Here is a 72,089-nt window from a genome sequence, read left to right on the forward strand (position 1 = left end):
TTTAATGTAGAATGAAGGATTTTTGGTAGAGAAAGCCTTAAGAATTTAAAAACTACAGTACAGAAAGCGGTAAGAAAACTGAAAAGAAAGTGGTAAACTCGTGAAAGTAAACTAATAATTAACATTTTTTTTTCGAAAAACTATGTTCTTTTCTTATTATTGCAAGCCAAGAAGATTAATTATGACCAGGACAAGTTGATTTCTATGATTAGAAGTAGAATTTTAGCAGCAAATGATAATGAGATCAAAGATGTCTGCAAAATTTTATTCAGCAGACATTAGCCTGACGTTATTGCACTATATATCTGACTTTGTTAGAATCCTAATTAGCCCATATGGCATTTGAGAGAAGCCACCATCGTGTAGAAGGTCCTCAAAAGATGTGGTGCGGTGACAAAGAGTTTAAGATCTGCACGGCAGGTCTCGAGTTCGAATCAGGACGTGTATCTTTTATAAGAGCCTAGACATCTAGAATTTTACTCGCTGATCTAGGCCTACAAAGTACGTTTTTCAGAAAATAGGGTTTTCTCAAATTCAAAAAAAAAAAGTGTCATGACCAATTGGGATGTTTTTGAATAAAAAAAATTGCTCATTTTGAGCAAGGAATTATTAAATTTTCATGGCAAGAACATGTTGCCGCCAGCCACAAGGTCAACTGTTCATGCACAAATCAAATTGCTCAGATGATCAATGAATTATTAAATTTTCATGGCAAGAACATGTTGCCGCCTGCCACAAGGTCAACTGTTCATGCACAAATCAAATTGCTCAGATTTTGATTGTGTTAACTGTTCCTTCACGCCCAAATAAAATTGCTCAAATTTTGATTGTGTATACCTTAGTTGCTTGTTTTATAATCTGGCTTCTGATAGCAATCCCATGCAACATTATAATATAATTTGCACCACCACAGTATTAAAATATCAAAACTAAATCATCTAATGAATTTAATTTCTTCAGGGAATAACACATGAGATGTCTTGTAATCACAACTTTTTCCATGAAATTGTCGAGGCTGGTATAAAAGAGTTGGCGTGTTTCGTCATGCCCTCATCAGAAAATTGAGGTTCACAGGATAATTTTTGTTGTTGAAAAAAACTAGATTTTTAGTTGTTTTTTTTTTTTTAAATAAAGAAGTCGGTCTACCCACTAGGAACCAGTCAACTGGTTCATAAACAGTCCATCAGTTAAATTGATAGAATAACTTTTCCTTTTTAGATTAGATTTTTCATTGCTTAGTTTAATTCCTTGATTATATAAAACTTGAGACTATAAAATAGTCAAAAGCATAATTAATAAGTGTGGAAAGGAACAAGAAAAAAAAAAATTTAATAAGATTACCCATTTTGGGCTCTCAACAAAAAAAAAAAAAAATACATATAAAAAAATATTCAAAAGAAATAAATAAAAAATAACAGGAGTAAAAAAAGAATACTGGAATGCTCATAAAATATTTAGGAATTAGTTGAGGAGGTTCAGAAATACAAGAATTGAAATTTAACATTATATTTTTTTATTGATGAGAATCCTATTGACAAAGAAAATTCAAGTTGAGAAAAAAAAGTCTAAAATAAGATGTTTATGGACTCAATTAAATTTTATACAAGGTTTAATTGAATTTATGAAGGGTTTGATTGCAAGAAAATTAATTTTTTGAGTCAATTTAGGTTTTTATTGGAAGTAATTAAAGTTATGGGGTCCAATTATAATTATAAAGAGTTAATTTGGTCAAATCAGAGATTTAATTGCATAATTATTGAAGTTTGATGGTCAATTAAAAACTTAATTGAAATAGTCTAAAACCAGTGACTAAATCAAAAAAAAGCGCTAAAATCAAGAGGTCTAATTATAATTTTTCTGGAGGGCTTGATTACAAAATTGTAAAAACATCCAAGGACCAAATCAAAAATATTTATTTTTTTTAATTTATATTTATCTTTTAATTTTATTTATTTTTTGTTAATGACTCTTCTCCTTTTATTTTAAAAAAATAATTATTCATCTATTTATTTATTTAGATATGTGTTAAAAATTTTCAATATACATTTTAAATTTTTTTCAATAATTTTTTTAAACACATTAAATCAACTTGTTTATCCGATCTTTTACCAATATTGTATTTTTTTTAAAAAAAGAATTATAACCCGTGGATAGCTATTGTACATACAGAGAGAGAACACACCCACCATTTTGCTGTACTTGTCGGTGATGTCCTTATGCATATATATATATATATAAACAACAAAATAATAATAATAAATAAATACATAAATAAATAATTATCTGATAAAGAAGTATTTTGTAAACAAAAGAAGTACGAATATTTCGAAAAAGCAAACCATTATAGTGTGCATATGTCCCTTTATAGAGTGGGACACATATAACACTGACTAAGCCTAGTTAATTTCTCTTTTTTATATCTTTGGCCAGCAAATACTGTATACGAATATTTTGTCATGATTAGATACATTTAATCCCTTTAAATTAGAAATCTAACGTATGCTAGAAAGATGTCCTGAATTTTTTTAATAAAATAAAATTATGAACATTTTGTTTTCTCATAAATAAGATCGGTTAGAATAAAGAATTGTCTAAATAATATATCATAAACCAGTAGGTAGGTTTCACTATCAGAGCTGGGCCTCTTTAGTTTTGGATCTAATGCAGTTCGTTTTATTTTTCCCTTTTGATTTCTTCTTTTTTATAGCTCATGTCTTGCTGTGGCTTGTTTGTTGCTTCTGGTTTCTTGCCTCTCCATAAGCAAAGAAGAAAGAGAAGGAATAGCATTAATTAATTACAGCAGCACCTTGAATCTCCCATCAGTAGTTTCACAATGATGCAGTAGCTTTCCATTACAGCAGCACCTTGAAACAAATTACTCTATCAGAAAGTCAAGCAGCAGCAGCATTGTTTCAGCGCACCAAAACAGTTGTTTCAACATACCAAAATAATTAAATCAAACACCAACACCAAACATAACTTTGTTCCATTACCACATAAAAAAAATCATGGCAAATTATTTTTCAAGAAATAATTGAACCACCATCCATATCAATAATAACAAATGTGCAAGAAAGAAGGATAGAAAGGTAATGATTAAAAGATCTCAAGATGAAGATTTTTTTTTTCAATTGATTGACTAATAAATCTTGGATATTTTGTGATTAGATGGAAAAAAAAAGAGAAAGGAAACAGAGCAGAGAGGCAACAACTTCATATATTAAAATAATGAGGAATAAATTAATATTACAAATTAAAAAGTTGAATGAGAATGAAATTTTTTTAAAAAATATAATTTCATAAATTATCTTAAATAAAATAAATAATAATCAAAATAATAGAGATCAAATCTAAAGAATAGAAAAAATAAAAGATGAAAAAAATAAAATAATAATAATAATTAACATTTCATAAATTATTTCAAATAAAATAAGTCATAATCAAAAGAATAATGATCAAATTTGATAGATAAAAATTTTAATAAAAAAATGATAAGAAAAAAGCAAATAACAATTATAAAAATAAAGACCAAAGTTAATATAAAAATTAAATTTTAAGAGATAAAATTGAAAAATAAATATTCAAAACAAAATATATATAGCAATCAAAAGTTTTCTATAAACACACTTTCCTGAAAACCAAGCCAAATTTTTCTTTGACTGGAAAGTGTTTTTCGTTGACCAACTTTTTTAATGGCAAACAAACACAGGAAAATTTAAAAAATAATTTTTTAGAAACCATTTTACAATAAACAAACATAGCCTAATATATATATATATATATATATATATATATATATATATATATATAAACACGCAGAAATGTGTTTGAAAAGTATGATTAACGTACAGAGTAATGCTCTTCTCTTATGAAAAACGAGTCAATAATGGAGTGCTTTGGAGGGTTCGTACCTCAGATTAAATATTCATGATCATAGTGGTTAGTTTGCAGTCTTTTAAGATTCTTTAATTAGATGCAACCTAGATAAATACATGCCTGCAAGAGCTAGCCAAAGGAGCAGATGGACATGGTTGTTGTAATTAAGAGAATAATTTAAAAATATTCTAAACAAATTAGGATTAATTAATTCCAGTAAATGTTTGTAGGCGTGTGTGTTTGAGACAAAAAGACAAATATCCATGCATTTGTTAAAACAGATTTGTCCAAATCTCATTTAAGAAAAAATAAAAGTTTTGTCCCATTCAACAAACATATTAATTAGCAAGGAGTTAGTTGAAAGAGATATATTTCACTCCTTAATCTTTTAGATTTAAATTTTGAAAATAGTATTCCGAAAAATTTATTTAAATTCATGTAAATACAATATACCAATATAATGAAAGATGTGCCATCAAGATCGTGTTTTTTTTTTTTTTTTTTTCGTTGGATCGATAAATCGCACCTAAAGTTATATATTTTGCAATAAACGAATACCTCTGCGTTATCAAACAATATTGTTCTTTTATATTATTGCAAGCCTAGAAGATTAATTATGTTCAGGACGCACAAATTAATTTCGATGATTAGAAGTAGCAAAGAGATAATGAGATCAATGATGTCTTAACTTCAAAATTAACTAAGGAAAATTCTAGTCATCAGCATGACAAACATGTTAAGAGAATAAATAAATTATATCTTGGTACCTCACATCATAGTTTATTTTATTAGGTTGAGATGGTTCTTTGATATGATATCAGAGCCTTAATGACCAAACGGTCACAAATTCGAATCTCATCATCTGTATTTATTTGATAAAAATTAAGCACAAGACAGTATATGCATGTGCAAGTTTCAAGCCCAAAAGACTTTTATTTGAGGAGGTGTGTTAGAAAATAAAATAGAGCTTTCATTTAAGAAGGATGTTAGAAAATAAAATAAATCATATATTAAGACTTCACTTAACAGCTTAAGATATTAGGTTGAAATGTTTCTTTGACATGGTATTAGAGTCTTGATAATTAAACAGTCACGAGTTCAAATCTTATTATTCATATTTATTTAAAAATAATATAAATCATATATTAGAATTTAAACTCACATCTTTAACAAAGTATACCTGAAGTAATTGCATTATATACCTAACTTTGTTTGAATCATAATTAGCCCGTATGGCATTTGAGAGAAGCCGCCATGCATCGCGTCAACGTCCAATTGGGATGTTTCTGAATTAAAATATTTGTTCCTTTCGAGCAATGAAATCAAACTTTCATTCCAGCTACTCGATGGCTTGGACATGTTACCGCCTGACACAATTAAGTTAGCTGGAATTAAAATCAATTTTGATTCCAGCTACTGATATCAATCGCATGCAGCATCCCTACTCTGTCACGGATCATCGTCGAGCTTTCTTCTTAATATTAAAAACAAAATGATCTTATAACAATTAATTAAGTCTACGTACATCAAATTAAAATATAATTCCCACCACCATATGATTAAAATATCAAAATTAAATCATTTAACGGGTTTAATTCTTAAGGGAATAACATATCAAATGTCTTGTAGGCTTATGATCAATGCTAGTTATAAAAGAGGTGGCATGTGTCCTTGTGTTCTCATCAGGAAATTGAGGTTCACAACATAGTCATTGTCTCTAATTAGACATGGATAGTTTAAAGCTTTCTTCAGGTTTAATCTTTATTCAATTGGTTTTGCTAGCATCTGTCTTTAACTCGGCAAATGCGCAATTGAAGGTAGGGTTTTACAAGGATTCATGTCCACAAGCTGAAGCTATTGTGAAAGGGGTTATGGATCAAGTGTTGAAAGTTGCTCCTAGTCTTAGTGGCCCTTTGTTGAGGTTGCACTTTCATGACTGCTTTGTTAGGGTACGTTAGCCATTAATCCATTTCTGATCATTTGAAATTCTGAAACATTTTATGCTTTTTTGCTTGAATTATAACAAAACCCTTACGATCACTAGCTAACTTTATATGTCTACAGGGTTGTGATGCGTCAATTCTTTTGAACTCTAGTACAGGCCAAGCTGAAAAAGATTCACCTCCAAATTTAAGCCTTAGAGGATATCAAGTTATTGACAGGGTCAAGGCTGCGTTAGAAAAGAAGTGCCCTGGAGTGGTTTCCTGTGCAGATATCTTGGCCATTGTGGCTAGGGATGTCACGGTCGCGGTAAGAAATATCTTTCAAATTCATTAGAGAGTTCCTTTTGCAAGCAAAATGTTTGTATTTAACAAAAATTTATCCTCGCAGACTTTGGGACCATCCTGGCGAGTTGAAACTGGAAGAAGAGATGGAAGGGTGTCTAACTTTTCAGAGCCTTTAACAAACCTGCCACCATTTTTCGCAAACATTTCTCAATTGTTCACACAATTTCGCTCTAAGAACCTAAGCAAAAAGGACCTTGTAGTGCTCTCAGGTATTTAAACATCTCAAGTTCAGTTTCTTCATAGAGATTCTTGAAACAAGAAATTGAACTTGAATAATTCTATTTATTCTTCCTGGCACGTAGGTGCGCACACCATTGGCACTTCTCATTGCTCTTCTTTCGATTCTCGGCTTTACAACTTCACCGGAAAGGGTGACACTGATCCCACACTGGATTCAGAATACATAACACGGTTGAAGAAAAAATGCAAGGCAGGAGATCAAATTACGCTAGTCGAAATGGATCCTGGAGGCGCCAGGACATTCGACAACAGCTATTATAAACTCGTAGCTAATAGAAGGGCACTTTTCCAATCTGATGCAGCTCTCCTTGACAACAATTACACAAAAGCTTATGTTAAACTTCAGTCTGTTACTACCGATGAATCCACTTTCTTCAAAGACTTTGGTGTTTCCATGAGAAAAATGGGAAGGGTTGAAGTTCTTACTGGTAAAGCTGGTGAAATCAGGAAAGTTTGCAGCAAAGTTAATTAACTAGACAAAGTTTAGTGTCATTATGGAACATATTTTTCTTGTGTGCATGGAAAGATACATGTGGCTAATGCCATGCAATAATTGAATCAAGTGTGGAAAGCAATTGATTCATTAATCAATAATAGTAAGAGTAAAATAATGTTTTTTTTTCCATTAATTGTAAGACCTTATAAGCTTTCATATGAAGTCTTGCAAGATTAGTTTTTTATTCTCTTTTATTAATTTTTGTCTGTTGTGCATGCCAACCTCTCAAACCCAATGAAACTGCATTCATTCAATTTCAAAATTGGACGGGCAATTAATGAAGCGATACCGTTTAAAATTAGTTGGCATGTTCAGATTCTGAGGGACTTTGATGTAAAAGAACAGGAAATGAAGAATTATGATAACGGGATGAAGACACTCGATGATTAATAGCTTACATTTTGTTCTATGTTTTATATTATTTTTTAAGTTTGAAATTTATATAAGTTTAAACTACTTTGTATTTAATATTTTTATCAAATAAATAAAAATTAGAAGATTTAAACTCGTGATTACTTGATTATTAAAACTTTAATATCATATTAAAATATTAATTAAATTTAAAAATTTAAACTGTCAATAAAATTATAAAATATAATTTATATTATTTTATAATTAAAAAAATGGAAAGAGAAACCTGTGGTGGGCTCTAATTAATACAAATATAAGACCTGCTTAATGAAAGACTGAAATAAGACTGAAATTCCACTATATTAACCAGTTAAACAATTTCTATCCATTCGAACGCAATTCTTGTAATATTTTTCCAGAATATTTTTTTATGAACAACGAGTGCTTAATTTGTACGGAAGTTAGTCAACTGTGCATGGCAAGGACAGATGTTTTGAGAAACAACGTTGGCTAGTGTCCATTTACTTTCACTCTGGCACTTGGACAACTAAAATTAATCTACAAAGATTTGGAGTAAGAAGAAAATCTATAAACAAACAGATTTTGAAATTGCAGAAGAAAGGTTCTTGTTTATTATTTGTTAAGAGAACCGTGAGCAACACACTCAAAAGACTCGCGTTCTTTTTATATACAATAGGCAATAATTATCTTTCCATAAGAAAAGGCTAAGCAATATTCTTTTCATTTATTTGACAGCCTCCATACAGTCTTCAAGGATGATTGGCTTGATCTTGATCTAGTGTTTTCGGATTGTACGGTTGTTGTTTCCTCGTCTGCGACACTGCCATTCTGGCTAGAATTTGCTGCTGTTGAAACACCTTCATCAGTACCAAACAGATTTCTATCTTTATCACCCAACATTTCTCCTCTAATAGAAGCAAAATTGTAGCTAGCTAGTGTTGTTTGAGTCTTCTGCTTTTTTGCTCCAGCAATCTTGAGTTACCTTATTACTCCATTGCTTCACACAATAGCTGATATGATTAGAGCATGTTGTGTTGACAGAGAGTAATAATGTGAAGTGGATTATCTCATTTACTAAAGCACAATTAATCTGTAAAGGACACAGCATAGGAACAACTTTTATAGATGGGATTAAGTTAATGAACGTATTAGCAGGGAAGAATCCTATTTAGAACAATGCTTATTTTGTTTTTGAAAACTTAAAACAAAAACTCCATGATCATCTTTGACTAGTTAGGCTGTTAGCATCTTTGAAGCCTTTTACAATCCATTAAACCTGTTTTTGATAATATAATTTGGATCTCCATTTCCACAGTAGCTGCTGTGTTAGCATCAAATTCCAATAATTCCACAGCACCCATATTAGCATAAACCAATCTTCCTGGTCCAATATAGACAATGAGGATTTGAACACAACTTTTTTTCACCAGTGTCAGAAAACTCACTGTTACATGTGTTATCATTTTGGATTTTATTTTAAAAAAGTACATGAGAATTAAACTTCTCATGATTCATGAATGCTTTATATTCAAAATATAGATACTTATGTTAAAACTATCTTATGAATATTCAACTCCGTCTCTTTTAAAAATAGTTTTTTCAACAAATAAAAAGTTTTTTACAATATTGCAACGATTTGGTAGGCTGTCATAGTCCACTGGTCCAGATTCGATAACAAAAAACGTATGATTTGGCCTTGCATGTTCTTAATCAAATATATAATAGAAACATACAAGGCATACCCTAGAGCAGGTTTTCTCAAGGAAATAATATTGAAACATGGCGAATATCCCAGGGCTGGTATTAAGTACAATTTAAATCAATAGGCATTAAACAAATCTTAATGCTTGCGAAATGCCTGAATCAGAGCAGTGAGCTATTTTCTTAATTGACTGATTGTGATTAAGCACCGACTGATAACCCCCACAATCCTGAGAAGAAGAAGAAGAAGAAGAAGATAAAAGAGCTGTTTGGATTCAGCACTAGATTTATTCTTTTGAACTCCTTTGTCTGTTTACCAGCGTCTCTGCATAAAGTAGCAGTCGTGTCTGATTCTCTTCAATCTTCTTTTTTTAGAAGATTAGTGATGTCTTATTCTCAAATCTCCAAGTTTATCACAATCAATGCGCGCATTTAAGGATTTAAATTTAAAATCTTTAATTTGAAAACTTAATATCCCAATGCTATATTGTCCTATGATAGTATCTAATAGTAATTGATTTACGGGCTGTTAATAAAAACTTTTGTTTCAAATTATTTTGAGGGTAAAAATTTGAATTTTAAATAAAATTCAATCTTTAAAAATAGTATAAAAATAAATTAAATGCGAACTTCTCTATTTTATTATAATAAAAATTAATATTAAAACTAGCTTTTCAAAAATACTTATCCAATTATTATTTTTATTTGAAATATCTTTAAATGGATAAGATGAAGGTGATAAATATAATATAGAAAATAAAATGAATTAAATTATATTTTATTTAAATTTATTTATTAATTGAATTCAAATTAAATATTATAATGGATAATTTATTAGAATGAAAAGGTGGAAAGAACAAATGTTTTGTTTCCTTTTGTTTTCTCCCTTTTTTTTTTCTTTGTTAAATTAAATATGCAAATCATTAATTCTTCAAAGAAATGCTTTAGCGCGCTCAAAGTAACATTTACCTAATTAATTAATAATAATATAGACATCAGAAAAAACTAAGGAAACTCATTTAGAAATCACTATTCCAAGTTTTAGTTATTTTCTTTCCTTTCTTTTTATCTCTACATTTTTAATACCGATACCTATTTATAATTGATTTGAGTTATATCCTAACTACATTTTTTTCTATTTTAGCACCTTAATTAAATTTACAGTCTTCAATGCTTACAAGAAAAACAAAATTTACTTATCCTAGATATCGTTTAATATGATAATTAGTTTATAGATATGCACTATGTTGTGGGTTAAATTAAAAAAATTTTAAAATGTAAAAATAAAAAAAAAACTAAGCATATAGAACTATTTACCGTTGTTATTAAACTTGTCAAATTTAAAACTTCTTAATCTAATTTTTTGTTTAGCTCGAGTTTAAAATTAAGTCATGTAAGAGTTATTCCGACATGATCCAATCAACTTGGTTTGTCTAAAAGCAACCCAACCTACCTAAAAAAAAATTAATGATGAAATTCAGAGGAAAAAATAAAATTGACAGAAAAAACCTCATGTTAAACTCCATCAACTTGGTTTGTCTAAAAGCAACCCAACTTACCTAAAAAAAAAAATTAAGGATGAAATTCAAAGGAAAAAATAAAATTGACAGAAAAAACCTCATGTTGAACTTATTGCTTAGCTTGGGTTTAAAACTAAATTATATGAAAGTTACTCAAACATAACTTAATCAACTTAATTAGCCGGTTTAAAGGCAAGGAGCTTGACTAGTAAAAAACAATTTAAGGATGAAATTGGGGGGGGGACAAAGTTAACATGAAAATGCCTTTTGACTCGACTCCTTTCCTAATCCGAGTTATTAAACCATGTAAAAGTTATCTCAAATGATTCGGTCTACTGTTAGAGAATAATATATGTCACATTTGGATATCGCGACAACCATATATAATTTTCTTGGTGGAAAAAATATATATATCTAACATCTTGTTCTTTAAAAAAAGGTCTAATTTAAGAAATCGTCTTTAGTATTATGGTTATTAAGAATTTTAACTAGTCAATAAAGATTCTATAATACAAAATTGATTATGCAAACAAAAAAATATTATCAACCCTTTAAGTGTTTTACTTGAGATAGACCACATCACTAGTTTTGTTTTAACTTGCTAAGAGTTTATTGATTTATGTTATGATAATTTGCTTGTAATGTTATTGACTCTAGTGTCAGTAAATATTTAACAACAAATATTTTTAACTTTGGTATTTATAAATATTATGTAGCAAATAATAATATATGATTTTGTTGATTTTGACATAATAAATATTGAAGATTAGAATAATTTCTAATTCTAGTACAATATCCCTTACTCTGACATTAATAAATACCTAAAATATTTTTAATTTTAGTATTAGTGAATATAAATATTCTTTATTAGCATTAATGAATACAAATATTCTTAATTTTAATAAAAATAAATAAACCAATAGAAAAAACAACTTTTATATATATATATATATATATATATATATGGGTAACAAACTAGACCCAAAAAAAAAATTTCCTCATTCCATAAATATTCAAATTATTTCAAAATCAATAGCACACCATACCAGATTAAGAGGGTATTTGAGAGTGTGGTAGCTATTGATTTTCAAATAACTTTTCGTGCCGAAAAACATGCCAATAATGTTTTTTTATTTTTAAAAAATTATTTTTGATGTCAACACATCAAAACGATCTAAAAAATACAAACCGCACTCAATTTTAGCAAAATAAAAAAAAAATTTAAATTTTTTAAAAAACAGGTTCAACCTCAATGCCAAACAGCCTCTAAGAGTCCAAATATCATTCAGGAATAACAAACACAATTGTTCCAAATTCGCAAAATATAATCAATTTATTCAAAAATGGTTTGAGGTCATGAAATGGGGTCCAAAGTGTTGCTGAAACAGTGCTGGGAAGCTCCTAAGTCAAGGGGTGGCGGCGCGTGGAGACTTAGGCAAAAAGTGACGGCGCGTGGCTTCACCCTCCGCCGTAAAAAACCAGGAATGAGTGGGTCTGGATTGTCTTCTTCCCCTCTTCCCTTTCCTGCCGGTGTTGGCTTTCACCGTGACCTGCAAAGAGAAATTGCAACAAGCAGTCGATTTTATTTCCCTTCGTTTCCTCAAACAATTTCTTCTCTTTTTTCCGTTGGCCAAGGTGCTGGTGATGGTAGGTTTCGGTCCGGATATGTCACTGGGTGGGGGGGGGATCGGGGTTATGGAGAGGCTGATGTTGCTGTTGCTGCGGTCTTCGTCGGTTGAGTGGAGATGGGTAATTAGATCTGAGAGAGAGTTTTGTTCTTCGGATCCAAGTGAAATTTGGTTTTCAGTTGGGGTTCGGTAGAGAGAGAAAGGGGATTCTCTGGTTTGCGGGTAGTGAGAGAAGATTAGAAGGAGAAAAACAAGAGAAGTGAGGGGAGGCGCACCCTCTGCGATTCTAGGCCGGGGAAGACAAGTGAGTAAGATGAAGGGGGCGGCGGCTTCTAGTATTGGGTGTTGATTTCTCCGGGGGTACCAGAAAAATTGGGAAAAGACAGGGGCTTCTGGTTCCTGGAAATGGAGACGAATGTCGTTGGTCAGGAGAGGGAGAGGGAGAAGAGAGGTTGGTGTGGGGTCCTATGGCCGGTTCTCGAAGAGACTATCAAAAACAGGGGCGGCGGCTTATCGTAGAGGATGATTATTTTTCTTTAAGGTTTGCCGCCCCTGTTTTTTTATGTCTTTCCTAGGTTTTCTTTTTTTAATGTCCGCCTGGTTTTCTTGTAATGATCCCCCCCTGAGTGCATGCACTAGAATTTATATTTACAGTCGAAGAATCTCATCTTTTAAACAATTTTTTTTTCAAATTTTCATTTGAATCAAATTGAAAATAGATAATTATCATTATAATGATGATAAAAATAAAATAATAAAAACACATTGTAATCCATAATTTTAATGAAAGTTGACAAATCACATCTTTTAAACTCTATAAAATTAAATTAAAAATCAACATATCAAAATTAAATTATAACAATATAAATTATTGTATTAGAGTCTTGAGATCAAGCTATTACAAAGTTTGAATCTTATCATTTCTATTTATTTGATACAAATTAAATATAAAGTAATATAAATATTCACAAGTTGTAAGTTTGAAGTGCTTTTACTTCATAAAGAATATTAAGAAAATATAAATTATATTTTGAGACTTCACCCAATAGCTCATTTTTTCATGTTAAATTAGTTATTTGATATCTACTTAGCTGATGAAAAATAATTTAGATGATTATTAAAAAAAAATTAAGCATAAAATTAAGAAGACAGATGGGGGATAATAGGTAACGTGGCTAATGTCAAAATACCATAAAAAGAGTATCTGATCAACGTAAGTATATTTTGTACGAAACGTCTAAAAAGTGAGATACTCAAATAGGAACAGCTCAAATAGAAAAAGTCGGAGGACTAACTATGAGGTTATAACTATTCATATACCATATCCCTTCCATGATCTCGAGGGAACCTTTATGCCTTGTTCTCGTACGACACCAAAGACTAGTATATGCCATCACATTTTGTACTCCATTTGGATTATTATTCAATAGAGGTGCTTTAACCACAATTAATGATTGCTTATATCCGAGAATGGGTGCAAATCGACAACTTTTCTTCTCTTTTTTATATGGTTTTGCGTTTTGTACTTGGTAATTCGGAGTCGTCTTAGATTTTATTTCTCTTTTTTAAATTTGTTTTGAAACGCGGTGCAAATTATATTTTTAAAAATTTAAAAATTTATTTTGTTTAAAATAAATTTTTTTATATTTTAAAATTGTTTTGATGTGCTGATGTTAAAAATAATTTTTAAAAAATAAAAAAAATATTTTAATATATTTTTAAATAAAAAAATATTTTAAGTCGTTACTACAATTCCAAACATTATACTGTAAAAGTTGATTTTATATGGTTTGAGAGAAGCGATGTTCTTTTATGGAGTAAATTAATTGTCACCTATTACCCGCAAATGTTAAAGACACTTAACATGGATGCTTTTACAAAAACAATAATGCTTTTACAATTTACATGCAAAAGCAATTGAACAAACAATGACAAGAATATATCCTTTTCTTCCCCATGCAAATACCTACAATCCTTAACTTCAAGCCCCGCCTTCCTTGCTACAATACATAACCCAATTCCACAAACACTTCCATTCATCAAAACTCTTTGAAATTCCCTTCACTTTCTTGCCCCAAAAAGATGTCCACCGCCCAACAAGTACCCATTCAACATGAACGAGAAGCTCGGCCACTGAAACGCCACCGTTCCGCCAGCTACTATGTCCATCGAGCCCGTGTTAGTTTGACCACTCGGGTCTCCAAGATTGTATGTGGCATATTCTTAACCCTTCTATTCATTGTAGGCATTGCTGCATTCATAGCATGGCTCAGTTTGCGCCCGCATCGCCCTCGGATCCATATCCGGAATTTTTCGATTCCAGGTTTGGATCAGCCAACCGGGTTCGATAATGCTGAGATAATCTTCAATGTCACAGCTCGGAACTCGAACCAAGCAATCGGGTATTATTATGATTCAGTGGAAGCCTTTGTTCATTACAGAAATCAAGTGATTGGGTATGCACCTCTAGTTGACTCGTTTTATCAAGAGCCCAAAAATACAACTATTTTGTACAAGGTTTTGAGTGGGGCCACCCTAAATGTGACTAGTGACCGTTGGTCGGAGTTTAGGAATGATCGTGCGCTCGGAACAGTTGTTTTTCGTTTAGATGTAACGGCGATGGTCCGATTTAAGGTGTCCACGTGGGATAGTAAGCGCCATCGGATGCATTCCGATTGTGAAATTGGTGTTAGCCCAGATGGGTCCATCTTGGATAGTTATAAAAATAAGAGGTGCCCTGTATATTTCAGTAATTGATTTGTCAGAGTATAAGTTATTTAATTTTCTTTGTCGTTGTCTTTATCTTTTTAATTTTAATATATTTTACTTGGATATTGATTTTTTTTCCTAAGAGATAGAAGGGTGTGATTCATACATTTCCATCATATTTTTCCTTCAAAATGATCCAATTTCTAATACTTTATTAAGTTTTCTATTAATTAAGTTCTTCAATCAATAATTATTGACACTTAAAAAATAACTATAACTCAATTAATATTAATATCTGAATTAAAATAAAGCCATCTCCATTTATTTTGAAGAGAACTAGCTTGATTACAAAATTACATCAAAATTCATCTTTGGTACTTTCACCTTTTAAGCTTGTGTTTGAAAATAAGGTAACGGGTATGATTCAAAATGTTTTTCGCTCAGAAATATATTAAAATAATATTTTTTTTTTTATTTTTAAAAATTATTTTTTACATCAACACATTAAATTAATAAATTAATTTTAAGAAAAATTAAATTTTACATTTTTAAAAAACATAATTTCAATTGTGTCCTCAAACACACTCTAAGTTCCTTTCCGCATCTCTAAGATGGTTCGTATTGCAAGGAAAAAAAATTAGATATATAAAAAATAAAAATAAATTTAATTAGAGAGATAAAAATTAAGATTTAAAATAATTTTTTTAATATAATTTTAGAAATATTTTTTATACTTTCAAAATAAAAATAACATACAAAAAACTAAACTATTTATATCTTTTTTGTGTAAATAATAACAAAACATTATCCAAGAAAACAGTCACAAGACATTTTTTTTTTTTGAAACAGTCAGCCAATCCTGACAAAGGGTTCATCCCGTGTTTGGAATGGACCTACAAAAGAAAAGAAAGCTGTGATTCTTCCTCTTTGCCAGACTCGGATTAAACTGTAAAGCGCTTTTAAAAAAAAAAAAAAAAAAAAAAACCATTTACTGCCATCAATATTCTCCTCAATGTCCAAATCCAAATCCGGATGTAAGAAAAGGTGAGGTTTTAGCCCAATAATAGATAATAATGCTAACAGGAAATTGAGCATCCATAGACTACTTGAACAGCACTTCAGAATTCTTTGTAATTCTTCATTATTTTACTTGCTTGATTCTTTAAAAAAGAACCTATTTAAAAGTATGGTTGTGGTTGTAATTGCGGTTGCTTTTTAAAGTGTTTTTTACTTGGAATTATATCAAAATAATATATATTTTTTATTTTTTAAAAAATTATTTTTTGATATAACACATCAAAATAATCCGAAAACACTAAAAATTTATTAATTTAAAGCAAATAAAAAAAATTTAAAAATCTAAATTTTTTCAAAAATATTTTTGAAACACAAAAACAAACAGCACCCAACAAAAACAAACAGCACCCAACATACTTTATACATTCATGGAAGAAGCTTACATGCACCCTTTTTTTCTTCTAAAATATCCTTCCAAAGCAAAGCATGTATTCTCTGTTCTTCAACCTCCAATAAATATTCCCTCAAAACTGCTTCCTTTGGGCACAGAGCATCAAACTTCTCACTTTTCTTAATTCTCACTCAAAGCACTATTGCCTTGCAAACAAATCATATTTCAAGCTACCGTTAAGGGACCCTTAATATACCTCAAAATCTCTCATTCCACCTCTCAACAAATGTTATAATAATGTGTGAAACTAAACATCTCCACCTATGGCTTCTCCAAATTATAGGCCTCTTAGGCCTCCTTGCCCTTTGTTTCTGGCTAAGTTTACGTCCCAAAGATCCAAATTTCGCCATCATGGAGTTCTCCATCCCAACTTCAGTTAGTGATGAGAATCCAAGGGCTACCTTCAATTATGTTCTTGAAGTTAAAAATTCAGACAAAGAGTCCAGCATCAAGTACGATGACATTTTGTTGAGCTTCAAATATAAGCAAGACATGGTGGGAAACAATACAATTCCAAGGTTTGATCAAGGCAAAGACAATAATGCTTATCAACATGTACCTTCAGTGGATATTAATCCTCTGGTATGGAGAGCTCTTGCCAAGGAAATTTCTCATGGAACGGCTAAATTGGATGTTGAGTTAATTACTAGCATTAAATACAAAACTTGGGGTATCAAGAGCAAGCATCATAAGGTCAAGTACCAAGGGGTTCTTGCTATTGGTTCGGATGGGAAAATAAAAGATAAGAAGAAGAGGGTTAAGCTGCATCGTTCCAAGAAATGGAAAATAAGGACTAGTGGATTTCTTTCAGCAAATTAATTAATGTCTTCTTCTTCTTCTTCTTCTTCATTTAATTAATGTATTTTCTCAAAATTAAATCATTTACCATAGCCTATATATTTCAGTTTCTTTGTAATATAACTTTTTTTGTTTTCAATGCAATCTTTATAATGATATTGAATGGCATCTCAAGTTTTTAATTACACTAGAACAAGTATTGTATATGTCCTTTCTATGATAATGATATTGAATGTGCATCTCATGTTTTTCTTCATTCCTATGAATCAATGCTAATGTGTTGGATAATTGATTGATCTTTTAGTTCAAGCAATATGATTCATTTTTCATAATCAATGTATCTAGTAACTTGATATTAAAAGCTCATATGGTTGGTAAATTGTAACATGTGATACCTAGTAAGGTAGGTGACTGGTAATTGTGGAAGTAGCGGGTGGTGTCTAGTAAACTAGGTGACTGATAATCGGTACCTATAAAAGATCACATTTAATAGACGTGGAGATTCTCTTATGATAAAGTCGATAACTTTATATAAAGAGAAAGTGAAATGATAATATAGAGATATAGACTCTGAAAATATGAATGCTAAAACTATTGAGAATAAAAATGATTGTAAACTTTTGACTTGAAGGATTCATGGTATATTTATAACCTATGAATCTTATCCTTTTGTGTAGAGAATTGTAGAGAATAGGTTAAAGTGTAATTTTACCCTTATGACATTTTGAGTTGTATTCTACTCAAAATAATGTGTATTTTATTGGTATAAAACACTGAGGTACATGCGTGGTGTCTAGGAAAAATTCTTTGGTGAATGTTGAGTTCAGGAAAGGTGTCTAAGCCTATTAGATGTGAAAGTGGATCTGAGTGCCCCACCAGAACCCTAACATGCTAGGCTAGGGCATGATTGCCTGAGCCCACGAGGGCATTAGGGTGCATGCTTAGCACCCTTGGTGTTATAAGTATGTCTAATGGGGGTGCACTCAACGGACATGCACTGGGCGTACACCCAATGCATTGCATGGTGCCCATGCACTTGGAGTCCATATGCCAATGCTTATTGGGAGTTTGGTTGAGATTATCATGTTCGAGTCCATGTTCTTTAAGTGTTTTTAGCTTTTTTATTTTTTAGAGGATTTCTTTAGCTCTATTTTAAGAATTGTTTTGAGTTTATTTTATTTATTAGATATATCAATAATTAAGATAACTTCATAGATGCTTTAAAAAAATTCTCTCAAAACTCTACAAAGAAAAAAAGAAGAAGAAGAAGATAAACCCTAAACTTATGTAATGCATGAGATTTAATAAATGTTTGTGTATTAGTGATTGAGGTGAAGGTGAGGTGTGAGGGCGGAGCTGTTTCTGTGAGGTGATGCGGGTGCTGTTGGTTTTGGGATGCTTGGATGTTGTATGGGAGTCTTTGATTTTGTTTTTAGTGGGTTTTTATCTATAATGGTTTGGTGTCCTTTCTTCTAGATGTGGTATTATTATTATTTATGTGTATTTGATAATGTTATGATAATAATTTTTAAAATAATTTTTTTTATAAAGAATACATTAAAATAATATATTTTTTTAATTTATTTTATTTGTTTTTTATATAAACATATTAAAATTATTAAAAAAAATCTAAAAACATCAATTTAATATTTTTGCAAATAAAAAAAATTTTTAAAAAATTAAAAAAATTAAAAAAAAACTTGTAAATGCACTCTTTATCTTCAAGAGAGATGTGTTATATTAAGAAATCTTTAGTTGTGAGTTTAATTTCCTCATTTTTATTTTATTAATATCAGTTTATCTCGGTAATATATAAAAATATCCTATGATCTTAAAGTTTAATTTTATTAACAAATCAAGTATTCTTTTAGTTTTTTCCCCCCTTCGCAGTTTCATTTTTATTTATCTAATTCCTTTCAAGTTTAATTCTATCAATTTTATTAACAAAAGAACCTTTCAATCTCTGATATGATCTTGCTCTCGTTGATCACATTTTTCTTGATATGAAAGCCCGGCAAAAAGCTTAAAATACCTTGTACGTACCATGATTTGGGCTTAATAGATTAAAGCCCAGGATAGTGTGGAAAACATCAATATTGGTCCCTCTTCTCGTAAGATGTGGTTAAATCGATCCCTCAACAATATTTTGGTTCTGTTACACACAGAAAACAATCCAGAAAAAGCTTCCCGTATTTTGGAATTTGTCAACAAAGGCAGACATCAATAAGCAAGTCAGAGTCTAGAATATATAGTCACAGAAGTGTCAACAATCTAGAATTGATGAAAACCCAGAGCAGTTTCCATCTTAGCAATCTCAAAAAACACATGTTGAACTGGTCTTTCAAATTCTTCAGACTATTAGGCTATAATCTTTAGGAATTAATCAAATCCCATTCGTTTTTGTAAGCTCCTAATCATTCCAAGAAACACGACAGGAGACACGTAGCTATCCTGAAGAAAATTTCTATCTCTATGATCCGTTGAAAAAAAATTTTGATTATTAATTTTTGTTTCCCATTTCAGTTGTTAAAAATCAATTTTTATTATTAAAAAATTAATTTCAAACACGAAAAATTCTATCAATATCAACCCAACGGGTTGGATATTAATAGAAAATAACAATTTGATTTAAAAAGGCCTGAAACTCATTTTTTACCTGTTAACATGGTTTGATTTGTATTGTCATGTGAACATGATTTTGATAAAAAATTATGGTTTTAACCTGAAACGGTCTAAAACTCTTTTTTTATATTGTTCGACACGGTTTTGATAGAAAAAGGAAGATTGACTCGAGAAAAAAATATTTCAATGACTCTCTATTTGGTATCCTTAATTTCAATGTTACGTCAGTTCTGCCGTCCTTTCATATTTATTTTTATTTAATGGTTGGTCTTAATTTGACTATTTTCAGCTATTTCCCTTTCAAATTTAGTCTATTAAAAAACTGATTTTTTTTTTTTTCATTCAGAGTATGTTTTAGAATATAATAATGGTTATTTTTAAAAAAATTATTTTTTTCTTAAAAAATAAATTAAAATAATATTTTTATATTTATTTTAAATATTAATATATCAAAATAATTCAAAAAAAATAATTTTAAAAAAATATTCAGATTTTGACTACCCTCATCTAGCCCCAACCCGAAACGGGGCTCGAGAAAAATGTAATTGACGGCCTCAGTCGAATGCATTTGTGAGAAATATTAGCATCATCATAGATTTGAACATTAAATAGTAATTTGGAAAGTATACCCACTTACCGTCCCATTCTCGGAATAAACCTCAGAAAGCTGCCCGCCTACTCTTCTGAATAAGCAGTTTTATTGCTTGTTGGGGTACTTTGGTCTGTACCGAAACACACGTTTTTTGACTTGGTACATTGCTTGTTGCTGTTGTTTGCGTCAATGATTCAAAGTGGATATTTTTTTAAGAATATATAGCATTAAGCCGACAGACCACTTGAAGTGTCGGTAAATGGCTTGGAATTAGATAACTCTTGCAACCATATTATATTTTCTCCCCTGTGTAAAGGGAAAACTTTGTTCATAAAAATACATTTTGTCTAAGGTAGCTGAAAGAACACTTGGTTGCTAGAATGAATTCTCCGATCAAACTCTCCAATACAATCCTCCTATACTTGCTTACCCTCTGTATCATTGCTAAAGCACAGAACCTCAATAACCCCAATTACCTCCATCATTTTTGCGACGACACAACCACTTCCACAACAACCTACAAGGACAATTTAAATACTCTTCTCTCATCACTTGCCTCTAATGCCACCAGCAACAGTATTGGATTCTTCAATGCCTCTGCGGGCCTGGAACCTGATGATGTCTACGGCCTCTTTTTCTGTCGTGGTGATCTTAGCACTGAAGTCTGCCAAAATTGCGTGGCCAATGCCACCAAGGATATAGTTCAACGACGTTGTCCAACCCAAAAGGTGGCTCTCATATGGTATGATGAGTGCTTCCTGCGTTACTCGAACAAGACCATGTTCTCCACCATGGACAGAGACCCTAATTACACGTTGTGGAATACACAAAATGTAGCTGTCGATGCAGATTTTAATAGGATACTTGTGGACACTATAGGCCCTGCAGTTTATCGGGCAGCAAATATGCCAGCAGGTGCTAAGAAGTTTGAAGCCACGAAAGCTAATTACACAACGGAAGACAAATATCTGTACGTCTTGGTGCAGTGCACACCAGATCTATCTAGCGGCGATTGTCATAAATGTCTTCTTGCAGCTTATTCTGGGTTGCAAATTTGTTGTAATGAAAAGCGAGGAGGAAGAATCTTGTTTCCGAGTTGTATTGTTAACTTTGAAATGTATTTAAATTACAATGAAACTTATGTCGAGGCTGCAGCCATGGCACCATCACCTGTAACACAAGGTAAGAGTTTCATTTTCCTCTTTGTGACTGCTTGATTTTCATGTTGCACCATAGATCATCATAGGTTATTATCTACCTGTATACCTGCCTCGTACAAAATGAATTAGGAATTTGTCTAACTGAATTAGTTCTGAAAATTGGAATTAGTACTGCAATTTGTCTTTGCCTCATGTAAAGCACAATACACATTCGATTCTCTATAACGATGTTGAAGAAAAACATTTCTGCTATGCAGGAGAAAAAGGAAGTAGCAAAAAAACTTGGATTATAATCGGTGCAACTCTATCTACAATTGTCGGAGTCCTACTGTTCAGTTCTTTCGCTTACACCATGTGGAGAAGGAAGAAAAGAGGTAAAAAAAAATATGTATACCATTATTTATTAATCATGGTCCTGATAATCATCATCATTGTTGTTATTCTAACTACTATTATTTCGTAATCTGCACCTTAGAGGAATTACAAAACAGCCAAGTGATTGAATTACTTGATATGGAAGGAAGGACAATTGAAGATGACTGCTCGAATGAAATTGTTTTTGGGGAGGTGAAATCCCATGATTCTCTTTTGATCCAGCTAGATGTTGTACTCAAAGCTACAAATCAATATTCTAATGAAAATAAACTTGGTCAAGGAGGGTTTGGCCCGGTGTACAAGGTACTCATGGCTATAAAGTCCATATTTATATAGTTGGTAGCTGTACTAAATTGAAAAAAAAAAAGTTGTTTTTTGGAAACATAATTCAATCTTCACTATGCTTTTTGATTATTATGTAGAGATGACGTTTTTTTTTTGGTTAATATTTAATTGCTTATTAATTTAGAAAATATATGTGCTTTCAGGGTGTAATGGAAGACGGTAAAGAAATCGCAGTTAAGAGGCTTTCAAGAACTTCTGGTCAAGGATTAAGGGAGTTCATGAATGAAGTCAATTTAATTGCAAGACTACAACACAGAAACCTTGTCAAACTCTTGGGATGCTGCCTCGAAAAAAATGAAAAGCTGCTTGTCTATGAATACATGCCGAACAAAAGTCTTGATGTCTTTCTCTTTGGTTTGACTCTAAAACTTCAAAGAACCTGCTGCTGTATATTCTTTTTTTTTTTAAAACAAATACCAGTAGTGGATTTTTTGTGCGTCTGTATGGGCAACCACAACCTGTTAACAGGGTGGAAAAGCTAATTAATTGAACTTTGCATCCATGTTTCTTAGATTCTGCTATGCGGGTGCAACTTGACTGGCAAAGACGCCTCAGCATTATAAACGGAATTGCTCGGGGGCTCTTGTATTTGCACGAAGATTCACGTCTCAGAATTATTCACAGGGACCTCAAGGCCAGCAACATTTTGCTCGATTATGAGATGAATCCAAAGATATCAGACTTCGGAATGGCAAGGATTTTTGGTGGAAATCATAGTGAGGCGAATACAAACAGAATTGTTGGAACATAGTAAGTATTACTCTCCATTTTGTCCAACGGCCTCTCACAAACTCACCGGTCTAAACTTCAAATATATATTACGAATGCTTCTCAGACTCCTCTTTCATGCTCAGTTGTTCTTCTAGTACCAATGGATTGTAGTCTTTTTTTCTTATATATATAGCTTCATTAAAGATAGGCCCCATAACTTTGAACATATTCTATGACCAGTTCATTGCTTTCCAGGAAATTAAAAAGAACACTTTTGGTGAATATTCCAAGCATTGCACAAAACCTTCACAACATTCACATGCCTCTAAATTGATTTTTTGTTATTATATTTGGATTTAACAGTGGATATATGGCTCCTGAATATGCCATGGAAGGGCTATCATCTGTAAAATCAGACGTATTCAGTTTCGGAGTTCTCATGTTAGAGATAATTAGCGGGAAAAGGAATGGCGGGTTTCATCTTTCGGAAGAAGGGAAAAGCCTCCTCAATTTCGTATGCTCCTATCCTTGTATCTCGTCCAAAGAAAAGATATTACTCTACTGTGTCTATCAAAGAATAGTCTAATATTAATCCAGGGCATTTTTAATTATATTTCAGGCATGGAAGCTGTGGTCTGAAGGTAAAGGACTGGAGTTGATGGACTCATTACTAGAGAAGTCAAGTGTAGCAACTGAGGTGCTGAAATGCATCCACATTGGGTTGTTGTGTGTGCAAGAAGACCCAGTAGACAGACCAACAATGTCATCAGTTGTTGTTATGTTGGCAGGTGATAACTTAAAATTTCCTATTCCTTCAAAACCTGCATTTTCTGTTGGGCGAATTGTTGCGGAAGAAGCTACATCGTCAAATCAGAGAGTTGGTTCTGCTAACGAGGTCACTCTTTCTAACGTATTACCTCGGTGATTGTGTTGCAACTCTTCGTTTTTTCTTGTAACAAAAAAGAATGGTGGAAAGCAGCAGCTAATCAAACTTCTCAACAAGACACTTGGCTTTTTAAGATCAGATTTTGCTCGCAAAAGACGAATTAAGCCTTTTTGGGGATCATAGGGCTGAAGATCTCAACAACGCCTAAATATATTGAACAGTGTGACACGGACGCATATCAACAAGTTTTATCCAAGAAGAAATCTGGATGCATTAAACAAGTTTTCCGCTGAAAAAGGACATAAATTTTTATTTGACCATTAGATCATGGAAAAATTCTACAAGAGTGTTCTACTGTTACGTGTGGAGGTTGGCTGGCTAGACTAGTCAGCCAAGGTCAAGAACTGTTCAAATTCAGCTCAGAAGTTTCTGTCTAGAATTTTTTATTTTTTTTTCCTGGTTAATTTTAGATTTCTTTTCTAGTTAGATTTTAAGATTTTATTTGATTTATATTTTCTAGATAGATCAGGTTAAGCTCCTATTTAAACAGCCGTGTTTTTGTTATTTTCCATGAGAGATTATTATTATTGACAATGAGATTTTTCAAATCAAAAGTTCTCATACAATCTTACAGATTGACATATAATCCGGCCCCTCATATATTTTTTCCAATAGTCTAGCCAAAGAAGCATTGCCATTTTTTAAAGAAAGATCCTATCTCATGTCACGAAAGCCACCAATCAAACGCTTTACTGTAAGATACCACTCAGTAACAATAATTGAATAGCTACTTCGAGGGAGCTAAATCCTCCTGATACTCTGTTTTTGCTGAAATTATGCTTGCCTTCTTATTAATTCTCATAGCTTAAATAGTAAAACAATTACTGAAATTAAATGACGATTAACAACCCATAATTAATATTATTCTATAACGGACGTAACTCCCAATTAATTACTTCATAACAGTTCTTTTTCCCCAAGACCCACGATCAGGTCATCCTCCTTCATCAAAGTTAAATAATGACTGTGTAACCGAAGGCCACGTCCTAACAGTCCCATGACAATCCCTCCTCCATCAGACCTTGCCCTCAAGGTCAGGGAAGTCTCTTTGCAGCTTATGAAATTCAACCCAGGAGGCGTCATTGACTTCCAGCCCTTTCCATTTAACCAACAGCTCGCTGACAGCCCGCCCATTCTTCTTTTTGAGGCGTCGCTGCAAAATTTCTTCAGGCTCCGCTTGTGGACCACCCCCAACAGTTAATGGAGGAATAGTAGTCGCCAGCATATTTCGAGCACCAAGCTTTTTCTTCAAAACTGAAACATGAAACACGGGGTGAAGGAGGGAGGTGGAGGGAAGGTTCAAACGATAAGCAACACCACCAATCCGTTCTATTATCTGATAAGGTCCATAAAATCTGGGAGAAAGCTTGAGATTTTTGCGCTGCACAACTGAATGCTGTTTATATGGTTGTAGACGAAGGAAGACCCAGTCTCCTACTTCAAAATGTCGTTCAGTACGTTTTAAATCTGCAAAATGCTTCATCCTCTCTTGAGCCACCTGTAGGTTCCCACGTAATAGGCGCAAGATCTGATCACGGCTCTTCAGAGTGTCTTCCACAGACTGAACTGCAGCTGTCCCTGGCGAATGAGCCAACAAAGGTGGGGGTGGGTATCCGTAAACTACCTCAAATGGTGAGAGTTTAGTAGAAGCATGAATGTTGGTATTATACCACCATTCTGCAAGAGGCAACCAGCGTGACCATTCCTTAGGCTTATCCCCAGAAAAACACCGTAAATACTGCTCCACACATTTATTCACAATCTCTGTTTGACCATCCGTTTGGGGATGATAAGTCGACGAAAATTTGAGCTCAGTCCCATGCAATTTGAACAGCTCCTTCCAAAATAGGCTAGTGAACACAGGGTCTCTATCACTGACAATAGATGTAGGCATTCCATGTAGTTTAAAAATATTGGCAATAAAAATCTGTGCAATTTTAGTAGCTGTATAAGGGTGCGCAACTGAGATAAAATGCGCATACTTACTCAATCTATCAACCACCACCAAAATCACACTGAACCCATTAGAAAGAGGCAACCCCTCAATAAAGTCTAAGGAGATATCTGCCCAAACCTTTGTAGGAATAGGCAAAGGTTGGAGAAGACCTGCAGGATGGCTGGTCTCATTTTTGTTGCGTTGGCAAATATCACACTCTTTAATGAACTTTTTAATGTCAGCCTTCATGCCCATCCAATAAAAATTAGCTCTAGCCCGAGATAGAGTTTTATGGAATCCTGAGTGGCCTGCCTGAGGGCTTCCGTGAGATAAGTGGAGCAACTGATTCTTGAGAACACTAGAATCACTAATATACAGCCTGCCCTTGTAAAATAACAACCCATCTTTCATGTCATATTTGGTCTCATCCAAATTGTGCCCTGCAAAATCATAAATCAGTTTTTTTAATTTGGGATCCTCTGAATAGGAGTCCCGTAATGTTGAAATCCAGTTATCAGCAGGGAATGACAAGGCAGTCAGCATTGCTGGAACATTGTCAAATTTCCTGGACAAGGCATCAGCGACCAGATTTTCTTTGCCTTTCTTGTATTCCACCAAAAAATCAAAGCCTAACAATTTAGTTAGCCATTTTTGCTGCATGGGTGTCCCTATTTTCTGCTCAAGTAGGTACTTAAGACTTTGATAGTCCGTCTGCACTCGAAAAGTTTGCCCCAAAACATAAGAACGCCACTTCTTGACTGCCAAAACCAAGGCCATGAGCTCCTTTTCATATGTAGATAGATGCAAGGCCTTCCCATGAATAACCTGACTCATAAAAGCAATGGGTCTTTCTTGTTGCATCAAAACAGCACCTACACCACAACCAGAAGCATCACATTGAATAATAAAGGGTTTAGTAAAGTCAGGAAGAATTAAGACAGGGGGGTTAGTTACATCATTCTTAAGGGCAGTGAAAGCTTCTTTGGCTGTAGGGGTCCACTCAAAGGAATTTTTTCGGAGTAAAGAAGTTAAAGGAGCAGCAATAGAACCATAACCTTTAATGAATTTGCGATAATACCCCGTTAGACCAAGAAATCCCCTTAAAGATTTAAGGGTGGAAGGAAAAGGCCAATTTAACATAGATTCAATTTTTTTAGGATCAGCCCGGACTCCATTTTTAGAGATTAAATGACCAAGATATTCAATCTCCTGACACCTAAAGGAACACTTAGATTTTTTTGCAAAAAGCTGATAATTTTTTAAAATATTCAATACCACTGTTAAATGGTGTTGATGCTCTTCCAAAGTTGTGCTATAAACAAGAATGTCATCAAAAAAAACTAACATGAATTTTCGCAAGAAGGGCTTAAAAATATGATTCATGAGAGATTGAAAAGTGGCTGGAGCATTTGTAAGGCCGAAGGGCATTACGAGAAATTCGTAATGGCCTTCATGAGTGCGGAAAGCAGTTTTTGGGATATCCTTGGGGTTAACTCGAATTTGATGATACCCGGAACGTAAGTCTAATTTACTGAAGATAGTTGCCCCATGCAACTCATCTAGAAGTTCATCCACAATAGGAATAGGAAATTTGGCCTTAATGGTGTCTTTGTTCAAAGCTCTATAATCAACACAAAGACGCCAGCTACCATCCTGTTTACGAACTAAAAGAACTGGAGAAGAAAATGGACTCTGACTAGGACGAATGATACCCGAACTAAGCATGTCATTAACAATCTTTTCAATTTCAGTTTTTTGAAAATAAGGGTAGCGATATGGTCCAACACATACTGGTTTAGCCCCTGGTTGAAGAACAATATTGTGGTTATGGTCACGATTTGGTGGCAGACCAGCGGGTTCACAAAAAACTTCCTGAAATTGGTCAAGTAATTCAACAAAGAAGGGTTCAGTTTCAAGAGTAGAAATGCAAAGTGCATCAGGTGAAAGTAGCTGTAATACCAAACCCCGTTTGTCTTGATTCATAGCCTTTCCAAACTGCTCCCCATTCATCAAGGAAACTTCTGTGGGTGTAATGCCTTGTAAAACATGCCTAGAATCCAAGAGATTAAATTCCATGCGTAATTTAACAAAATCCCATAAAATAGGCCCTAAGATACTGAGCCATTGAACTCCTAACACAATATCACAACCACCCAAAGTCAAAACATAAAAATCTGTGTGATAAGTGTTACCCTGCATGTGGAACGGAATATCCACACATTTCCCTGTACTGCACAAGCTGTCCCCATTGGCTACTTTCACCAAGAGTCCTGTTGTTGCTTGTAAGTGAAGATGCGTTCGTTGTGGAATTGAGGGGTCCATGAAATTATGGGTGCTCCCGATATCGATGAGGATCACCACAGCACAACCATTAACATATCCTAGAATGCGCATGGTTTTGGGGCTCGGAGAACCTGCCAACGCATGAATGGAAATCTCATGTGCTGATTCTGAATTTCCCTCACTTCCTCCTGAAAGACTATCAGTTTCTTCTAAAAGTCGAGGCTGCTGAATGAGTTGCAGCTCTTCACCTTCTGAATCCTCACATTCCATTATAAATAAACGAGCTGATTTGCATTTGTGGCCCGGACCCCACTTTTCATCACAGTTGTAACATAATCCCCTTGCTCTCCTCTCTTTCATTTGTACTGGGGACAAGCGTTGGATTGGAACAAGTGCCTTCATATCTGATGTTGGTGAGTTAGGAAGTGGACGTGGGGACGTAGATCCCAACCGTGAACTCCGCCTGAGAGCAACCACATTTTCCTCCTGCATTTTTGCCATACCAAAAGCCATTGTGAGGCTAGAGGGATTTAACATACGAACCATGAAACGAATATCCTCTCGTAAGCCACTTAAAAAACAACTGAGCTTGTATGGTTCTGCCAACCCTTTAAGTTGATTAGATAAGATCTCAAATTGGGACTTGTAAGCCTCCACAGTTGTCGTTTGTCGTAGCCTTGTAAGAGTCTCCATTGGATCATCCAAAATGGAAGGGCCAAACCTGGTAAGTAAAGATTGTGTGAAGCCATCCCAACTAGTGATGCTACCCGAGGACTCTAAGTCCTGAAACCAAGTGAGAGCTTTACCCTCCATGTGAAAAGAAGCCAAGAGGACTCGATGATGAGGGTTGGTTTGATGATACGTAAAAAATTGATTAGCACGATAAATCCAACCATTGGGTTCTTCACCATTAAACTTAGGAAAGTCAAGACGAATAGCCCGTGTTTGAATGCCACCCTGTTCTTCAAACAAAGGATTTCGCATGTGGGACCTTGCCCCAGGTGAAGTATCCTCTATCTGCTTCCCGTGGGACCTTGACCCAGATGGAGTATCCTCTATCTACTTCCGGTGGGTATGGACCAAGGTGTCCACATTAGCAACCACCAATTGTAATTGGTTCGACAAGCCTTCAATTGCCTGTTGCAAGGCTTCTTGATTTTGGTGCTGAATTTCTTGAGTTTGCTTAACTGAAGCCAAGGATTCTACAAGTTGTGAATAACGTGTATTATGCCCATCAGCCATGGATTGAACGGCTCTGATACCACTTGTAAGATACCACTCAGTAACAATAATTGAATAGCTACTTCGAGGGAGCTAAATCCTCCTGATACTCTGTTTTTGCTGAAATTATGCTTGCCTTCTTATTAATTCTTATAGCTTAAATAGTAAAACAATTACTGAAATTAAATGACGATTAACAACCCATAATTAATACTATTCTATAACGGACGTAACTCCCAATTAATTACTTCATAACAGTTCTTTTTCCCCAAGACCCACGATCAGGTCATCCTCCTTCATCAAAGTTAAATAATGACTGTGTAACCGAAGGCCACGTCCTAACAGTCCCATGACATTTACTGCGTTATGTAAAACAACAAGAAGAAAAAGCTATGAAGTCTATGATTATGAACGATTTAACCTTACATTTGAAGAAATACAAGCATATTTATTAGATAATTTGATTTTTTTTTTATTTGTTGCTGAAAAAAGAGTTGTGATGAATTTAAGGGTAAATAAAATTCAGGAATATGTTAGTAAAACTTATATAATATATAAAAATATCGATAAAGTTTATGCTGCTTTGATAAATACCTCTGATTATGAACGATTTAACCTTACATTTGAAGAAATACAAATTCTTTCTTTTTCATCATCCCCTCACTGATTTTTTTCGAACAGAGCAAAAGAAGCATTGTCATTCTCTTATAATGCCAATTTTCATGGAAAGACCCTATCTCATTTCACCGAAGCCACCAATCAAAGACTTGGCTGGTTAGGTAAAAAGAAACGCAAGCTAAAATTACGAAGTCTATGATGACGAACAAATTGTTAAGCCGGCCGACATTAGCTTGTACTTCAAAATTTCTAGAAGAATGTGATGCATAACAAGATACCAGCAAGCACATAAAGATAAGCTGAAATAATATTAAACTCTAAAACTTTATTAGTAAAATTAATTTGACTAAGTCTACTTTTAAAAAGGTTTACAATGTCTTTTATAGGCTATAAAAACTGACTTATACTAGAAAACAAAATTAAAATTCTAAAACATAAAATATTAAACAAAACATTAAATTAAGGAAAAACTAACAAAATCAACCCAAATAACATCTTTTAAGCCCAATCTCAAAAGATTGAATGTTTGATAATTCATAAAGTGGGTTTTTATAGTAAAATAACCTATAGAATTTCCTTTGAAATTTTGAGTATGATCTAACAGTTAGATATTTTACTATCATCTTTTTAAACTACTACTTTGGTTTGGCGTGATCAGACATTCTTTTAGGTCTAAACATGTTCAACTAGTCAATGAAAGTATATGCTAGACCATTTAAATGATTTATTTATGATAAATCCCCATATAATTATTTAAAACCCTTAATCTCTACAAACCTGGTTACATTATTCTTCTCGAGTTAGAAAGAACTTGTCCTTGAGTTTTGTTATCACCGTGCCGCTCTATATAGGCAACCACTTCTAGGCTTCTGATGTGTAATTGAATAAGATAAACTATGCCAAAATCGAGTCCCTAAAATACATTGATCTTGATAGAACCATTACTTTCGTTAATGACTTGTTCCATACTAAACTCTCACTCCTTTTTTATTCAAAGTCTCCCCTCAACTATCTAAAACATAAAAGGAAAAATAATATAAAATCCAAAATAATATAACACACATCCAAGAAAAAACAAGGAAAAATTAACAAAATTAGCTCAAATAACATCCTCTCACGCAACATAAGAAAATATAAAACTAAGGTTCTCAAATCCAAGCATAAATATTTATAAAATATAAAGTTAATAGCTATATAAATATTTAATGATACTAAAATTTATGAAATTTAAATAAATAATTTTTTTTTAAAAAAATTAAAATCTAATTAATTGAATTTTATCATTTACTCGAGAAGTTATTCTTTTATGCGACAGACAAGATAAGGAGATGATACGGAGATTAAATAATTAATAAAAATAGAAGTTTGGTAGCAAAGTGAATCCAAGAAGTCGGGAATAAGCACATCCATGTTGGGTTTGGGTAGCATGGCTTGCCTGAACCCAAATTGGAGAGGAAGCCCAGCTTTGGATTCTTTTAGTATTGAGTTATGCCTAAATCGAGAGTTATTTTGCCCAAATCGTTAAATAATCACACGATGTTGTTGTTATAGAATTGGGAAAAAAAAAAACAAGAAAAAGAATTATTGAAGAAGTAAATTATGTGGAGAAAATAATCCATATAAATAAGAACGAACTTTCATGCACCAGAATAAAACTTGGCATATCGTTTAATACGATAGAATAAATTGCAAAACGAGAATGCTCCATAAGAATAATCTCCCCACTGCATAAACGACCCACGTTAGCAAGAGCTTGGGCTGCTTCTTTCTTACATCTCTCCTTGTGAATTTGCAGTCAGAAGAAGGTGGCCTCTGCTACCAATGCTCCATAAGAATCCTCCGTGATCATCCTGGTAACAAGTTTCAGTATTTGCCTGGAGAAGGTGATTCTGGCCTGTTTATTAGGTAAAAGAAACATATTCCCTTCATTTCCAGGCTCAAATTCACACTTCGCAGTACTTTAGAGAAGAAATAAACAGAGTTCATACTAACTTCTTTCATTTATATTTTTGAAGGGCATGCTGAGCGATGGAAGGGAAGTAGCAGTAAAGAGACTTTCAACTTTCTCGGAGAAAGACACAAAGGAGTTTACAATTCAAGTTCTGCTAATCATGAAAATTCAGCTCGAAAATCTTGTCAAGCTTCTCGGTTTTTGTGTTGATAGAGATGAAAAGCTTCTGGTTTATGAATTTATGTCTGACAGCAGCCTTGACGCTTCCTCTTCGGTTAGTTTTCTTCAATGCTTTCGATCAGAAATTCCCGTTCATTGATCTTTAGATACAATCTGCTTATTTTTCTTCAAATACTGGATTTTGAGTTGTAATTAGCTAATTCATTTCCACCGATATCGAACACGAACTTGTATTGTAAATAGAATTGCGAAGGGAACTCTTTATCTCCATGAGGATTCTAGGCACAGAATCATTCATCGAGACCTGAAAGCTAGCAATATCTTGTTGGAAAAGGATATGAACCCTAAAAATATCTGGCATCGGAACGACAAAGATGTTTGCTGGATGTGTGTACGGAAGGCTGATAAACAAGTATGGACACACCTTAAACCTAAAAGACTACATTGTTGGGTTATGGGTATGGGCTTCTATATCTAATATTGGGTCAGTGTGTGTGAAAGCTTATACAATATGGGCATACTCCAACCCAAAAACCTAAATTACTGGGTAATGAGTACATTTTATATACAAACAATTTTATTCTATCATTTATTTTGAAAATGGGATAATTAGAACTCATAGGTCCCCAACAAATCTCACTCAATGTGGCTCTCGTGATGCCAAGAGCAATGCTGGGTTAACATGTAAAATATATAACTTAGATATGAAATATGTTTAGCTTATATTTTTATTGTGTATTTTAAGTTATGAGATTAGAATAATTTAATAAAAAAATTAAAAAAATATATAAATTAAAATACTTAATAGAAAAACACTAATCATTAACCCGGTTGTGTTTAATAAATTAATTTATAATAAAAATCAACACAATTTAAAAAGGAAAATCATCTTAGATTTGGAATCCTCCCTAATATTATTAAAAACAAATGCTATTGTCTTATTTTAAAACAAAGACAACATTATATGATATTTTAAATTATTTTATTGATAATGAATTTTAATTAAATTTTTTTAAAAAATTAAAATTAATACTGAATTTTTTTTTTTTTTAAAAAAAAAAGAGGAATGTATGAGCCTCGAAGTTTTGTCTTCCGTATAAAGAAGCTGAGACAAGAGTGGGCCTATTAGGCCAACCCTACATTCTTAACCTTCTCACTCTTTTTTTTTTTTTTTTTTAATTAAGTAGACGAACGTGAACTTTTAGATGAGAAATTAAAAATAGCCCTGTAATTATTATTTTTTTGTACTTCTTTGAATTATTTTTATATTGTAAATTTAAATCATATTTCATCAAATTAATTTCTATTTCAATTCTAAAATTTCAGTAAACATCTTGAATTTTCAAGAACATTGAAAGAGATGATAATACCAACACATAAAACATCATATATAAGGTTGAAATTAGAAAAAATAATAATTAAAAGTTCATTGACAAAATTGAAATAAAAAAAAAAACTTTATTGTTCAATAAAAGGAATGGAGACATTTCTACAATGAGAAATAGTGAAAGCATGTTGGGTTTATTATATAATATATGTGAGTTATATAAAATATTTCATGAACAAAGACAAAGAAGGTATCTAACATATATACGAAGGTGACATGTATATATTCATACATTGAAGTCCCTCCAAAAATTGGTTTCAAAGCCAAATAGCTCACGAGTCTTAACTATATAACACGTTACAAAATCATTTTCTCACCTCTCACATCAGACCATCTTTTCTGTTTCTGCCAAAAAAGTCCTGCCTTCTTTGCATTTATTACTCTCTTTTCGAGGAATGGGCCATCTAGGGCTTACCCCTCCAACCCCCGGTTCTCTCTCCCCAAACAAATTCACTTCGAACGAACAACATTGTTCTGAGTGTCAATGTGTAATAAAATTAGTTCAATGACAATTTACTTTGATTTCTTACATGATTGGATTTTGGTATTGTTTATTTTTATTTTTAAAAAATATTTTTTATTTTTTATTTTTATAAATCAATATTTTTTTGATATTTTTATATAAAAAAAAACCAAATTTAAAAATAGATAGGAACACCATATTTTTTTTTTCCTCGTAATATTTACTAACAATAGAGTTTGAAAATTTTTGTACTCAAATCAAATATTCATTAACACTAGATATAAGAATATTATAGGCAGATTATTAAAAACATAATACAACAAATCCTTAGCAATTCAAGACAAAAACCAACAATACAGCTTATCTTAAAAGAGACGTTTAATAGATGATAATATCATACCATTTCGCATAACTAATCTTGTACCATAAATATTTGTTGATCTAATTAAAAATTTTTTAATGACTGTAATATTAGACAGCAAATCTTTAAACTAGATATTTTTTTTTTAGATATCAAATATTTATTCTTTTATTTGAAAATTTTAAAAGTCATTGCAATATCTGGTATGACAAACATGATATGAAAATAAAGTATCAAGTAAAAAACATTGAAAATTATGTCTTAATATTTTATATATAATTGAAAGAAAAAAAATAATTTGGAAATTTTTTATAAAATATTTATAATAAAAAAATTAATAAAATATAAATTTCATTTTGATTGAATATTCATCATCACAATTTAAAAAAGAAAATCATCTTAGGTTCATATAAAATAATTAATGGAATCCTCGCAAATATTTTTAAAAAAATGCTATTGTCTTATTCTAAAACAAAGGCAACATTAAATGATATTTTAAATTATTTTTAATTGATAATGAATTTTAATTAATTTTGTTTTAAAAACATAAAAAACTAAAATATTGAATAAAAAAAGGGATGCATGAGCCTCGAAGTTTTGTCTTCCGTGTCTAGTCCAATATAAAGAAGCTGAGACAAGAGTGGGCCTATTAGGCCAAGCCTGCATTCTTGACCTTCTCACTCTTTGTTTTTTAATTGAGCAAGGAGACGAACATGAACTTTTGTATGAGAAATTGAAAATAGCCATGTAATTAATTTTGTACATCTTTGAATTAATTTTATATTATAAATTTAAATCACATTTCATCAAATTAGTTTCTATTTCAATTCTAAAATTTTAGTAAGCATCTTGAATTATCAAGAATATTAAAAGAGATGATGATAATACCGACACATAAAATATCACAAACACCACATATAAGGTTGAAATTAGAAAAAATAATAATTAAAGTTCATTGACAAAATTAAAAAAAAAAAAAAAAAACTTTATTGTTCAATGAAAGGTGTTGCCCACAAGAAATGAAGACATTTCTACATATCATGTATATTTTCTTTTGTTAACAGAATGATATGCTTACTAAGTTATTTGTGTAACAGGTCCATCAAATATTCAGGGAGATCATTAGTTTTTAGAACTTCATTTTGTTAAGTTTATGTAAATATTTAACTTAAATATAATGGAATTTGTGCAATATGTTTTTTGTGTAAACCTTGATGTTTATAAAAATCTTAACTCAGCATGTAGTACATTAGTTATGTAAAATTTGATATAATGAATGAACCAGAACTCCTTAGTTATCCTGTAATTAATACTTTTGAAATTTTTAAGAAAACTTATTATGTTTTAATTTTTCTCTTTACATGTTAGTATACCTTTTTTCTTTTAAATTTACAATATGATTTGTGGGCTATATATATATATATATATGTGTGTGTGTGTGTGTGTGTGTGTGTGTGTGGATTGCACGAGGTGTTGAATATTGATGATTGAAATAAGATCCAGAATTATAGGACCTTGTTATGATGGATTGAATGTATAAATTGATGGTAGTTTATAACTTGGAGTGTCCTATATAAAAAGAAACATTGACGGGTGAGGATCTAGTAGTTGGCCTTATTAGTAATGCTGGTTGGTGACTTGTCACATGTGTTTTGGGATCATGTGTGGTCACCAAGAATAAATCAATGAGGGCGGTAAGGCTCAAAGTGGATAATATCTGTCAGGTTAGGCCGAGCTGTGACAATTGGTATTAGAGCTGGCCTCACAAGTTGTCCGGATGTGCCAATAAGATCGTCGGGCTCTTTAGAGGGGGTGAATTGTAATATCCCACATCAGTAGGTGAGGATTTGGTGGCTAATTTTATTAGTAGTTCTAGTTGCTAACTTGTCAGATGTATTTTGAGGCCATACGTAGTCATCAAGAACAAATTTGTGAGGGCGGTAAAGTTCAAAGTGGACAATATCTGGCAAGTTGAGCCAAGTTGTGACATTTGATATCAAAGATAGCCTCATTGACTGTCTGGTTGTGTTGAAAGGGTTGTCGGGCTTCTTAAGGGGGGTGAATTGTAATATCCCACATCAGCGAGTAATGATTTGGTAGCTGATCTTATTAGTAATAGTGGTTGTTGATTTGTCAAACAATTTTTGGGGGCATGTGTAGTCACCAAGAATAAATCCGTAAGAGTGGTAAGGCCCAAAACGGATAATATCTGATAGATTGGGTTGGGCTATAATAGACCCAACCTAGCGACCAAGCTTTGCAGCAGCAAGCATACGTGAATTATAATTCACATATGCTTGCATAGTAGAAGGGTAATTAAAATGAAAATGAAGAAGAAGGCTTACTTGGGATTTGTTGTTGGAGACGAAGTCGTGAGGCGATGATGCCTATATGGTTGGTTGGGTTGAACCATTTGCCACAATCCTTCTCTATTTATCCTGTTGTTTTTTTTTTTCCTTGTTTTTCTCCTTTGTGGCTCCTTTTTTTTTTTTTTCTTTTTGTTTTGTCTCTCTGGTCCTCTAGTTCAAGACTACTTGGGCTGGTTTGTCTTATCTCTTTTAGGATAACAATCTTAATGATGAGAATAAACATGGCTTTGATCTTTCCATGTTTAACGGAAAAAAGGCACCAACAATCCTGCCATGGTAGGACTGTCGGAGACGAATCATCTTTGCGTTGGAGAATCATCGTGTGGATGATAAAAACTGAGGCAACTAATAGGTTTTGCGGTAGACAAATCTGATCCATGATTTGGATTAGATTTTGTGCAATTTTAGTGGGTTTTTCTTAGACTGATCTTTCATAGAATGAGAAAAAAGAGGATGAATAATTGATTTAGAAACGACATTGTTTTTATTTACTGAATTGACTTCCAACTTTATAATTTTATCTTTATTAGTCTTTTATTGTTTTGATCAAATTCTCAAATTATTTTCTAATATTTCTTCAATAAAATTCTAATTCGTTTATTCACCTGTTATTTTGAATGGAAGTACGTGCTTGATTAATATGGGTTATATTATTATTATTATTATTATTATTAAATTATTATTTATGTTTTTATATATATTTTTTAAAAAACTCAAAATGAGAATACAAATAAATATAATTATTTATAGTGGTGCAAGAGAAGTCAAACTTAGCTTATCATCCTTGCCCTGGTGTTTATATTAATTCTATATCAAGCTCGGTATCTTCTTTTTTTTCTAAACCTAACAACCAACCAGTAAAAAAAAAAAAAAAAAAAACTAGTTTGATTCATTCATCAAATAACCAGACCTTAGTTTTTTCAAGTACTCGTGGGATTGGAAACTACGAGGATAGTGACCGATTCTTTGAAATTTGCTACAGCCTACACTGTTGATGTCTTGATCACAGTGATTTCCATAATAATTTATATATATATAAAGTCAACATCTTCTTGCACTGGTTCCCATCATAAAATAATAACAATGTGACAAGGGAGGAAACAACTAGCTGAAACCAGAGTTGAGATGTAGATAAGATTTATAAATAAAATATTTTAAAATATGATTTTATGATTTTTTATTTATGTTTTGACAAGTGAAGCTTTTGATAATATTTATTTTGTATTTGAAATTTTTTATGAAACAAAAATTATTTTCATTTCATTAAATATAATTTATTTAATTATTTTTAAAGCTTGAAGTCATTGTCCAAGTGATTCTCAGCTAAAATATGATATGATTAAATGACATGACTCTATTACTTCATTTTCAAGGCTCTTAAGCCCTTGCTGGAAAGTTTAGCCATGAAATATGGGCGAGGTTAGTATTCTTCTAATTTTGCAGCTCTTGCTAATGTCATGTATTGTTCTGGTCAATTTATTTTGGCATTTAAAAATAAGATATTTGAACAAAATATTGTGAGATTAAATAATTATATTAATTTTTTTTTATTAAACTTGTTTTTAAAAAATATTTTTAAAATTATTTTTCACTTAAAAAAATATTAAATTGTTGTTTTTATATATTTTTTATTGATTTTGAAGTGCTGATATAAAATATAAATAAAATTGAGAATTCAAAATCAAGGATTGGGTCAATGTTAAAGAAAGAATTGTTAATAATAATAAAAAAAGAGTGTCCTTGTAGGTAACGTACAAGAGCTTTTAAGCTGTATAATAATATTTTTATGACTTCAATTTTGCATACTAAGATTCTAAGATTAGTCATTATCCCTTTAGTCAATCATCTGCTAGAAGGTATATTCGTTATTTTGATAGTGATTTTAAAATATTTTTTAATTTATATTTTACATCAACATGTTAAATCAATATAAAAATATTAAAAAATTAATTTTAAAATTTTAATTTTTACAAAACAAACACGGTTTAACCGCGTAGGCAATGAGTATCTAAAGAAAGTCTGCACCCCTAGCCTGCAACTTCAAGAATAATCTCTTCAAAATAGAATGGTCAAGAAAGACATCCTAATAATAATATTCTCTATGGATAATATAATACAGTAACAAATCTATTGCCCATTTCGTGTTAAACACAAGGATTATGTATTTTATTAATTATGCATTTAATTGATAATGATAGAAAAATTTTCATAATGGATCTGTTAGGATCGAACCCAAGATTGTAAAGTGTTCAACTAGATATTAAAACTTGAATAAAAAGAAAAGAAAGTATATATCTCGAGTTAAAGTTTAAACTTGAATCTTGTATGAATCAACTAAATTATTATTTCGCATTTAATTTTATTAAATAAAATATAAATAATAAAACTCTAATTCATAATTAATTAATCAATAAATTTGTTATATATTATCAAATGGGAAAAGTGGCCATGTATTTGAACTTATAATATAGCAATACAAGCCACACCCCATGTATTTGAACTTAGGAAATAGAAGGATAAGCTCTACTCAGCAGGATTCATATAAAAAACATATCTAGAAAATTTTTCATTTGAATGCCAATTTATTCCTGGTCAATCAATTAAGTCAATGCTCAGGCCGGTCATTTTTAATTGAGAAAGTAAAACGTATTCTCAGGGATGATTAATCCAGTTATATTCTCCCCCCCATGATCACCTGTACACATGGGAACCAGGGAAGGCAAGCAGGGCCACATGTAAATTTTTTTTATATTTAATATTTAAATATAGAATAATATAATATTTTTATTTTAAATAAATAAAATTTTTAATAATATATCTTATTATATTAATTTTGATCATCTATTAAATGATACCAGCTCCGTCCTGTTGTGCAGCTTTAATAGTCCCATTATCCAAATGGTTTCAAGTGAATTTCCAAGCCCCTTTTTATCTTTTCGTTAAATTTGCTCCATAATGATCCTGATGACAACAATAGATTTAAATTTAGTCATGTTTTTGCTGATCATACCGTTTTCAGCTCTCCCAGCCATTACTGTTGCAGACCATCTTGTTACAGCTTGCTCCAATAACACAAGAAACTACACGCTCAACAGTACATTTGAGAGCAACCTCAAGCTTCTTCTTGAGAACTTGCCGTCCATCACTTCATTAACAGGTTTTAACTACACCTCTGTTGGAGAACCCCCTGCCAAGGTCTATGGCCAAGCACTGTGCAGAGGTGATGTCAACTCAAGTTCTTGTCAGGCTTGTGTGGAGAAGGCAAGCCAAGAAATCTTTAAGGATTGTAGAAATTATACAGATGCAATCATATGGTATGAACTTTGCCAAGTTCACTACTCGTTTCAGAATATGACTTCCTTGTATGTTTATACAGGGAAGTATCCAGACTGGGATTCTCAGGAGAAATTTCTATCAGATCCAAAACATTTCTCTGATGTTCTAACCTACTTAATGACTAACCTGTCAACTGAGGCCGCCGTCAATCCTTCCAAGCGCATGTTTGCAACTGGGGCAATCAAATTTAGAAGCGAAACCGTATATGGTCATGCACAGTGCACACGAGATATCATACCAGATGATTGTCAAACATGTTTGACAACTGCTTCGGCTGAACTCGAAGGATACTGTTCGTCACGGCAAGGTGGAATTATTGTTAGCAGAAATTGCGATGTGAGATTTGAGCTGTACAAGTATTACAATGCCTCGAGTTACTTGTTAACATATCCGAATCCTAAAGGTTAGTGAACAGGAATTTTTTTGCAGAAAATCTGTGAGCGAAAAGAAGTAATCATGTCTTGCATTAATGACTGATATGGTTATTCTTAATTCTTGCCCATGACGGATCGCAAAATTGTCCAGAATCTTAGTTTATTATTTTTTGAGATTAAATATTTTTCTTCATAAATTGAATCTTATGCAATTCTCTGCTTTGCACGGCAGGAAGTAAGTGGAAGATTGGGATGGTGGCATTTGCTGCATGTGCTCCTGTAGTGGTGATTGTAATTGTCATTGGGTCTTGCATTGCCTGTCTGCTGAGAGAAAGAGGACAACAAAGAGGTAAATTAACTAAGCGATCTATGAGTTTATTTGACAGTATTGTTGTGGTTGTTTTTCTAATAATTTTTTGTATCAAAGTATATGTTAATGATTTTTTTTTATTTTTTAAAATTTATTTTTAACATCAGTACATCAAAATGATTTGAAAACACTAAAAATATATTAGTTTAAAGTTAATAAAAAAAAATAAAAAATTTTCAAATTTTTTTAAAACCTTTTTGAATCACAGAAATAAACAGGCTCGATTAAATTGATATCAGAACTACAAAAGAGTAAAACTCCGATTCTTTGTCAGGCGTGGAAAGAAGTCACCTAGCATTACTACAGGAATTGGCCTGTCCAAGAGGGGTCACAATGACAGATGAAGGTCAGTTGGTAAGTTCTGAGGACCTGCCTTTCATGGACTTAACTACTATCAGAGCAGCTACAGACAACTTCTCCGATTCAAATAAGCTTGGACAAGGTGGGTTTGGCACTGTTTATAAGGTAAGTGGTAAACGTTTGCTGTCATAATCCACTGAGATTCAGGAGTATGTCTTTCCAATCCATACCTCTAGGAAAACCGAGTTTTTTGTTCAGTTTGCCATGGCTTAATATTGCTTCAGTTGATAAAATTGGCCTCATTGCAAATTTGTTTCAGGGTGTGTTACCAGATGGGAAAGAAATAGCTGTTAAAAGGCTGTCAAGGAAGTCATGGCAAGGCTTAGAGGAGTTCAAGAATGAAGTCAAAGTAATTGCAAAATTACAGCACCGAAACCTGGTGAGGCTATTGGGATGTGGCATGGAAGGAGATGAAAAGCTGCTGATATATGAATTCATGCATAACAAAAGCCTTGACATCTTCATCTTTGGTCTGTTCCTTTCATTTAGTTTGGCTTTGGATTCTTAAATATTACATTTTCAACAATTAAACGATGCAAGAGGCTGAAGTTTCTTCTTAATTATTCAAATTTCAGATGCCGAAAGACGCGCACTTCTTGATTGGGAGACATGTTACAACATAGCTAGTGGGATTGCTAGAGGACTTCTTTACCTGCACGAGGATTCCCGGCTTAGAATCATTCACCGGGATTTGAAACCTAGCAATGTGCTTCTAGACCATGAAATGGTTGCCAAGATATCAGACTTTGGCATGGCTAGAATTTTCTGCGAAAACCAGAACAAAGCTAACACTAGAAGAGTAGTAGGAACATTGTAAGCCCTCTTTTAATTGTTTTTTTAACTCTAATTTATTTTTCTAGTTTGGTGATGCTTTTAGTCCTAAATTCTTATAACTTATCCAAAGCACGTCTTACGCACGAAACAGCGGATATATGGCTCCGGAGTACGCAATGGGAGGGCTATTCTCAGTGAAATCAGATGTCTTCAGCTTTGGTGTTATACTACTGGAGATGGCAAGTGGGAAAAGAAGCAGTGGCTTTTATCTCTCAGAACATGGCCAGACACTCTTAGCATATGTTTGTACAATATTACATCGCTGCCATCAAAATTTCCATTCAAATAATTGTCAACCTATCAAAAAGAATTTTGAAGGTTGAAAATTATAACCAGGTACTGTTATGATTTTTTTTTTTTCATGCAATCTGACAGGCGTGGAGATTGTGGAATGAAGGGAGAGAAATGGAATTAGTGGATCCTTCGTTGATGGACAGAAGTCAAACAGAAGGGATTGTGAGGTGCATACATGTTGGGCTGTTATGTGTGCAGGAAGATCCAGCAGACAGGCCAACAATGTCATTTGTGGTTCTAGCTTTGGGAAGTGACCCAATAGCTCTTCCTCAGCCGAAACAACCTGCGTTCTCTCTAGGTAAAATGGTTCCAATCTACAAGTCTTCACCAACAGATCCTTCTGTAAATCAAATGACTGTTTCTGGTGTCGTACCGCGCTGATTGTTAATAAGATTGCCACTGTTCCTGTCAATGTCTGCGGCAAGTGGTGTGGTTCAGAATAGCTAGTTTTCTTAGCCATTTTGTTAAGATCTCAAAATGGTGAATAGAAGACCTCAAATTGTGTATAGTAACAACGTGTCTCTGAATAGCTAGTTGGAATTAGAAGGGGTTCTGACAAATTATAAGCCAGAAATAAATAGCATGACGAGACACTGTCCACTAATTTTAAGGTGGTAGTGATATGGTTTTGGTTCTTGGTTCTGGTCACGTTGGTCTGTAACACTAACCACTAATTTTATTTTTTAAAAAAATATTAATTTCATCATAGCTCAATTGTAAAAATACCCTCTTGAACTTATGGAAAAAAACATAGTTTTAAAAAATAAAAAATTCAAAATGATATTTTTTTATATAACTATTGAGACAAAAACATAATGAATCGATTCATGTCAATCTAGGTCAACATGTAAACTTCGTAATATAAATCATAAGACCTTTGTAATCTTATAAAAAACAAATAAAAAAATATGTTGAAGTTAAATTCTCAATTACAAAAATAAACAAAAAAACCTTGAATCAACCAAGTTAACTTATAAAACTTATAATCTAGATCATGAGATTATGATAACCTTAAATAAAATAAATAAAAGAAAATTATAAATTTTAATTCCTTAATAAATTAATATTAAGAAATAAAATTAAAAAAAAATTAAAAATTAAAAAAAATCATCATTGCATTATTATATTGATCATTATTTTCGCTCACAGTAAACATTGTTAATTTCCACTTGTAGTGAGAATTTCTACGAGTTTGAGGATAAAATTAATAAAAAATAAATGGTGCTAAAACCGAGATTTAGTGCTGAGCATTTTCGGTTCAGTCTGGTTTTGAACCAAAATAAACAACCAAACCAAATTTTTTTTTTATTTTTTGAACTGAACCGAACCGAAAACCGGTTCAAACCGATTAATTTCAGTTCGGTTCGGTTTAGTTTTTTTCCCTTCCAAACCGGTTCAAACCAAAATTATTCCAACTTATTCACAGTCCCAAAAAAATCCCTAATTCCTACGTCGAAGAAGGCAACTAAAAATCTTCCTTGTTTGGGCATTTTGATGCTCTATGTCCCGACTGCCCACAATTAAAACAAGAGCCTCCAAATCAAAACTTCTGCTACGCACAATAAAGAAAAGATGTCATGTTTGTTGGCTGAAACTTGTATGAATAAATTGTCCAAACCCTTAGCCACATAAGCCAGTAAAAGATAAGAAACACAATAGGAAAAAAAAAAAAAAAAGGGGAGAATGAAAGGAAAAAAAATCACTTGACACTTACCCACATCATGCAAGCACGCCATAAAGCCTGTAATTTTAGATTTACAAAGAGTAAAGGGAAGGGAGAGGGATATACACAGAAGGGGGAGGGATATGCAGAGTAAAGGGAAGGGAGAGGGATATGCAGAGAAGGGGGGCTAAAGGAAGGGAGGGATATGCAGAGGGGTGGCTGATGCTAAGTGTGATTTTAGGGTAAGAAAATATTGTATTTATACTTTTTTTTTTTAAATACTGACTGGTTGAACCGGTTCGGTTTGATTCAATCGGTTTCAGACTTTAGAGATTGAACTGAACCGAACCAGAATTTTTTTGTGATTTTTTAATCGGTTAATTTGGTTTTTTTTTTTTTGTTCGGTTTTTTTCGGTTTTTTTTTTTTTCAGTTTTCTCGGTTTAATCGGTTTATCGGTTTTTTTGCTCACCCCTACCTAGACTAGCTGTATAGTTGTCCACTCGTTTCTTATTCCTCCATTTGAACATTGAAGCCATAGAAATTGAACTTTCCCCGAATCAGCAACACAAGACCAACAACAAACACAAGTAACATATAAAATGATATATATATATATATATATATATATATATATATATATATATATATATATATTTTTGTCTGCTTTTGGTTGAATATTAACCAACAACACAAGAACAACAACAAACACAAAAAACATATAATTTTATCAAATAAAATCTTCATACAAAAATTTTAATTTAAAATTTTATTATTGAATATTTTCTCTAACCTCCTAAAATCTAAAATATAAGCAGAATAATAATATTTATATAAGTCCTAAATCTATCTTGAAGAAAAAAAATAAATCATTATATATTTATTGTAGGAATTTTTAAACTAATTAGAAAAAATAAATTTATTAAGTATAATATTTGATTTTCTAAACTAAAAAAAAAATAAATATAAAACACCATTAAAAATCTTTCTCTAAAATATATAGAAATAAAAATAATTAATAAAATGAATAGTTTTTCACTAAAAATCCTTAGCATCCTAAACTGATAGATGATCAAATAAACTGATTTATATATGTTTAACAAATGGATAGTTGATACACATCGTAGTCATTACAATTAATGCCTAAGATCACTTAAGTGTGTTTGGCAGTGTGGTAGCGGTTGCTTTTCAAATAGCTTTTCGTGCCGAAATACATGCCAATGATATTTTTTTCATTTTTTAAAAATTATTTTTGACATCAGCACATCAAAACGATCTAAAAAGTACAAACCGCACTCAATTTTAACAAAAAAAAAATTTAAAATTTATCAAAACACAGGTTGAAACACACTCAATTTTATACGTTATGTGGCTTGCGGTGCAACCCCTATCTCATTATTTTTAAAATTTATTTTTTGTTTTAAATTATTTTTTATATTTTAAAATTATTTTAATGTAATAATACTACAAATAATTTATTTAAAAATAAAAAATATTTTAATTTATTTTTAAATAAAAAATATTTTAAAAAATAATCATTACTATAATTTCAAATACCCTTAAATATTTAATTTTTATCGACTATTAACTATATTTGAATACTCTTTAAAAGTACATTTAACTTTAAAAAAGCATTAAATTTATTTTCTTTTAATGTTTTTAATGTTTTACACGTGCTAGTTGGTGCTGCACTTTTTTGTTTTTAAACTTCTGCTACGTTTGCTTTTCTCAACGTACCTCTCATATACTTGTGATATTACTTTTTCAAATATTGGGAACTGAGTGTATAATTTTTTACCCATAAAATTTGGTATGACAAGGGAGACATTCTAATAATTTTTGTTTCTTAAAATTTTTTTTTAATTTTTTTTTTTGTCTGAAAACAATTAAGCTGATATAATTTTACTATTTTAATATGTTGATATAAAAAATAAAAAAAATCTAAAAAATCATCATTATTATACATTTTAATTAAAAAAAACAAACAACTTTATATTATATCACCGAACACGTACCTCGAGGCTGAAATTTAAATTAATTAAGTAAAGGTGGGCCGATCGTAAATGCAGTTTCTTACGGTTTTCCAAGTAGGAAATATGAATCACAAAACAAGTCTTGTTCAAACTCGGAATTGTTGTTCAAAGACGAACATTGAATATTCATGAAACATTGGTTAAAACTTTTAGTCCAGGTCAAATCATTAACGTCCAGCCATGTTCTTAACAAATCTTACAAATTACATAAGACCTTCCTCCTTATTCCAAAAAAACATAAGACCTTCCTGGATACTACACGCCACGAATAGATCTCTGTCAAAAATTCAGTATTCAGTGTCCAATCTAGTTTTGTTGACCATAGCAAGTCCATTTTTCTTTTTCAACACACACATGCATGCGCATATATTGCAAAAAATGGAAAAAAATGAAGTTATGAAATAGGAAGAAACAGTTTCATGGCTCATCCTTCACTTTTTTTTTTTACTTGTAGGGTAAAAACTTGATTCGTATTTGTTGATTTTTTTTGTTGAAATTTGATTTCATCCAAAAACAATTTAATCTTATCGATGATCTTTAAGATCTTTGCTAACGTCTTGAATTTTTTCCTAGGATATGACATTAAATTTGATAATTAAATATGAATTTAATCCAAAATATTAAAATTCAGTGATGAGGGACTCATTTAATATTACCTTATATTCTTATACTTATTTGACGGGGGACTTCGTTCTATAACAATATTTTTCTTCTTGCCTTGATTTATCCCAATTCTTCCAAGAAAATTCCCATTTGCTATGCTTTTGGATGACCCACCATATTTGACTGCTTTATATATACATATAATATAACTATGGTCTCTCGGCCGTAAGGTGAAAGAAGACAGAAAACAATTTCAGCTACAAATTATAGCTAGTGTAGAAATCTCAAAACACAGGATATGGGTCAAAATTTCCTTCTTGTTACAACAAGTTTTCAAATTCTTTTGCTGTATTTTTCCATTGCTAACCTTCTTGATCTTGCTTATGCTGATCCTCCATACAGTCTTTGCTCGAACAAATCTAACTATACAGATAATAGTCCATTTCAAAACAATCTCGAGACCCTCATGGCTTCTCTTTCTTCAAATGCTTCAGTTTCAAAAATTTTCAATACCTCTACTGGAATTGATCCAGACAGAGTGTATGCTCAATATATGTGCCTCAACTATGTAAGAAATGAAAGCTGCCGTACCTGCGTAGCTGCAGCATCCCAAGACATCAGGCAGCTTTGTCCAGGAGATAAGGAAGCAGTTGTGTGGGGAGAGCTATGTCAATTGCGCTACTCGAATCAAAGATTCTTAGGCCACTTGGATGTTTCAGGAAACATTCCCCAACAAAATCCAAAGAACATTTCAAATCCAGAACATCTTAGTTTAGTAGTCAATAAAACCTTGAGTAGTCTTATCAAGAAGGCAGCTTTTGGTCCTTCAGCGAATATGTATGCTACTGGAGACGAACCTTTCACTGGTAGTGACAGCGTTTTCTCTCTAGTACAGTGCTCTACAGACTTGTCTCCAAATGATTGTTACACATGCCTTGAGGTTGCCATAAAAAATGTTACGACTTGTTGCTATTTTTCTCGTGGAGCAAGGATTTTCAGCCGCAGTTGCTATTTAAGGTATGAGTTATATGCTTTCTATGACGGCGCAACTGAATCTTCTCAAAGAACGGTGACCGGAAAAGGTACCAATTTGCTTATAGATCAATTAAGACGTAAAAAGTGGTTATATTTGGTTGTATTTGCTAATAAAAAAAAAAACTATACTTCATGAGCTGAAAATAATTTATTTTCCCTAATGACAGGCAACGAAAGGGAAATATGGATAATTACCATCAGTACTGTGGCATCAACACTTTTGGTGGTAGCAATTTTAGGCTCCTTCTTCTGCCATCTTGCGATGAAATTCAGAATGCGAAAATGCAAGGATGCTTCTTATGAAATTCACCAACATGTTTCTTTTTAGTTTTCTTTGTAATCCTTGTTGACTTCTTGAATCTTGTCATACAGGTAAGAAAGAAAATACTAGTCAAGATGATAAATTTCGTGGGTTTGATCACCCAAACCGCAATGATTTCCAGCACCAAGATTTTCAGAGAGATGGCCTTAATGATCGGGAATCCGCAATGATGGATCTGGCATCCATAAATGCAGCTACTGATAACTTCTCTGAAACAAACTTTCTCGGGCAAGGTGGTTTTGGCCCAGTTTACAAGGTAAATGAATTAAATATCTTATGTTCAAGCTCAAATTACCTTACAAAGTACTCTAGAGAAGAGATAAAAGAGGTTTTACTAATTCCTTTGTTGTGTGTTTTTGAAGGGTACACTGAGTGATGGAAAAGAATTAGCAGTAAAGAGACTTTCAGCTTCGTCCGAGCAAGGCAAAAACGAGTTTACAAATGAAGTTCTGCTAATCATGAAACTCCAGCACAAAAATCTTGTTAAGCTTCTCGGTTTTTGTGTTGATGGAGAGGAAAAGCTTCTGGTCTATGAATTCATGCCTAACAACAGCCTAGACATGGTCCTCTTTGGTAACTAGTCCTCTTTAATAAGTTTCTTAATGTTTTCACATCAGAAATTTCCATTCATTGATCTCAGATACAATATGCTGAAATCTTATTTTTCAAATAGTGAATACAAGCAATAATTTGATTTCGCATCAATTTTGATTTAACTGTAGATCCGAGGAAACGTGCTCAACTTAGTTGGAGAAGTCGTATTCATATTATAAATGGGATTGCAAAGGGAACACTTTATCTCCATGAGGATTCTAGACTTAGAATCATCCATCGGGACCTGAAAGCTAGCAACATCTTGTTGGACAACAACATGAATCCGAAGATTTCTGACTTCGGAATGGCAAGGATCATGGAAGCTAATGAAGGCGAAGCCAATACTGTTAGGATAGTGGGAACATAGTAAGTGAATTTTCACCTGAATTGTCTTTGTATATTAAGTAATCACTTCATTAGTTACCCGATTTCCTAGACAATAATAACATCACAAAGCATAATGACATGATCCATCATTTTCCGTGCTTCATGTTTCTAACTTTTCCGAGTCTGGAGTTTTTTGGGCCACCTCTGTCTCCACTAGCTGCTGGGAGCACAGCACATAGGTCTTGTTGGATATTTACTTTTGCAGGATTACTAAAAATTTACTGTCCCTTCTGTTGAATAGTGGATACATGGCACCAGAGTATGCAATGGAGGGGCTTTACTCCACCAAATCTGATGTTTTTAGTTTTGGAGTTATTCTGCTGGAGATCATAACCGGAAGAAAGAATTCTGGATTCCACAAATCGAAACGTGCTCCTAGCCTCCTAGCTTATGTAAGTTTCTTCTGAATAGAATACACATAATCACTTACTTGACACCATGATAATTAAAAATGTTTAGTTAAATACACTTCCGAATCCTGAACCAGGCATGGGAATTATGGAGCAATGGAAAGGAACTCGAGATGATAGATCCAGTGTTGGCTGATTCATGCTGCTCTGATGAATTTTCCCGATGCGTGCATATCGGTTTATTATGCGTCCAAGAAGATGCTAGTGAAAGGCCAGACATGTCGTCCGTTGTTTTAATGCTGAAAAGTGACAACTCAATTGATCTTCCCCAACCTCAACGGCCGGCCATTTTTGCTGGGAGATTTACAGACCACCACGAGGCAAAAGCAAATGATTGTTCTGTCAATGGCTTAACTGTTTCTGATATTTTACCTCGCTGATGAAGCTGGTGAATGAAGTGGGTGACCACGAAGCCCTCTTAGGTATCTCCGCAGCGTGTCGGGTGATGTGATAGTTTTTGTGGTTACAATTTGAAAAAAAATATTTTATAAGAAGTATTTTTTATTGAAATTAGTTTGATATTTATATATGTTTAGTTAAAACTGTAATTGAAATTGAGGTTGAATAAAAAATAATTTAATGTATTTGGTTAAACATACTTTTTAAATTGAGGTTATAAAATAATTAAAAAATATATATATTAATATTGATGGTTTTTAATTTAAATATTATAGATTTAACTACCATTATTATATTATTAAATAAATAATATTTTATATCAATTTTTTTTTATTATTCCATTAAATTATCTACAATTTCATTATGTATGAAATTCATCTGATAAGGACTATGGTTTTCATGATTTTTTGAGCAACAAAATCATGTAAAATATCATCAGAAATAAAATTGAAATTGCGATCAAATTCTACAAATGTTACATTATCATGCGATGTTCTTCTAGTTTATGTAATATTATTAAATAATATTAAACACTAGTTTTTCGAGTAAAATATAATTTTAAAAAAATATTTTTTTAATATAAATAGTTATAATCATGGCACTGTTCAATTAATAAATTGACCTAGCACTGTTCACCTGAAATTCACCTGGCACTATTCAAGCGAACAATGCCAAGTTGAATTTATTAATTGATCTGGGCATTGTTTACTTCTTGGAGTGAACAGTGCCCAGGTGAATTAATTCACCTGGTTTGCAGATGTGAAGCAGTTGCATGTGTTTCAACAAATATATATATATATATATATATGGATCCCACACGAAAAGCCAGTTACATTTTAATATAATCAAATGTTATGTTTTTTGCAGTGAGCTTTAAAAGCATAAACTACCGCATAAACAAACACTTTCTTATATGATGGGCAAAGTACGTTCATTGTTTCTCAGTTACAAAAATTGGTATGAAAGGGTAATAATAGAATGAAATCAATTATCTTTTAAAAAATTTGTTTAATATAATTATTTCTTACAATATTTTGAATGTGGATGCTGAATATTTGATTTGGTATTTACAATGATAATAGAAAAATTTCTTTGATAGCAATGTAAAAGGTATACATGGATGGAGGGACCATGAGTCACCAATCACCGAAAGTATAGGGACTTGCATGACCAAAATTCCAGTAAAGGAGTTGATATGAGTAATTTTCAATACTTGGAGGGATTACAAATGTATTTTACCAACTAGCTCACACAACACTCACAATAACTAAAGCACACTCAAAACACACCACACCACACCAGGGGTGGAGATTGGAGAAGTTTGGTAGGGCCGTGCCCCGAAAAAAAAAAACAAACTCATAAATGCTCGTGGGGTCAAGTGCGGACAAGGACATATATTCTTTGAAATTAGAGTGTGATTGTTTGATGATATTCCTTAATAATTTTTTAGGGGCCCCAAAGCCAGATTTTGCGGTGGCCCCCATCGCAAGTAATGCTTGTGGTAACCATGTGACTGAATGAGAGAAAAACTAGGGAATTATCTATTGGTGATATTTACTATTATCGCTTTATTCATGTAGGAGCATTTTCAAAATAAAAATTTTCTAAGTCTAAAAATAAAGTGTGAAATTAAAGAAGTGGCAAGTGTTGTACTGCTAATTCAATATTGAAGATTTAGAAAGAAAGAAGTGAATTGAAAATTAAGGTAAGGTCAAGTTCAAAATATATACATAACACAAATCAAAGTGTGCAAGCTATTTGGGCATTGCGAGGGTTCGAAAGACGACACTGATATTTCAAAGCAGAGGTTACATGCCTGTAGGTATCATGGTTGTAATAGGTTTTACACTAGCAAAGAAGCTTCCAAACAGCCTATTGTCTTGGTACTGCTTTTGAAGATGTTTCAGGGTAGAATAGTTTTTCGCCCTCCACGGGTAGAATTAATTTTTTTCCAACCTTAAAAAAAATAAAAATATTAAAAAGTTAAAATTTTGATTTATATCAGCTAAAACACTTTTCAAATACTCAAAACACGTTGCATGCCATATTTTAAAAAAAAGGTATTGATACAGCGAACACCATGGTGTGTGACTTGATTACTCTATGGAACACGCAATATAGTGATAATAATTATAAATATTATTATATTGTGTTATATTATAAAATTTAAGTTATTTTTTTTTGTATTTATTTTTTATTTTTTTCACTTTTAAAAATTTAAAAGTAAATCTATACCAAAATTTAAAGATAAAAAGTGAAAAAAATAAAAAAATAAATACAAAAAAAAAATAACTTAAGTAAATCTATATCAATATGCACAATATTGTAGGCTGTGACAAATTTTTCAACTTAAAAAAATATATTTGATGGTTTAATAATTTTTCTTTTTTCAAAATTTTCAGCTCTCGTATTTATTTATTATATTAAAAAAACAATTAATAGTTTAATAATTTATTTATTATATTATTTTTTTCTTGCCCCGAATTCATTTTGATGGGTAGAGATTGATGCTAGTGGATAATTGGGAATCTTGACTTACAGGTCTACGGAAGAAAAAAAAACAAAAACAATTGCAAGTGGGTGATGAGATAAAGGCATGAGATTTTAATTTGTAGTTATGATTTAAAATATTTTTTTTGTTTAAAATATTTTTTTTAAAAAAATTATTTTTAATATTAACATAACAAAATAATTTAAAAATATAAAAAAAAATTAATTTCAACTACATCCCAAAACATATCTTAAGAGACTTGTCAAAAAATCAATTGTTTGAACAAATGACTTTTCAAGTCTATGAGCAAAGTAGCTTACGCAGCAAGTTTGGAATAATACACCGTTTCACAAGCTTGAAAAAATACAATAATAAATAATACACTAATAAAAATAATTGTAGGGCACAAGCGGGAATCACAAATTATTTTAATTATGTCAAACTTTTATGCGAATCACAATCACAAGCTGTATAAAATAGCAAGAGAAGACCTTCAACTCTTGAACCCAATCGAGGAAATTGCAACCATATGCGAATAGGCATTTGAGATTCTGGTGGATAAGTCTGGACAGTACTCGTGGCATTGAGTGTGACTTTGATTATATTTTCTCGTAAATAAGAGGACCAAAAAGCAAGTCAGTGGTACGTTGGTCCCAATAGATAAGATTAATAAAGATGCTTGGGTTGTGGGGCAATATGTTTTTTATTAAAATTTTAATATTTTTATTTTATTGATAAGATTTTTATTGATCTTTTTATGTAAAGCCGCCAGAAGTTGCTTTCGTAAATGGAATGCCTTGCATAAATTTTTTACTCATCTCAATCCAAGCTTTTTATTGCTTGTCTTGTCTAAATTTTTGCTAAGATGTTCATCCAAAATATAATTATGACCAGGCAAGCACTTTTAGCCATGTGTTTCTTGATTATACTTCTTTCAATGCTCTTTGCCCTTGTTCTTGCAGACCCTCTACTCAAAATTTGTTCAACTACTGAATATGGTGACTATGATCAGAAAAGACCATTCGGAAAGAACGTGAAGATTGTCCTTGAAACCTTGCCTTCCATCACTTCATCAACCAGCTATAACAGCACAGCTACCGGTGAATTCCCTGACAAAGTCACTGGCAAAGCACTTTGTAGGGGAGATGTCACTTCGAGTGCTTGTCAGACGTGTTTGAAAGATGCAAGCCAAAAACTTATAATATTACTAGGTATATATAGAAGGAATTACAGTAAAAAAAAAATTAAAACAAAGCAAAAAAAATGATGACGTGTCATTTTTACTAACAAAATTACCGTCAGAATTATGTCGGTAAAATCGTTGGTAAATTGTGAACACTGTTCATCATGTCAATTACAAATGGAATCACCGACGGACAATTCCGTTGGTATTTTCCAGAGAGCTTCAAAACTGTTCACTTTTCAATTGCACTGTTAATTGTTCTTCTTTACGGACAAAATCACCGACGAATTGAAAAGTCATTAGTGTTATTTGGTAGTTTTCTATATAAAAAAAATCAATTAATTTTAAATTTTCATTTAAATATTACAGACAGAATCACCAGTGGAATAATTAAAAAATATTAATATTTAATTATCCATAGGTAAAACCGTTGCTAACGCGCTCCCATAAAAAAACTTGAATCCCCTTATTTCACAAGAGACGGACTCATTTCTTCTACTTCTTCTTCTTTTTCTTCTTCTTTCCTATATGTAAAAAACATCAATATCTATTTCTTTCTTTCTTCTCTCCTCATCTCCTTCTCTTCTCCCCATGCTCAAGTATGTCTTCTTCTTCTTTCTTCTTTTATCCTCTTATTTTTTTTAATTAATATGCTTTATGAAATTTTTTTTCTCTCCTTAGCTTCACTTGCAACTACATTAAGGTAAGATTTTTTTTCTTTCTTTTTCATGATTTTTTTCACTATATTTGTTTTTTATTTTATTTTTAATTGTTTTTGTTCTTAATAATTATATGAATGATGTTGTGAGATTTTTTTTCTCATATGAAATCAATTTTTAATTGATTTATTTATAGAATTTTTAAATTTACTGATGAAAGATTCATTAACGGAGTATTTTCGTCAATGATTTTGTTAATAAATTAATTATTAATAGAATATTTATTTTATACCGACAAAATAATTCTTTCAATAAAACTATTAAATATTATAGTGGAAATTCTATTCAGACATCATCAAAAAAGAAAAATAACTTTCCAACGTAGAAAAACACACACAAAGAAGAACTAACGGTACATGTTCTGCGGAAGTAATGATCATTATACATACCTTAATCCCAAGGCAAAGCAACATAAAATCCAGATTAGAAATTTCAGCATGATTCCGATAGTTGTGCTAATAATGGTGGGTGATTCGCTTCCTGAGAATTATTTTCGAATGACTTGTAAAAGTATTAAGGAAAATCTTTTCTCAACCACCAAGCAAGAATGCTTTATGTCGAACATTCACCTATATCCAGAAGATGGAAATATACCTATATATATATATCCTCAGAAAGAAAAATAGAACAAATATTATGTTCCTTTTTTTGTACCTTTCTATACATACCCAGAAAAAGTACCATTTATACTGTATTTGCTAACTTCACATATAGAAAATTATTATTTTAAAAAATAATGTTCCAAATATGTAAAAAAAAATATATATATATATTTGAAAAACAATGAATATATCCTCCTACAAGAGATAGCATAGGGAAAGTTTTTACAACAGCGAAAGCTTGACGAGCAATGTTGCATGAAGATAACCGCATAGCTATTAAATTGGGACTGATCTGGTAGGTTGACTTGTGATCTAAAGATCTGATAAAATCTGATTGAGACTTGTTTTCTCTTTTAGTCAAAGATTTTTATTATTATTTTTTAGTTAGTTACTAATTCTTTTCAAAGTTTACTATATAAATACTAAAAAAATATTTTATTTTTTCAATGTGGATATTTTAAAGCCTTTTAATATATATATTATATGTTCATAAGAAAAAAATATTTTTTCAATGTGGGATTTGAAACCTTTTAATATATATACTTTATGTTCACAAGAAAAAAGTTGTGTGTTTTCAATGTGAGATAAAAAATATTTTTGAATTAAATACTTCAACTTAAAAGGATAATATACTAATATAGCATCTTTTCAATGTGGGATAAAAAATATTTAGAAATAATCTTTTAAACTTTGTTATTTATAACATGTATAGCCTATATTCAAATGGATTATTTCATAATTTTTTTCAAATAAAATATTAAAACTTCAAATATTTTTTTTTAAATTTTTCCGGGTTGATTCGAGTTGACCTGAGTCAACCCATGTAACCCGGGTCCCGACTTCTTGGCCGAATCAACCCTGGATCGGGTCTAATAACTATGAATAAAAGGTCTATGAATCCCAAAATAAGCTATATTGATCAAAGATGTTGAATTTATTAAGAATTCTTATCAATCTATAGACTTATTAATTTTGACTTTAATGTTAAAAAATTAAATACAAAATTACCTGTTATATATATATATATATATATATATATATATATAGAGAGAGAGAGAGAGAGAGAGAGAGAGAGTATTAATACATATTTGTTATAAAAAAAAAAGTCATAGAGAGGATACTTGTATCTTGAAGAATATAGAGAGCCATTCTCTTCCGAAGACTCTATTAAAATTAAATAGGAAATATATTTTTAGGTTCCTTTGTTTGTAATTAAAGAACTCTAAAACGCGTGGTGTTTTCACTACAGCAGCACTGTAGCAGGTTTTTTTTTTTTTCGGAGCAGTTTTTTTTTTCCGTTTTTTTTCTGTAGCATTTTTTTTCTTTTTCTTTTTTTTTTTGCTTTTCTTTTTTTTTGGAGCTTTTTTTTTTCCTACTTTTGTTTCTTCTTCATTTTTTTTACATGTTTTTTTTTTACCCAAAATTGACTTTTTTTTTCTTTTTTTTAATTTTTTTCAAAATTATCTTTGCTAATTTTTTTAAATATTGAGCTGGTTGAAAATCTAACTATGTATCTTTTTTCTTTAAAACATTGTGGATTGCTATAATGTATACATACATTGTTTTTTTTTTTTTGTGATTTGTTTATTCTTTTTTTTTTTAATGGTTTTTTGTAGATTTTTTTTTTATATTGAGTTGGTTGAGAATTTAGCTTTATGGTTTTTTAAAAAAAAAAAAATAATATGGATTTTATTATTCTTTAAATATTCTTTCTTCTTTATATTTTTTTTTTTCATAATTCTTTTTGTTGATTTTTTTTTTTTTTACTATTGGGTTGATTTATAATTTAGTTTTTTTTTAAATTTTTTTTCTTTAAAACACTAGATTGCTGCAGTATTTCTCTACATGGTTTTTTATTAAATAATTTTTTTTTTTCAGAATTATCTTTGTCGATTTTATTTTTTTCATATTAAGCTGATTGAGAATTTAGCTTTGTAATTATTTAAAACACTGTAGATTGGTACAGTGTTTTCCCACATAATTTTTGTCTTGCTACAGTGTTTCCCTACATATTTTTTTTATTGATGTTTTTTTTTTCAAATATGTTTTTGTCAAATTTATTTTTTTCATACTGAACTGGTTAACAATTTGGCTTTTTTTCCTTAAAACATCGTTGATTGCTACTGTGTTTTCCCATATATTTTTTTTTTCATATGTTTTTTTTTCTTATGTTTTTTTTTTAAATTGTCTTTGTCGTTTTTATTGTTTTTGATATTGAGCTGGTTAAAAATTACAACTGTAGATTTTCTCATGAAACACTATAGATTATTATAGTGTTTCCCTGAATGTTTTTTTTCCTTTCGTTTTTTTTATATTTGTCAAAATTATCTTTATTGAATTTTTTTTTTAATATTGAGCTGGTTGAGAATTATAGTTGTATATTTCCTCACAAAACATTATAGATTGCTGCAGTGTTTTTTTAAATGATTTTAATATTTAGCTGGTTGAAAATTTAGATTTAACTTTCCTCACATGTTTTTTTTTTCTATTTTTTTATTATTTGCTTTTTGCTTTTTGTTCTTCCAAAATTGTCATCTTCTTTTTTTCATTGTTTTTTTGTTTTTTTTTCATAATTTTTTTGTCGATTTGTTTTTTAATATTGAGCTGGTTGAGAATATAGCTTTGTAGTTTTTTCCTTTAAAATATTGTGGATGGTAACAATTTTTTTTTATATGATTTTTTTCACAAATCCACAATAATGCACAAGCATGCTACAAGCCCGCGGCATTCCGCGAGCATGTCACGCTTTTTACTAATATATTTACTTATTTATATATTATATTATTATAATTATTATATTATAATTATAATTATAAATATTATTATATTGTGTTATATTATATTGTATTATATAACTATTTTTTTCTTTTTAATTTTTTTTAATGAATTTTTTTGTTCGATTTAGTTTGTTAATGTTAAATTTTTTTTATTTAGTTATCAAATTTTCATGATACGGATCTCGGGTTTGATGGGTTAGCCTGATTTGATAAGTTATTTTTTTCATTTAATTTAGTTTGTTAAAGTTAATTTTCTTTCTATTTAATTATCAGACTTTCATATTTTCATGACACGTGTCTTGGCTTGACGGGTTAACCCAGTTAATTCTGAGTAAATCTATCATTTGTTTTTCTATTTAGTTATCAAACTTTCATGATGTGAATCCCAGGTTTTACGGGATAACCTGGTTTAAAGAGTTAACCCAATTAATTCAATTTTATTTTTCTTTTTCTTCATTATTTTTTTCGTTTATGTTGATTTTTGTTTTTAAATTAATCTATTTAATTATCATACTTTTATGACACGACTTTGTAACTAGACCTACATCCAATATTCTTGGGTCCGGTGTTACAGTCAGACTCACTTAAACTTGGGTCATGCAAGTTTAATTTTATTATTAATATTATAAATATTACTCTTAGGTCAGGCGTTGCAGCCAAACCAAAGATTGTTGGATATAGCTTTGCAGAAAAACCCAAGATTTTTAAATTTTTATTTGTTTTAATATTTTTTATGGAAAAAAAAAATGACCCGCGGCATCGCGCGCGGGTCAAGTATCTAGTAAAAATGTATAAGATGTTGGCGTCTGGTATCCCTTTCATAGGTGGCCCTTTTGCGTTTATCTCCTACGGTTCATTTGAGAAGGGTACAGGTATACTAGACAACGTCTAGTTATTGTCGTGAGATATAAGCGATGAAAATAGTGAAGACATAAACATACTTGATTTAAAAGATAAAAATAAATTTTTTTTTAAAATATATTTAAAGTTAATTTTTTATATTTTTAAAACAGAAAATAAATAACATGTGTATAGAGATAATATTTATTATTTTTATTTCTAAAATATCCTTGTTAAAAACTCCAAATTTCAAAATATCCAACTAAAACAAGTAACAATAAAAATAATTATTATAATAGTTTTACCAATTTAGGGGTCGATTAGGGGCAAAACCTAGATCAATAGTCGAGGCATGGGTCAAAAGTTGGGTTGACCCGATTCAATGTAAGAATAAAAATGGTTATGATAATAGTTTTAAAATGTTATTTGGTGGTCGATCTCGGGCAAAACTCGATTCACTAGTGAAATTGACCATTAAGCCAAGTCAACATAATAATAATAAAAAATAATTATTATCATAGTTTTAAAACTTAACTCAATAATTAACTTAGGATAAGGCCCAAGTCACATGTTAGGAGGATCAACCCGTGTTGACTTAGGTTAATATAAAATAAAAGTGGTTATTATCATAATTTTAAAATTTTGATTAAAGGATCAACCAAGGAGCAAGGCTCTAGTCACAAATCAAGTGGGTTAACTTGAGTTGACCCGGGGCAATGTAAAGATAGAAATTGTTATTATTGTAGTTTTAAAACCCTACTCGGGGGTCAACCGAGACAAGGCCCGGTCACACAATTAGGAGGTTCAACACAGGTTAACCTGAGTCAGCGTATAGATAAAAATAGTTATTATCATAGTTTTAAAACTCAACTCGGGAGTCGATCCAAGATAAGATTCAAGTCATGAGTTAGGAGGGTCAACTCGGCTGACCCAAAATTTTTAATGTTTTTTTCAAAAAAATCAACAGGAGTAGTGTTTTATCCCAAGATGAACTGAGTTTTTGACTGAGTTAGGTCGAGTCAATTCTTCCTTTATTTTTTTATACTCGAACTAATTTAGGTTTTGAATCAACCCATAAAGTCGGTCATGGTTTTATAACTAGAGTTATTATAATATTATTAATTTTAACACTTAATATAAACTAAAGTAAAAATAAAATTAAATATTGAATTTATTTTTTTAAATATATAAGTTTGATAACAATACATATTAAGGGTAAAATAGATTTTTTTATATTTTATTTTGTCTTAACTACAATAACCAAATAAGATACAATTTTTTTTTTTTTATCTTATATACCATTACCAAACACAATTTTATTTATGTCTCATTTTATGTCTTGCCTCCTCTATTCCTATTGTCTCTATCAATAATAATAAAAAAAAACTACCTTAAAAAAAAAAACTACCATAGTATTTGTATTCATCCTATCTCTAATTAAGAAAGTTATTAAAACAACAATACATAATTTCTAAATATAGTATGGAAATGACGATGCATTTATACTTTATTTAAAATAATAAAATTAGTATTTTTTTTATTAAAAAATATTTTTAATATTAGTGTATCAAAATGATCTAAAAACACCAACAAAATATTAATTTGAAATAAAAAAATAAAAAATTTTAATTTTTTTTAAAATATTTTTGAAACGAAAAAAAAAACAGTATCTATGACTGAAAATAGCCTTTACCATTAATCTTTCATTAATTGTAAGGCTTACTATAATTTCTTACCTTTAATTTATCCAGACAAGTGTTATTAGCAAATTTGTACTCTAGCATTTTATTTTTATTTTTCTTATTTTATATTATTAGATTATTTTATTTTTTATTTAAATAATTATAATAGCTTTTTTGAAAAATAAAAAAAAATAAATGAATAAAAGTTAAATTTGTGCATTCTATTGTGTGTGTGTGTGTGTTTTTTTTTTTGTAAATTTTAATCTGTCCTCTTGGGGTTTATATGTTTTCTATATTTTACCTAAAATTTTTAATTTATTTCAATTAATTAAATCCCGTATCTTTTATTTTTTGTTTCACTGTGTAAATTTCAATTTCGTCAACAGTTTATGAAAAATCTTAATATCACCGCGAATAGTGAAATGAAAAATTGAAAAAATCATCGAAGAAAGACTATTTTTTTTTTAAAAAAAAATATGATAATTTTTTCCCCACCAACATTATATAACAGTCTTTCGACAATACAAAAATAAAATTAAACTAAAAACAGATATGATAAAAAATATTTTTAATTAATAAAAGTATCAACCACCATTATCGCTATCTCTCACACACTCTTTCAGTAGTGTGTGTGTATATATATATATATATATTGTCATAACCCAATTCTGGGTTATTCCCCAAAAATCAATTTCTTTCTTCAAAATAAAAATCAAAAAAATAAAATAAAGGCTGACAACGTGGAGAGATCAGAGTGGGAAATAAAGCTGCAATTTTTAGAGGAATTTCAAGGCCTAATTGTACCCTATTATGCCCAAGAGTAGAAAAATGCAAATTCGAAGGTAAAATTAAACGATTATTGGACGAATTTGCATAAAAATTAAGTCCAATGACATAATTAAATTTTTAATGGGCCAATTTGATTTAATCATGGGCCAAATTAAATTTTAATTATGTTTAAGAATTAATTTAGGTCTAATTGAAGGATTTAATTAAGTGCAAGGACTTAATTATACTTTAAGTGGGTCAAATTAATTTTATTTGGGGCTTAATTGGTGAAAAATTAAATTTGGGAGCCTGATTTAGGCTTAATTAAGAAGATTGGAATTTTAAGAGACCAAATTTAATTTTTACCAAGTGAATTGATTGAAATTAGGGGCCAAAATTGCATTAAATCAAAGGTTTAGGGTCAATTAGGGGTTCCATTGAACTAATTTGAAAGAACGCGGACTAAATTGAAAAACGAAAAAAAAAAAAAAAAAACAAATCGGCTGGTTACTGTTCACCTTCTTCCCCGCAAAGCTGCCCGAGTGGCAGACTTCCAGGCGCATTTTCTACCTCGTTTGTTCCCCAAAGCCGACAAAGCGTGCACCACCATGTCCACCTGCAATCCCTCTATCTCGTAGAGTGGTCCGGTCGGGTCGAACAACTCGAAAACGGCTCCGTTTATTGGCCCAAAGTGGCACCCTCGGGCAGTCTGCAGCCTTGGATGGCCAAATTTGACAGTTCGAGGTGCACTCTTTGAACCAACGGCTTGGATTCCTCGAGTCGAATCAAGGGCTGAGACTTTTTCCCCGTTGAAGACAAGATTACCCTCTCTCCAGCCCTATAAATAGGAGCCAATTTCGTGCTCAAGGGGAGGAGAAAATTGAACGCAAAGTTGGCCGAAAACCAGTATTTCCTGCCCAGTTCCTGCAACCTGCCCTTTCTCTTCTTTCTCTCTCCACCGTGGCTTCAGCCACTACCACCATCATCACCTCTTCTCTTCTGTCATCTCCACCGTGAGCAGACCACCCCTTCATTCTTCTCCCAGCTGGTCTTTTCCATCAGCAGCAGCATCCCTCCTCAGCCACAGCAACAGCTCCAGCCGTGAGCTTTTCCTTCTCCTCTCTAGGACCCGTTTTCTCCTTCTTGCAGCGGCGACCAGAACCAGCAACCGGCAGCAGCAGCACCAAGCTCTCCACCAACGCTGCCACCAGCTTCAGGAAGACTACCTAGACCACCTCCAACCTCACGCCAGGCCAGTGACAGCAGCTTCTTTTCCTCCGCAAGGTTGCCTCCTGCTTTTGCTCTGCCACTGCAACGGTGAAGTTGCATGCAGAACGTGAACCTACTGTTCACGTTCTGCAATTAATATATAATATTATATTATATACTTTTTAAAACAAAAAAATCAAAAATCATTTTTTTCAAAAAAAATTGTAATTTTCTCAAATATTTTTCTGTCAAGTTTTGTTTAATATTGGGTTGTATACTTACATTGTAAGATACAAGTCCGGTATTAAAATACCCGGTTTTCTCCGAAAGAAAAAATATATAAAAAAGAAGAAAAAAAATATATTTTATTGCATACGGCCAAGTCCTAAAGAATTTTCCAAGCATGTTTTCACAAAAAATTGCATCTTTCTCACGTTTTTGAAAATAAAAAAATGGATATCATAACTAATTTATGATTATCCATTAGGGTTTGGCCAAAATATCAAAAACCTTTTTCCAATTTTTTTCTAGGATCCGAATGTAGACTTTAATATTTGTGGGGTGTAAAATTACCTGATAATGTACATCCTTGGGTATTAAAGATACAAGGTGTAAATAAAAGAAATTTTAAAATTCGGACTTTAGAATGGTTAGGATTTAATCGAATAAGGTAGAGACTCCCTCACGAGGGGAGATTTGCCTTGAACCGTAGAAAAGACCAGCGAATAGAAACTCAACCTAGAAAACAATCAAACAATAATGCAGCTTACCTTAGGTAGGGTGCACTGGGGGTGATGCGTCTTCCCCTTGCACAACCAGTCCCTTACTCAGACTCTCGCAGATCTTAGGTTCCTAGTGACCATAATACTAGGTGGCGACTCCAACGAACCAAGCAAAACACAAATAATAAAAATCGCCAGTCGATGTCGTGCGGAATTTTTCGACGTGCGACATATATCTTGAACAAAAATCGTAGGAAAAAAACAATAATATCCCATATAAATTTAAGTTTAGGGATTATGTTTTGAAAACCAGATGGCCAAATATACTGGGTAGGGCAAGAAATTGGAAAACGCACATCAGCCTTTCGGCTTTTGGATCTTGTTGTGGAACATGCAGCTACGGGCTCATAAATACTCGTGGGGTCAAGCGCGGATAAGGACATAGATTCTTTGAAATTAGAATGTGATTGTCAATGCCTTGATGATATTCCTTAATAATTTTTAATATCCCATATAAATGGAATGGTAGCTTGAATATAGGACAATTTTAACATCACATAACGTTTTGACAAATCAAAGATGCTCCGTGATGAAAACATCAAAGAAAGAAAGAGAAATGATGATGGAGATAGATCAGAATGGGGAATGTTTTGATGAAGAAAATTAAAAGAGAGAGTTAAATAAATTTTATCATATTTGTTCTAATAAACAAATATATTTTCTACTGATTTTCGTTTTCATCTTTGTTAATTTCAATTATTTAATTTTATTTCTTTACTTCTTTAATGATATTGTGATTTTTAATAATACAATTAAAATCCACACACCTGACAGAAACAAGGGAGGGAGAAATTGGAACAAAAATGAAAGATGTGGGGATAAAATGGAATAAAAATAAAAGATACAAGATCTAATTGAAACAAATCAAAGATTTTAGATGAAATTAAAATATATATTTCATTTTTTTAAGTTTTTTAATAAGACCAAATTCCGTGTTCTTTTCTCCATTCCTCGCATTAGATTATCATGTCGTGTTTAATTTTATCAAATAAACTATGGATAATAAAACTCAAATTTATAATTAATTGGTCAGCAAATTTTTTATATATTATCAAGCAATTATTTCAAGTTGTCCAATGATTTAATTGATAAAAATTCATTGATGAAATTTTAATATATGATTTAATTTTTTTTTAAACAAAACAAAACAATAACAAGTATACACTCAACTATACTCGGAAAAGGTCCATGTATTTGAACTTAGCAAATAGAAGACTCGGCAGGATTCATATAAAAGTCATATCTAGAAAATTTTCATTTGAATGCCAATTTATTCTTGGCCAATCAATTAAGTCAATGCTAAGGCCGGTCATTTTTAATTGACAAAGTAAAACGTATTCTCAGAGATGATTACAGTTATTCTCTCCCCATGATCACCTGTACACCTTTTATATTCCCATTACTCCACATGGTTTCAAGTGACTTTCCAAGCCGCCCTTTTTTTCCCGTTAAATTTGCTCCAAAATGATCCTGATGACAACCAAAGATATAAATTTAGTCATGTTTTTGCTGATCATACCGTTTTCAGCTCTCCCAGCCATTACTGTTGCAGACCATCTTTTTACATCTTGCTCCAATAACACAAGCAACTACACTCTCAACAGTCCATTTGAGAGCAACCTCAAGCTTCTTCTTGAGAACTTGCCGTCCATCACTTCATTAACAGGTTTTAACTACACCTCTTTTGGAGAACCCCCTGCCAAGGTCTATGGCCAAGCACTGTGCAGAGGTGATGTCAACTCAAGCTCTTGCCAGGCTTGTGTGGAGAAGGCGAGCCAAGAAATCTTTGAGGATTGTAGAAATTATACAGATGCAATCATATGGTATGAACTTTGCCAAGTTCACTACTCGTTTCAGGGAAGTATCCAGACAGGGATTTTCAGGAGAAATTTCTATCAGATCCAAAACATTTCTCTGATGTTCTAATCTACTTAATGACTAACCTGTTAACTGAGGCCGCTGTCAATCCTTCCAAGCACATGTCTGCAACTGGGTCAATCAAATTTAGAAGCGAAACCGTATATGGTCATGCACAGTGCACACGAGATATCATACCAGATGATTGTCAAACATGCTTGAAAACTGCTTTGGCTGAACTCAAAGGATGCTGTTCGTCACGGCAAGGTGGAATTATTGTTAGCAGGAATTGCAATGTGAGATTTGAGCTGTACAAGTATTGCAATGCCTCGAGTTACTTGTTAACATATCCGAATCCTAAAGGTTAGTGAACAGGAATTTTTTTGCTGAAAATCTGTGAGCGAAAAGAAGTAATCATGTCTTGCATTAATGACTGATCTTGCCCATGACGGATAACATGTAGCGCAAAATTGTCCAGAATTTTAGTTTATTATTTTTGGAGATTAAATATTTTTCTTCATAAATTGAATCTTATGCAATTCTCTGCTTTGCAAGGCAGGAAGTAATTGGAAGATTGGGATAGTGGCATTAGCTGCATGTGCTCTTGTAGTGGTGATTGTAATTGTCATTGGGTCTTGCATTGCCTGTCTGCTGAAAGAAAGAGGACAACAAAGAGGTAAATTAACTAAGCGATCAGCAGATTGTTAGGCTAAGTTGATATCAGAACCACAAAAGAGTAAAACTCCGATTCTTTGTCAGGCGTGGAAAGAAGTCACCTAGCATTACTACAGGAATTGGCCTGTCCAAGAGGGGTCACAATGACAGATGAAGGTCAGTTGGTAAGTTCTGAGGACCTGCCTTTCATGGACTTAACTACTATCAGAGCAGCTACAGACAGCTTCTCCGATTCAAATAAGCTTGGACAAGGTGGGTTTGGCACTGTTTATAAGGTAAGTGGTAAAGGTTTGCTGTCATAATCCACTGAGATTCAAGAGTATGTCTTTCCAATCCATCCCTCTAGGAAAACCGAGTTTTTTGTTCAGTTTGCCATCGATCGCTTACTATTGCAAATTTGTTTCAGGGTGTGTTACCAGATGGGAAAGAAATAGCTGTTAAAAGGCTGTCAAGGAAGTCATGGCAAGGCTTAGAGGAGTTCAAGAACGAAGTCAAAGTAATTGCAAAATTACAGCACCGAAACCTTGTGAGGCTATTGGGATGTGGCATGGAAGGAGATGAAAAGCTGCTCATATATGAATTCATGCATAACAAAAGCCTTGACATCTTCATCTTTGGTCTGTTCCTTTCATTTAGTTTGCCTTTGGATTCTTAAATATTACATTTTCAACAATTAAAAGATGCAAGAGGCTGAAGTTTCTTCTTATTCAAATTTCAGACGCCAAAAGACGCGCACTTCTTGATTGGGAGACATGTTACAACATAGCTAGTGGGATTGCTAGAGGACTTCTTTACCTGCACGAGGATTCCCGGCTTCGAATCATTCACCGGGATTTGAAACCTAGCAATGTGCTACTAGACCATGAAATGGTTGCCAAGATATCAGACTTTGGCATGGCTAGAATTTTCTGCGAAAACCAGAACAAAGCTAACACTAGAAGAGTAGTAGGAACATTGTAAGCCCTCTTTTAATTGATTTTTTTAACTCTAATTTCTTTTTCTAGTTTGGTGATGCTTTTAGTCCTAAATTCTTATAACTTATCCAAAGCACGTCTTACGCACGAAACAGCGGATATATGGCTCCGGAGTACGCAATGGGAGGGCTATTCTCAGTGAAATCAGATGTCTTCAGCTTTGGTGTTATACTACTGGAGATGGCAAGTGGGAAAAGAAGCAGTGGCTTTTATCTCTCAGACCATGGCCAGACACTCTTAGCATATGTTTGTACAATATTACTACATCGCTGCCATCAAAATTTCCATTCAAATAATTGTCAACCTATCAAAAAGAATTTTGAAGCTTGAAAATTATAACCAGGTACTGTTATGTTTTTTGACAGGCGTGGAGATTGTGGAATGAAGGGAGAGAAATGGAATTAGTGGATCCTTCGTTGATGGACAGAAGTCAAACAGAAGGGATTGTGAGGTGCATACATGTTGGGCTGTTATGTGTGCAGGAAGATCCAGCAGACAGGCCAACAATGTCATTTGTGGTTCTAGCTTTGGGAAGTGACCCAATAGTTCTTCCTCAGCCGAAACAACCTGCCTTCTCTCTAGGTAAAATGGTTCCAATCTACAAGTCTTCACCAACAGATCCTTCTGTAAATCAAATCACTGTTTCTGGTATCGCACCGCGCTGATTGTTAATAAGATTGCCACTGTTCCTGTCAATGTCTGCGGCAAGTGGTGTGGTTCAGAATAGCTAGTTTTCTTAGCCATTTTGTTAAGATCTCAAAATGGTGAATAGAAGACCTCAAATTGTGTTTAGTAACAACGTGTCTGAATAGCTAGTTGGAATTATAAGGGGTTCTGACAAATTATAAGCCATAAATAAATAGCATGACGAGACACTGTCCACTAATTTTAAGGTGGTAGTGATATGGTTTTGGTTCTGGTCACGTTGGTCTGTAACACTAACCACTAATGTTTTTTTTTTTTTTTAAAGAAAAATATTAATTTCATCGTAGCTAAATTGTAAAAATACCCCCTTGAACTTATGAAAAAAAACATAGTTTTAAAAAAATAAAAATTCAAAATAATATATTTTTTATATAACTATTGAGACAAAAAAAAATAATGAATCGATTTACGTTTGCTTTTCACAACGTACCTCTCATATACTTGTGATATTACTTTTTTTCAAATATTGGGAACTGAGTGTATAATTTTTTACCCATAAAATTTGGTATGACGAGGGAAACATTCTAATAATTTTTGTTTCTTAAAATATTTTTTTTTTGTCTAAAAACAATTAAGCTGATATAATTTTACTATTTTAATGTGTTAATATAAAAAATAAAAAAATCTAAAAATCATAATTATTATACATTTTAATTAAAAAAATAATAATAAAAAACAACTTTATATTATATCACCGAACACGTACCTCGAGGCTGAAATTTAAATTAATTAAGTAAAGGTGGGCCGATCGTAAATGCAGTTTCTTACAGTTTTCCAAGTAGGAAATATGAATCACAAAACAAGTCTTGTTCAAACTCGGAATTGTTGTTCAAAGACGAACATTGAAAATTCATGAAACATTGGTTAAAACTTTTAGTCCAGGTCAAATCATTAACGTCCATCCATGTTCTTGACAAATCTTACAAATTACATAAGACCTTCCTGGAAACTACACACCACGAATAGATCCTTCTGTAAAAAATTCAGTATTCAGTGTCCAATATAGTTTTGTTGACCATAGCAAGTCCATTTTTCTTATAGTTTTGTTGACCATAGCAAGTCCATTTTTCTTATAGTTTTGTTGACCATAGCAAGTCCATTTTTCTTTTTCAACACACACATGCATGCACATATATTGTAAAAAATGGAAAAAAAAAATGAAGTTATGAAATAGGAAGAAACGGTTTCATGACTCATCCTTCATCACTTTTTTTTTTTACTTGTAGGGTAAAAACTCGATTCGTATTTGTTGATTTTTTTTGTTTAAATTTGATTTCATCCAAAACAATTTAATCTTATCGATGATCTTTAAGATCTTTGCTAACGTCTTGAATTTTTTCCTAGGATATGACATTAAATTTGATAATTAAATATGAATTTAATCCAAAATATTAAAATTCAGTGATGAGGGACTCATTTAATATTACCTTATATTCTTATACTTATTTGACGGGGGACTTCGTTCTATAACAATATTTTTCTTCTTGCCTTGATTTATCCCAATTCTTCCAAGAAAATTCCCATTTGCTATGCTTTTGGATGACCCACCATATTTGACTGCTTTATATATACATATAATATAACTATGGTCTCTCGGCCGTAAGGTGAAAGAAGACAGAAAACAATTTCAGCTACAAATTATAGCTAGTGTAGAAATCTCAAAACACAGGATATGGGTCAAAATTTCCTTCTTGTTACAACAAGTTTTCAAATTCTTTTGCTGTATTTTTCCATTGCTAACCTTCTTGATCTTGCTTATGCTGATCCTCCATACAGTCTTTGCTCGAACAAATCTAACTATACAGATAATAGTCCATTTCAAAACAATCTCGAGACCCTCATGGCTTTCTCTTTCTTCAAATGCTTCAGTTTCAAAAAATTTTCAATACCTCTACTGGAATTGATCCAGACAGAGTGTATGCTCAATATATGTGCCTCAACTATGTAAGAAATGAAAGCTGCCGTACCTGCGTAGCTGCAGCATCCCAAGACATCAGGCAGCTTTGTCCAGGAGATAAGGAAGCAGTTGTGTGGGGAGAGCTATGTCAATTGCGCTACTCGAATCAAAGATTCTTAGGCCACTTGGATGTTTCAGGAAACATTCCCCAACAAAATCCAAAGAACATTTCAAATCCAGAACATCTTAGTTTAGTAGTCAATAAAACCTTGAGTAGTCTTATCAGAAGGCAGCTTTTGGTCCTTCAGCGAATATGTATGCTACTGGAGACGAACCTTTCACTGGTAGTGACAGCGTTTTCTCTCTAGTACAGTGCTCTACAGACTTGTCTCCAAATGATTGTTACACATGCCTTGAGGTTGCCATAAAAAATGTTACGACTTGTTGCTATTTTTCTCGTGGAGCAAGGATTTTCAGCCGCAGTTGCTATTTAAGGTATGAGTTATATGCTTTCTATGACGGCGCAACTGAATCTTCTCAAAGAACGGTGACCGGAAAAGGTACCAATTTGCTTATAGATCAATTAAGACGTAAAAAGTGGTTATATTTGGTTGTATTTGCTAATAAAAAAAAAAACTATACTTCATGAGCTGAAAATAATTTATTTTCCCTAATGACAGGCAACGAAAGGGAAATATGGATAATTACCATCAGTACTGTGGCATCAACACTTTTGGTGGTAGCAATTTTAGGCTCCTTCTTCTGCCATCTTGCGATGAAATTCAGAATGCGAAAATGCAAGGATGCTTCTTATGAAATTCACCAACATGTTCTTTTTAGTTTTCTTTGTAATCCTTGTTGACTTCTTGAATCTTGTCATACAGGTAAGAAAGAAAATACTAGTCAAGATGATAAATTTCGTGGGTTTGATCACCCAAACCGCAATGATTTCCAGCACCAAGATTTTCAGAGAGATGGCCTTAATGATCGGGAATCCGCAATGATGGATCTGGCATCCATAAATGCAGCTACTGATAACTTCTCTGAAACAAACTTTCTCGGGCAAGGTGGTTTTGGCCCAGTTTACAAGGTAAATGAATTAAATATCTTATGTTCAAGCTCAAATTACCTTACAAAGTACTCTAGAGAAGAGATAAAAGAGGTTTTACTAATTCCTTTGTTGTGTGTTTTTGAAGGGTACACTGAGTGATGGAAAAGAATTAGCAGTAAAGAGACTTTCAGCTTCGTCCGAGCAAGGCAAAAACGAGTTTACAAATGAAGTTCTGCTAATCATGAAACTCCAGCACAAAAATCTTGTTAAGCTTCTCGGTTTTTGTGTTGATGGAGAGGAAAAGCTTCTGGTCTATGAATTCATGCCTAACAACAGCCTAGACATGGTCCTCTTTGGTAACTAGTCCTCTTTAATAAGTTTCTTAATGTTTTCACATCAGAAATTTCCATTCATTGATCTCAGATACAATATGCTGAAATCTTATTTTTCAAATAGTGAATACAAGCAATAATTTGATTTCGCATCAATTTTGATTTAACTGTAGATCCGAGGAAACGTGCTCAACTTAGTTGGAGAAGTCGTATTCATATTATAAATGGGATTGCAAAGGGAACTCTTTATCTCCATGAGGATTCTAGACTTAGAATCATCCATCGGGACCTGAAAGCTAGCAACATCTTGTTGGACAACAACATGAATCCGAAGATTTCTGACTTCGGAATGGCAAGGATCATGGAAGCTAATGAAGGCGAAGCCAATACTGTTAGGATAGTGGGAACATAGTAAGTGAATTTTCACCTGAATTGTCTTTGTATATCAAGTATAATCACTTCATTAGTTACCCGATTTCCTAGACAATAATAACATCACAAAGCATAATGACATGATCCATCATTTTCCGTGTTTCATGTTTCTAACTTTTCCGAGTCTGGAGTTTTTTGGGCCACCTGTCTCCTCTAGCTGCTGGGAGCACAGCACATAGGTCTTGTTGGATATTTACTTTTGCAGGATTACTAAAAATTTACTGTCCCTTCTGTTGAATAGTGGATACATGGCACCAGAGTATGCAATGGAGGGACTTTACTCCACCAAATCTGATGTTTTTAGTTTTGGAGTTGTTCTGCTGGAGATCATAACCGGAAGAAAGAATTCTGGATTCCACAAATCGAAACGTGCTCCTAGCCTCCTGGCTTATGTAAGTTTCTTCGGAATAGAATACACATAATCACTTACTTGACACCATGATAATTAAAAATGTTTAGTTAAATACACTTCCGAATCCTGAACCAGGCACGGGAATTATGGAACAATGGAAAGGAACTCGAGATGATAGATCCAGTGTTGGCTGATTCATGCTGCTCTGATGAATTTTCCCGATGCGTGCATATCGGTTTATTATGCGTCCAAGAAGATGCTAGTGAAAGGCCAGCCATGTCGTCCGTTGTTTTAATGCTGAAAAGTGACAACTCAATTGATCTTCCCCAACCTCAACGGCCGGCCATTTTTGCTGGGAGATTTACAGACCACCACGAGGCAAAAGCAAATGATTGTTCTTTCAATGGCTTAACAGTTTCTGATATTTTACCTCGTTGATGAAGCTCGTGAATATTGAAGTGTGTGACCACGAAGCCCTCTTAGGTATGTCCGCGGCTGTATAGGACGGGGCAAAAATACGTTTCATTGTTTCTCTCAGTTACAAAAATTGGTATGAAAAGAGTAATAATGGAATGAAATCAATTCTCTGTTAAAAAAATTGTTTAATATAATTATTTTTTACAATAGTTTGAATGTGGATACTGAATATTTGATTTGGTATTTACAATGATAATTGAAAAATTTATTTGATAGTAATGTAAAAGGTATACATGGATGGAGGGACCGTGAGTCACTGAAAGTATAGGGACTTGCATGACCAAAATTCCAGTAAAGGAATTGGATATGACTAATTTTCAAAACTTGAGGGATTACAAATGCATTTTAGCAAGTTAGAAGTTAGGTTTTGTGTAAAACTTTATTGCACTGGATTAATTAATCATTTTTGGTCCCTGTACTCTCTTTTTTTTAGTGCCCAGTGTTGAGTTATGCGCAAGTCTTATACATCTTACCGAATTTGGAGCGGCACAATTTGATGAACTTAAATAATAAAACTATATGACTACCGAAGCTCTCTTTGATTTGTGTTTTGAGGTGGGGTGTTTAGTTTTAGCTTTCAACTGGTTGCTTGATCAATGGTTTCGATCAGGTTGGTGATGAGGGTTGGCCAAGTGTGTAAGCCCGTTTGGGATATG

At 32.1% G+C, this 72,089-nt stretch overlaps 6 protein-coding genes and 1 pseudogene across 8 annotated transcripts; all 7 read left to right on the plus strand.

Annotated features, from left to right (window-relative positions):
- The first annotated feature begins 5,573 nt into the window (after nt 1-5,573).
- On the plus strand, nt 5,574-7,027 carry LOC118058543 (peroxidase 27). The gene is made up of 4 exons (XM_035071253.2): nt 5,574-5,825; nt 5,941-6,126; nt 6,208-6,373; nt 6,467-7,027. The coding sequence occupies exons 1-4, from the start codon at nt 5,604-5,606 to the stop codon at nt 6,874-6,876; spliced, it is 984 nt and encodes a 327-aa protein (XP_034927144.1). The 5' UTR covers nt 5,574-5,603; the 3' UTR covers nt 6,877-7,027.
- A 7,113-nt stretch (nt 7,028-14,140) lies between these two features.
- Nucleotides 14,141-14,953, plus strand: LOC118058551 (NDR1/HIN1-like protein 26). The gene has a single exon (XM_035071264.2). It carries the CDS (start codon nt 14,204-14,206, stop codon nt 14,876-14,878), a length of 675 nt encoding a protein of 224 aa, XP_034927155.1. The 5' UTR covers nt 14,141-14,203; the 3' UTR covers nt 14,879-14,953.
- Nucleotides 14,954-16,649: 1,696 nt separating this feature from the next.
- LOC118058472 (protein NDR1) lies at nt 16,650-17,117 on the plus strand. The gene has a single exon (XM_035071179.1). It carries the CDS (start codon nt 16,650-16,652, stop codon nt 17,115-17,117), a length of 468 nt encoding a protein of 155 aa, XP_034927070.1.
- Nucleotides 17,118-20,579: 3,462 nt separating this feature from the next.
- On the plus strand, nt 20,580-24,419 carry LOC118058560 (cysteine-rich receptor-like protein kinase 10). Its single transcript, XM_035071276.2, has 7 exons — nt 20,580-21,492; nt 21,728-21,844; nt 21,946-22,148; nt 22,334-22,544; nt 22,703-22,940; nt 23,265-23,415; nt 23,521-24,419. The coding sequence occupies exons 1-7, from the start codon at nt 20,691-20,693 to the stop codon at nt 23,824-23,826; spliced, it is 2,028 nt and encodes a 675-aa protein (XP_034927167.1). The 5' UTR covers nt 20,580-20,690; the 3' UTR covers nt 23,827-24,419.
- A 15,087-nt stretch (nt 24,420-39,506) lies between these two features.
- Nucleotides 39,507-42,820, plus strand: LOC118058703 (cysteine-rich receptor-like protein kinase 15). Of its 2 annotated transcripts, none has more exons than XM_035071438.2 (7): nt 39,507-40,355; nt 40,559-40,675; nt 40,971-41,161; nt 41,316-41,526; nt 41,632-41,869; nt 41,982-42,132; nt 42,266-42,820. In XM_035071438.2, the coding sequence occupies exons 1-7, from the start codon at nt 39,572-39,574 to the stop codon at nt 42,563-42,565; spliced, it is 1,992 nt and encodes a 663-aa protein (XP_034927329.1). In that variant the 5' UTR covers nt 39,507-39,571; the 3' UTR covers nt 42,566-42,820. The 2 variants fall into 2 exon arrangements, with proteins under 2 accessions (XP_034927329.1, XP_034927336.1); XM_035071445.2 differs by having other exon boundaries at nt 41,982-42,136; nt 42,266-42,427.
- Nucleotides 42,821-46,708: 3,888 nt separating this feature from the next.
- Nucleotides 46,709-49,823, plus strand: LOC118058651 (cysteine-rich receptor-like protein kinase 10). 2 transcript variants are annotated; one of them, XM_035071375.2, is made up of 7 exons: nt 46,709-47,563; nt 47,684-47,800; nt 47,889-48,094; nt 48,201-48,411; nt 48,561-48,798; nt 49,061-49,211; nt 49,307-49,823. In XM_035071375.2, the coding sequence occupies exons 1-7, from the start codon at nt 46,780-46,782 to the stop codon at nt 49,607-49,609; spliced, it is 2,010 nt and encodes a 669-aa protein (XP_034927266.1). In that variant the 5' UTR covers nt 46,709-46,779; the 3' UTR covers nt 49,610-49,823. The 2 variants fall into 2 exon arrangements, with proteins under 2 accessions (XP_034927266.1, XP_073264675.1); XM_073408574.1 differs by having other exon boundaries at nt 47,424-47,563; nt 47,684-47,742.
- Nucleotides 49,824-63,999: 14,176 nt separating this feature from the next.
- LOC118058490 (uncharacterized) lies at nt 64,000-71,465 on the plus strand (annotated as a pseudogene).
- Nucleotides 71,466-72,089: the final 624 nt, after the last annotated feature.

Source organism: Populus alba, chromosome 4 (assembly GCF_005239225.2).
Source record: "Populus alba chromosome 4, ASM523922v2, whole genome shotgun sequence".
NCBI lineage: Eukaryota > Viridiplantae > Streptophyta > Magnoliopsida > Malpighiales > Salicaceae > Populus > Populus alba.

Excerpts from the sequence above, each read along its gene's own strand:
- LOC118058472 (XM_035071179.1), top strand. The coding sequence starts at position 16,650 with ATGGAGTTCTCCATCCCAACTTCAGTTAGTGATGAGAATCCAAGGGCT.
- LOC118058703 (XM_035071438.2), top strand. The coding sequence starts at position 39,572 with ATGATCCTGATGACAACAATAGATTTAAATTTAGTCATGTTTTTGCTG. Across the intron at positions 40,356-40,558 it reads AACATATCCGAATCCTAAAG|GAAGTAAGTGGAAGATTGGG; the intron begins GTTAGTGAACAG and ends TTTGCACGGCAG. Across the intron at positions 41,870-41,981 it reads AGAAGAGTAGTAGGAACATT|CGGATATATGGCTCCGGAGT; the intron begins GTAAGCCCTCTT and ends CGCACGAAACAG.
- LOC118058551 (XM_035071264.2), top strand. The coding sequence starts at position 14,204 with ATGTCCACCGCCCAACAAGTACCCATTCAACATGAACGAGAAGCTCGG.
- LOC118058560 (XM_035071276.2), top strand. The coding sequence starts at position 20,691 with ATGAATTCTCCGATCAAACTCTCCAATACAATCCTCCTATACTTGCTT. Across the intron at positions 22,545-22,702 it reads TCTTGATGTCTTTCTCTTTG|ATTCTGCTATGCGGGTGCAA; the intron begins GTTTGACTCTAA and ends CATGTTTCTTAG. Across the intron at positions 23,416-23,520 it reads GGAAAAGCCTCCTCAATTTC|GCATGGAAGCTGTGGTCTGA; the intron begins GTATGCTCCTAT and ends ATTATATTTCAG.
- LOC118058543 (XM_035071253.2), top strand. The coding sequence starts at position 5,604 with ATGGATAGTTTAAAGCTTTCTTCAGGTTTAATCTTTATTCAATTGGTT. Across the intron at positions 5,826-5,940 it reads TTCATGACTGCTTTGTTAGG|GGTTGTGATGCGTCAATTCT; the intron begins GTACGTTAGCCA and ends ATATGTCTACAG. Across the intron at positions 6,374-6,466 it reads GGACCTTGTAGTGCTCTCAG|GTGCGCACACCATTGGCACT; the intron begins GTATTTAAACAT and ends CCTGGCACGTAG.
- LOC118058651 (XM_035071375.2), top strand. The coding sequence starts at position 46,780 with ATGGGTCAAAATTTCCTTCTTGTTACAACAAGTTTTCAAATTCTTTTG. Across the intron at positions 47,801-47,888 it reads GAAATTCAGAATGCGAAAAT|GTAAGAAAGAAAATACTAGT; the intron begins GCAAGGATGCTT and ends CTTGTCATACAG. Across the intron at positions 48,412-48,560 it reads CCTAGACATGGTCCTCTTTG|ATCCGAGGAAACGTGCTCAA; the intron begins GTAACTAGTCCT and ends ATTTAACTGTAG.